This window comes from Melitaea cinxia, chromosome 30 (genome assembly GCF_905220565.1).
Source record: "Melitaea cinxia chromosome 30, ilMelCinx1.1, whole genome shotgun sequence".
NCBI classification, from domain to species: domain Eukaryota; kingdom Metazoa; phylum Arthropoda; class Insecta; order Lepidoptera; family Nymphalidae; genus Melitaea; species Melitaea cinxia.
Window position 1 is genome coordinate 5,871,984 of NC_059423.1, and position 72,089 is coordinate 5,944,072.

Genomic DNA, 72,089 nt, shown 5'->3' on the forward strand with positions numbered 1-72,089 from the left:
TGAAAAATTGGTAATGAATAATCTTAGAATAATTATAATCGGAGTTATCTATAATTGGTTGATGTAATATAGAGACTTAATACTGATGCTATTTCCATTTCACTTACTCTAACAAATATAGTACGCAAGTTGCTTGTAAATACAATAAATAGTTCCGTAAGATAAGTTACAAAAATTCAATTATTCTGCTTCACAGATACATCTTTCAGTTATATTGATAAAACGATCAAACATTTTAGAGACTGTTGTCAGTTTTTTTTGAAATAATAATTTGGTTATTAGGTATTTAGATTTGAGATAAGTTCATCGTATTTAACCGCATCATCATGATCCAGATTACTAATTATTATTATTTTTATTACGGAACCCAAAGGATTTATAAAACCTCTCTTAGAACGTTTCTATGGTACTAGTTGTCTGTATTTTTCTATTGTTATATCGCGTAAAAAGTCTATGAATCTTAGTACTTGTTAGTTCTTAAGAGTATGATGCATTCAAATCAATTATCCCACACATTTGTTGGTAATTTATGAGAATGTGATTTAAATCATTACTAGTTTGTTCTAATCTTACAAGCTTAACTACGACTACTAAGACTACTAATACGACTACTAATCTTACTAAGCTTAGTCCAGTGGTCGGTTTGAATGTTTGCTTTCCCTTCCTTTACCATGGTGCAGCAGAACCTGCGGAGGACGTTTAACGTTTTTAATAGGAGTTTTGGTGTTTCTGTCTCCTACTTTTAGGGGTAAGATATTTCTCTCGGCACGTCCTATAACCCTTGCCTTAACATATCTCGGTTTATCCTTGCTTTTACGCTTGTTAAAATCCTTTGCAAAAACAATTTCTCTTTCAGGAAACTCAACGTCAGCTTCACCACTTCTCTTTTTCCTAACCTTTTTCCTTTTTGCTACCATCTTATCCGTTAACAATACTCTGATCCGTTTTGCATGCTCCTTAACCATTTCCTGAAATGGGGCATCCTGGGTTTTTGTCAGCTGCAGAACAGGTTTAATGGGTTTTAAAAATTCTTTTATTAACTTAGGTTTGCCTGTTGGTAAGAAAACTTGTAAGACCTTCTGTTTATCACGCGATAGATCTGTTACTTGCATATCGTTTTTGAGCCATGGAAAAACTAAAATCTGGTTAGGTTTGGTGTCTATGTCCTCATTCAAAATTGGTATTCCAGATAGCCCTGGATTCAAGTCTGAATGAATCGTTTCCGATCTACTAGACTCTGATCGCACAGGATAGCCATTTTCATTTAAATTTTCATTAGGAATTTCTACAGAACTAGCTGTTGCTGTTTGACTTAAATCTGATATAGTCGTTGCTGATGAATCACCGCAATCTAGGCTTTGATCAACACTAACTTCTTGTGACTGATTTTCTTCATCTGAATTTAAGGCGTTGATTTTTGCATCAGCATCGTAACAGTAATTGATATCATTTGAACATTCATTGTCGTAATAATAATGTTCATCACAGGGAAAATTCTTTTCATAGTTAGTCATAGTTAGTTTATTTAAATTAAATTCTTGTTGCATTTTTGGCTGAGCTGTCCTCATAGATACATCATTGGTTTGTTGTTGAGGTTGTGGTGGCTTGTAGCCGAATTGTTGTGGGGGCTTATACCCGAATTGCTGTGGAGGTTTGTATCCAAATTGTTGCGGAGGTCTGTATCCAAGTTCTTGCGGAGGCCTGTATCCAAATTGTTGCGGAGGCCTGTATCCAAATTGTTGCGAAGGTCTGTACCCAAATTGTTGCGACGGTCTGTACCCCAATTGCTGCGATTGGAAACCTAACTGAGGTCTATAACCGAACGATGGCCTTGGTAGTTGACCTTGACCCTGAATTTGAGGTGTCTTTTGAGAATTATTGAAATTGAATTGAGGATAAAAAGGTAAGCTGGGCTTGTGATCAAATTGTTGTGTCATCGATGGCCTTGAACCCATAATTTGGCTATTACCATGTATACGATTACGCATTTTATATTGCTCTAAGAAGTTTACTTCCTCAAGAACAATACTTAAAGCTGCTTCTAAAGTTGTGGGTGATTTAAGCCTAACTATACGCACCATATTTTCCGGGAGGTTATATAAAAACACATTTAAAGCTGTATTATTATAAATAACCGACTTCGCAAGTTTTAAATCTGGATCATGGATTGAATTGACCTTCGACATTAATAATGAACGAACACCTTGTATTCTATTACAAAATTCGAGAAAGGTTTCACCTGGATTAATTTTTAAAGATTCTAACTCAATATTAATGCACTCTTCACTGCGAGGGTCTCCAAAATGTTGGATTAACAGAGTTTTTAAAGTGGACCATGTTACAATGTCCTCTCGTTCAGATAAAAGCGCAGCTGCATCATCTCTTAGTCTACTCGTTAAAGCATGAAAAACGTAAAGATTTTGTTCCTCGTTACCATTATAACGTTCAATCACGTATTGACATCTTTGTAAATAAAGATTTAACTGTCTTTTATCACCACTATATAGCGGAATTAGATCTAAAATTTCTTTTGGTATTAGTGATACGGTTGTGGTTGTCATGATTATAGAGTAATGAAATGATCAGAGGATGCAACTGTCTTAAATATAAAACACTTTCAAAAGAGAAAAAAAAAATCACACATACAATAAACATACAATAAAATAAAATGATAATAAAAATCAAATTTAGAAATTAAACAAAAATTGTAAAATATAATTTGTAAATTTATAAAATAATGTATTGTAAAATCATTTAAGTATTTATTAAAATTTAAACTTTTAATATAAATTTAAACTTATTATATGTAATTATATAACAATTTAATATTACTTAATTAATTTAATTCAATTCAAAATTTAATTTTATAAAATTATGTATCATAATACTTTAATATTATAACAGTTTATTAATTTAATTCATTTAATTCAATTTTACATTTTATTTTCTTAAATGAAATATCATAACACTTTAATATTATAACAATTTATTAATTTGATTTATTCAATTCAATTTTAATTTTATTCTCTTAAATAAAATATCATAACACTTTAATATAATAAAATTTTATTAATTTAATTTATTTCATTCAATTTCAATTTTATTTTCTTAAAAAAAATATCATAAACCTAATGTTATAACAATTTATTAATTAATTTTTATTTAATTCAATTCAAAATTTAATTCTATAAAATGAAATATGCTAACATTAATATTATAAAAATTTAATATTATTTAATTTCTTTAATACAATTCGAACTTTAATATTTAATTTAATGAAGTATCTATGTTCCTTACTACTCTATATTCCTATTCTAAGAAAGATAAGACCGAATAATTTCATACGGAGATATCAATTTCACAACGTTATAATGAGCAAGGTTTGATCTCAAGAATAACAATAACTTAATAACTTATATGAAAAATATAGGAGGATTACGGGAACAAGGATTGGCGAAAAGATTGACTCACCAAATGACCGCTACTCCCATATTCTGTCTTCTTTGCTTCTCGAGACACAAAAGAATATTTATCTGGTTCGAAGGATCTCTGCTCACGTAGAGTATTCGCGTAGTTTTTGTAGACGAATTTCGACGTCGAAAAACACGAAAACTACGGAGGCTATAAGAGAATCCTCACCGGCTGCGCCACTTTTGGTTTCGGAGCGTTTGGAAACAATTTATATTAATTACTACTAACTAACTTAATTTACATAAAATAAAATGAAAGACATGTAACCGATTTGGAGGCTTTAATGTCTCTGCTTAACTACTACAGTCTTGTGCCCAGCGGATGTCAGGGTGGGCCGACCAGACGCTGAGTTTGCGTCTCTTGCTTAATTCTATGAATCTTATACATTGTAACGTATCCTATGTTCTACCTAATCTAGAGCGGATGGACGAGTCGTAATTATAACTAGTTAGTTTGTTTTCTTATTATTTGTTAGGACTTAGGTTTAGGTGTACAATTTTTACCTATTTAGGCATAAAAATGTCTTTCAATAACAAAGTGAGTGAAACATCGGAATCGGTCTACCCAGTGAAAAGTTCTGAGGTAATTAAAAAAAAATACACTCGAATTGAGAACCTTCTCCTTTTTTGGAAGTCGGTTGATGAAGGGAATTATTTAGTTTACAATTTACAAGAACAAAATTCGTTATCCGCATAAACTTAAATAACAGGTTGTTATTTTATAACAGGTATTGATATCTGTTATTTTTCTATAACAGTAACAGATATAACAGGTAACATGTTTCACCTGTTATAACCCACGTCTAATGCTGACAAGTGTCAATTAATACTCAATCAAAGTACTCAATAAAAATTAAATATAATTAAACGTAGTGTAAATTTAGAATGATACCAGTGTTGCATTATAAAAAAATGGTATATTTTTTTGTAAGGACAGCACAAGTTTCTCTACTCGACAAGGCGAAGTCTTCGGAAGAGAACTTTGTCTCTCGTAGTGCGCATGTTAGGGTAATCGAGAAAATACTCGATGTAGACATTATCTCTCTCTCTCGTCAAGAGATATCTCGTTGTATGCATGCTAGGCCTGCTGGTGTCTCATGACACCACATAGTTAATTATATAAATTACGACTAATAATTTAGTTGAGCTACTAATTTTTATATTTTTCTGGTAACTATTATGACTAGACCTACCACCCGATTCTGGCTTGACGTCGACTTACGGGACACCTGTAGGGTAAAAATATAACGGATTGCTGTCTGTACATGGAAGATTTATGAAAAAAAAATTATTTGGACCTTAATCAAGGCAAATAGTACCCAAAACAATGATTGTTAGTCTGTGAGCTCTTCTGGGGTGGACAAACCTTTCTCTTGCTATCTCGTGGGAATGCATGGATAAAAATAAATTAAATAACCAAAATAGCGGCGATGTGGTTCGCCCCTCATTACGTCTCGTTTCTCGCGGGAGCAAAAAGTGGCCCATGGAGAGCCGTTTCGCTACGTTGAATGTAAGAGGAGGAATGGATGGTAAGGTAGATGAAGTATGTCAGATGATGGATGAACAATGTATAGATATTCTGTATGTGAACGAAACTAAGAGGAAGGGATGTGACACCACAGTTCATGGTCCCTACACGGCGTACTGGTCGGGAGTCCCCCAAACCAGCCGAGGCTGTCAGGGAGTTGGTGTGGTTCTTTCCTCTCGAATGGTTGAATGTGTGATGGAGCATGAATGTGTAAGCCCAAGACTTCTCTGGATCAGGCTAAAAGTCGGACTCACTCGCTTTTTTATCCTTGGGGTCTATGCACCGACAGAGCTGCGCGGAGGTTGGTCATCAAAAGCCCAACAAGAGATAGAGGAGTTTTGGGATAGCATGAAATATGTCTTTAATAAGTGCGGAGAAAATGAACGGATCGTGATGTTAGGGGACTTTAATGAATGGGTTGGAGTGAAGCGTGATGGGTATGAAAGAGTTCTGGGTACGTTTGGGGACGAGAGAGTGAATGACAATGGGAGAAGTCTGCTTGAAGTATGCTTGGGATGGAATCTATGCGTGGCCAACACAATGTTTGACCACAAAAAGATCCATTTGTATACAAGAGATGAAGGTGAGTCTAGAAGTATGATTGATTTTGTAATAGTGAATGAAAGACTGAGGAAAAAAGTGCTAGACACTCGGGCATACCGCGGTGTAGGCCTCGACACAGACCACTTTCTGGTCGTAGCCCGAATGCATGGCCTCTTTAAATGGTGGCGACATCGAAGGGCCGAACCTACGAGTATTTTGAACAGAGTTAAAGTGGAAAGCCTACAAGTAAAGAAAAAGAAAGACGAGTATGTAGAGAAACTGAAAGAAAGTTTTAAAGACATAGAAGAAATAGGTGTGATTGAAGATTTGTGGGATAAATTTAAGAAAGGGATCCTGAATGTTGCTATTGAGGTATGTGGAGTAGCTAAAAGAAGGAAAGGAAGAAAGAACTATAATGTGTAGATGGATAAAGATGTACAAAAGGCTGTGCAAGAAAAGGAGAAAGCATGGTTGGGTTGGTTAGCGACAAAAGCTAACCAAAAAGTTCAAAAGGCATCGGATGACGAGATAAAGGAAGCAAGAACGAAGTATAAAAGATTGGAATTAGCGGCGAAAGAAGTTGTGTCTAGAAAGAAAGAAGACCGAAAGGATGATTTTGATAGAAGGCTCACTGAAGATTTTCAGTCAACATCAAGTTTTTCTGGAAATCCATCAAAACAGCCAGAGGAGAAACTTCTACCTCGGAATTGAGTACAATCAGGAGTAAAGATGGGAGCATTATAAAAGTAGAAGAATGAGTGTTAAACAGATGGAAAGAGTATTTTGAAATTTTGTTCGAAAGAGAGAAAGTGCAGGTACAACATACGGCATCTTGCATGGAAGCGAGTATAAATGTTGATGATGTTGATATGTTCAAAGTTTACAAGAGATGGAAAGTGTGAGAGTGATATTGAAAGAAGAGTGAATGCAGGAAACAGGGTGAATGGAGCTTTGCACTCATTTATGAGCAGTCGATAGGTGTCTAACAAGGATCGTTTGGCTGTGCATGAGGGGGTGTTGGTTCCGACACTCATGTAGGGAAGTGAAAGTTGGGTATGGCAGAAGAAACATGAAAGCAGAATAAATGCAGTTGAGATGAGAGCGTTAAGAAGTATGATAGGAGTTAAACTGAGTGACAGGATAAGAAATAGTGAGATAAGGAAACGTAATGGTCTAAAAGAAGATGTAGTGACAAAAATTGAGAAAGGTATGCTCCGATGGTTTGGTCATGTCGAGAGAATGAGTGAAGAACGATTGACGAAAATAGTGTATAAGGCAAGTGTGGATGGAAGGGTTGGAAGGCGTAAACCTAGGCGGAAGTTCCGGGACCAAATAAGGGACGTCTTGAAAAAAGGCCAGGTCAAGAGTACCCTAATCCGAAGAGCATGTAAGTATGAAGAGAATAATGAAAGTGGACGAAGCGAAAGAAGAATGTAAGGTCGGCAAGTGGAAAGAAGTGGTCTCTGCCTACCCCTACGGGAAAGAGGCGTGATTATATGTATGTATGTATGTATGTATGTCTGTGGGTTTGTGCATGCTAATCTCAGATGTAGTTTTCACTAATAAAATGTAGTGAGATTCACTTAACATTTAGTTTGTTTGTTTCAAGTCAATCGGTTCATAAATATAAAAGTTATGCCAATTTAAAGAATCACGTTGAACATGTAGTCACTATTCCACGCGGACGAAGTCGCAAGCACAGGTTGTATAGGAAGTCTTCTTATCGAAGTCTGGGGAACAGTCACTAAATCTAATATTAAATTAGTTGCTTGGACTAACTAATTCCAAATTACATCTTTGTGCCGTTTGCAGTCGAAACACCTGGACCTTGGAGTAGCAGTGCTAAATTTTTTTTTAAATGAGATAACTTCTCGCCTTATTGCCTCCACTTGGTGAGGAGTTGAGAGTGGTTGAGAGGGCTGGTGCATTTTTTGCCCAGAGAATCGGCATAGCGATTCAACGGGGAAATGCTGCCAGCATTATTGGCACAATTCCACGCGGACATGATTTATACCAAAGCTATCTGTAAATATTTAGTTCTTAAGTTGTGAATTGAAAATATGTATAATACTTAAGTTGCTTGAAACAAACTCATAAAAATCTTGTTTAATTACGATTTCTAAACATTATCACAGAAAATGTATGAAGAAACGATAATGACGGTTATGCAAACATATATTTACACATTTTATTCTAAAAAGGAAATTATTGAGCGGATATATAAATTATAAAATAAAATTTACTAAAAAAACAGATTCAAAAAAAAATCAGCAATGTCACCAATTTAGTCTTACAGAATCCGAGAACTAATTACTATATTTAAAAATTGCTCAAAGGTCATGTATAAAAAAAATGTGTTATAATTTAGTCAATGCTGTTTGCCAACATTTCATGTTATTTATGATTTTATTATTTTGATTATTTTGTTTGATTTGCCATTGTTACTTTTTTTTAAGATTACATTTTATGTGTTTTTAATATAAAATAGATGAAATCGCATCAGCCTGTAACAATATCCCACTACTGGGCGTAGGCCTCTTTCCCCATGTAGGAGAAGGATCATAGCTTAATCCACCACGCTGCTCCAATGCGAGTTGGCGGATATATTCCCTACTATGAGTAACGATCGCCATCAGGGACCGCGACTGACGGCTTAACCGCATTAATAAAATGTTATTATTTGATGTGTTTTATCATAATTGCAACGTTTTCCGCCTTTTCCTTACGTACATTACAATTAGGAAAGACATATTTGTTTGTTATTGAAACATTACAAATATCTTTCGAAATTTTACAATATCATTTATATTTATACATTGCAATTTAAGAACTAAATAATAATTATTATAAATAAGTGTGTATGAATTGTATTTACGTTGTATGTATGTACGTATGTATGTATATATGTATAATATAATATTCTATTGTAATTTATTCTAATGTATATAACATATATAAGATTTGTACATCTTTCTCTAATTGTAATATTTTTGTTTGTATCTTTTAATGGTGTAGAATAAAAATATTATTATTGTATTATTTCGGTCGGGTGTCCGGAAACCAACAATACACGAGCACAAACGCCCAAACCACAAACAAGTGTATGCCATGTGCGTAGGGCATCGAGCCCGGGTTTACCCGGACCGAAAAAACCCGGGTTTTCCCGGTTCTGAGGATTACAAAAAAACCCGGGTTTGATTTTTAAAACTCGGGTTTTTCGGGTTTTTTCTTAATACTTTCGTTTTTGTTATTTATTAAGTTTAAGCCACTTCCAATGCAATAATAAGTAAATGAAATAAAAACACTTTTATAAATTATTATTTCTGCCATGTTAGATCGGTTTCTGAAATTGAAAATATCTATTACAAAAGCTTTAATTGATTTAAAAACAGACATTGCATTTACTGATGATGACTGGAGAAATATAGATGAGATCCATAAAATATTAGATGTTGTTAAAACTGTCGTCGAGGCGCTATGTCGACGCGATGCAACACTACTTACAGCTGATGTTTCCCTAAAATTTGCATTGAAGAAAATGGATGAAATGAAGACACCACTAAGTAACGAAATGGCAACTGCATTAAGCAAACGATACGCAAAAAGAAGACTAACTCAAGCAGCAACACTACAGTACTTGACTAATCCGGGTAAATATTTTGAGAACATTCAAAATGAAGATAAAAATGTTTTTTATCGGCCTACAGGTGATGAAATGCTTAACGAAATTGTTAATCTGATTAAACGCACAACCAAAAAACAAAATATACCTCTTGAAAATTTGCCAGCGCCAGACCAAGACCTGCGAGAAGTTGACATTCAGTTGTCTACTTTGACAAATGAAGAGGAACTGAACAGACAGTTAAGTCAAGCTGTTGCTACTGATAATACTGCTACTGAAACTGGATCAGCTTGTCCATCAGACGATTTGCTAACTACTGTGAGGGTAGAAATGGCACTCTTCGAGAATGGCGGTACTCGACAGCGAGGGCGTTACCTATCGCTGGTATATGAACATTTAAAAACTATTCCACCTACTAGCGTCGAACCGGAGCGTATATTTTCTTCGGCTGGAATTGTCTGCAATAGATTGCGTTCGTCTTTGAGTGACAAAACTTTGGATGCCCTAATTTTTTTTACGTTCATTTTACATAAGTAAGAAGAAATTCTAATAATTCAGTTCTGATTTCTGTTATTTTTATGTTACGTTACGATATATCCAAAATCTTATTAGTTATTATTTTATATAAATATCTCTTTTTTTCTAAAGTGGTCAGATGGTCAGAGGGTGTGTCTTAACTATGTTGTTTAAATAATGTGTCAAATGCATAACTACTTTTTACTTAGTATTTTAGTTAATTAGATAAAGAACTGATTATTAACCAAACGACTGCAATTTAAATTGTATTAGAATAGTAGAATAGAAGACTAGAACTATTCGTTACTTAATTGTTAATGCGAAGAAGAGTTTTATTAATGTTAAAATTATTTGTGATACTACAAAAATGTCTTTATAAGATATTATTTTTATTAGCTTTTAAATACAATAAGTGAATGTTACCAAAATAATTAATTTAATGTTAAAACTGATCTCTGCAAGTCTGTGATTTAAAAAAAGGCTTAGATTACTTACTAAGTTTTAAGATATTCTGAAGAAAAAATAAATCTTTATCCCTTTTTTACATATTAAAACTGTTTTTGTAATTTGTAAAGTACTGTTTCATTTATTTAAATTCTTCCTCATCCTTTATATTTTGTACTTATTGTAGGAAATCGATATATAAACGCAGATTGTATTTTAAAAAATTACAATAAAAAGATCGAAATGCTCGAAAAAACCGGTCTACCCGGGTTTTAATTACTCTTAGACCCGAAAACCCGGGTTTTCAAAATTGAACCGAGTTTCGATGCCCTACATGTGCGGGGTTCGTACCCACAAATATTTATTTTGTCAAATGTGTCAAAACAATTTTTAATCGTTGTTTAATTTTGTTTAAGTTTTTTTTTTAGCCGGAGTGCACATTTTTTAATTGTAAAAAAATCTTATTGATATTGTTAAATACTGAGTTTTGAAATAATAAAATCGTACGCTTTTAAGACTATAATAACGTTTAAAACAATTTGAAATTACATAAATTATGATTAACGATCGGAGGACCAGTTTCAATATTTCAAATTTTTAAAAAGATATGACGACAGTTATTGCGTAAGCCGCTGATTGGTTGAATTCGTATCCAGACGACTTTCAATGTTGCCAAGTAGTTTGGACAGATATAATAAAAAAAAGTGAAATATGAACGCTATTATGACTTTTTTTAATAAACTGTATAAACATCAAGAGTCAGCTTCATCATCATCATTACAGCCTATACGGTCCACTGCTGGACACAGGCCTCCACAAGTTGACGCCAAAAATAACGTAAACTCATGTGTTTTGCCCATAGTCACCACGCTGGGCAGGCGGGTTGGTGACCGCAGTACTGGTTTTGTCGCACCGAAGACGCTGCTGCCCGTCTTCGGCCTGTGTATTTCAAAGCCAGCAGTTGGATGGTTATCCCGCCATCGGTCGGCTTCTCAAGTTCCAAGGTGGTTGTGGAACCTTGTTATCCCTTAGTCGCCTCTTACGACACCCACGGGAAGAGAGGGGGTGGCTAAATTCTTTAGTGCCGTAGCCGCACAGCAGAGTCAGCTTAACCAAATTTAAAATATTTGAACTGTAGTTTACGGATAGAAAGTATTATTATTATTAAGAATCAGGATAAATGTACACTATTAACGGTCCTGGCAGACACTACCCTGCCAGGAATAGCAGCTACCAAATTTGATTGCTGACAAGCGACAGCGGCTCCAACTACCGAGCCCGATTGTCTTTTCAAACCATCCACGAACTCATTGAAATGTACAAACAAAATTTCAAACAGATCTATCGGTAAAATGTTGTCTCGATATACGTAATTTATAATGACAGAGTAAAAAAAATGTGTACGTCACAAACCAACAATTACGTACAAAAATTACAGAGACAATAATACTAAACGTGACAGAATAAAATTACAAGAAACGTCATTAGGATCTATTCATACACGATTTATTTAAAGAAATATACCTACTCTTGTAAGTCTGCGTGTTTTGTTTTTTTTTCTTTTTTTTTGCAAACGCTAAGGTAGAAACTATTTATTTAATTTACTTAGTTGAAAGAAAGAAAGAAAAGCTCTTTATTGACATTGAAATGTTTTAACAAGTTTTGAAATACATGGTAATGACAACAATAAATATATAAAAATATAAAATAATAATAATATAAACGTAAAAAGAATACTACACAAAGTAAAACTGAGGTAGGACGCAGCAGGAAATTTCCTGCTCAAAACATGGAGCAGGCTGACCGGGGAAGTATCTCGACCTTACAGATGTTCGCAGTTAAATAATACTGCTTTTAAGCAGTGTTGTATTCCTGTTGGTGATTAAGGTAACCAGAGCTCCTTGGGGAAATTGGGGATAGAGTCGGCAACGCGCTTTCGATGCTTCTGATGTTGCAGATGTCTGTAAGCTAAAGTAATCACTTACCACCAGGTAAGCCGTACGCTTGTTTGCTGACGTCGTTATATAAAAAAGAAAATACAACAAAAAAGAAATAGTTGCGTCATATTATCAATATTTCCCTTGACGGGATTGGCTGTAAGAGAGCACTTTCAGTGGTAAGACCGCTTTTGACCCGTATTAATTTAAAATTATGTTATTTTCTTTTAAGAAATCTATTTTTATAATAAAGTATTAAATAAATATAAAATATATTTATAAAAAGATATAAAAGGTGCATCTAATTTCCTTATAAAAAATTATTTTGGAATATAGACCTTAATAGATGTTTCTCCTACATGGAGAAAGAAACCCATGCCCATTTGATTGCCCCCTGGGATTTAACACGAAAATGAATCGTAATCATTAGCATATTTTGTATTTACAATACTTTTTTTTATTATTATTACAGCATATACAGTCCACTGCTGGACATAGGCCTCCACAAGTTGACGCCAAAAATAACGTGAACTCATATGTTTTGCCCATAGTCACCACGCTGGGCAGGCGGGTTGGTGACCGCAGTACTGGCTTTGTCGCACCGAAGACGCTGCTGCCCGTCTTCGGCCTGTGTATTTCAAAGCCAGCAGTTGGATGGTTATCCCGCCATCGGTCGGCTTCTTAGCTTATTGTTTAGCGATTGAACAATATTTTCGCTAACAATTACATTTCTTAAATCACCGAGTTATGTACGTCTCACTGGCCGTTGTCAAAGTTCTTGATCATGCGCGGCGCCCCGTAAACTCTTTCTAGGTCGTTCTTTATCATCATACCGTGTTGTAAAATTAATAATAAATAAAAATAATTTTTGGAACGAAGTTCGTTACGGCAGGCTTGACATTTTTCTGGGCGACCGAACTGAAGAAAATTTGATACTAAAACCGTAAGAAAAATATATAACGGAAGTGACGTAATATCAGTCACACGACTGTATAATGTGACGTTTGTAAAACTAATATATAGTTGAAATACACAGGCCGAAGACGGGCAGCAGCGTCTTCGGTGCGACAAAGCCAGCCCTGCGGTCACCAACCCGCCTGCCCAGCGTGGTGACTATGGGCAACACACATGAGTTCACGCCATTTTTGGCGCGAGCTTGTGGAGGCCTATGTCCAGCAGTGGACTGTATAGGCTGTAATGATGATGATGATGATGATGATGTAAAACTAAAATATTACTAGAAACCTTTTTTTAAAATTATTTATGTAATTTTATACTGTCGACAAAAATAAATAAAGACATGTTTTTTTTATTTCACTTAATAGTTTAAATTATTATTATTTTCTTTGATTTATTTTATTTTAATGTAGGTATTTGTTATTTTCTAAAATATTAAATTTCCTAAATACTTTTATGTACTTAACTAAAAACCAATCAACAACATTAAAAAATAATCAAGAACTAGAAAATATATATAAAATTCAACATTTTTTTTTTCAAATTGTGTTGCTTCTATACTATCCGAAGGAACTTCGTTCCTACCTGGTGTCCCATGACACCACATAATTAGTTTTTTCATATTATTTATTCCTGCATTGTAACTATTTCATTTCGGGTTTCTTTGTGTCTTCTCTTTTAGAAATATGACACAACTTTAAACTTGTATTTCATCGTGTATATCATATATAATGTACTACGAATAATAATTATTAATACATAAATAAAATACATATAAAAAGACAAAGAACAAAGCTATGTATATATAAAAAATAATAATAAGTCCTTATGAACGAAATATCATCATTTAAATACTAGTCAGTGACTCGCGGTTTAGTTGTTTCAAAACACATTGCACTGACACAACAACATTACGCTAACATGGCAAGCCTTTCAATTTAGTACGCGTTTTCCAAACGTTGGGTTACAACGCTTCGGCACGAATTTTCCAGAATAAACTGTAAGTTAATTTTTTTTAACAATAATTTATTAAGCCTGATACTTTTCAATAAAATAGGATAATTATATTTAAATTGGTTGAAATAAAAAAAAAAAAAAAAAAAACAGATATTGGTGATAAGTTAAATTAATATTGTTATAAAATTGTTTAATATTGTGTTAAAAAAAATTAAATAAAGAAAAAAAAATCTTGTTAATAAAATAATATTTGTGATATGACCTATAGTAAAAAAATAATAGTTAAATCATTAAGAATGTACTGTACGGAGTAATATTTTTTCGCAAAAGGTAAATATTTCTTTTTCTCTAATGAAAAAGTATACTGAAAAAAGTTTGCAATAATTGCTTATTTCAAACTCTTTTCAGTGGACTTTATGTAGCCTTCAACATTTTCAACTATTTTTTTAACTTGCTTTTTATTTATATTTTGCGGAGCGATATTTCGACATTCACTGCGAATGTCTTGTTCACGAGACTTTATAAAATCTTATATGTAGCATTGTTATTATTTGTTTATATTAATCCGTCCAATTATTATTTATGTATCACAGCCTTGTATCAAGAACACAATTTTTCATTATTATCTACGTTATATTTAGTATTTTATAGAGATTTATTATTTTTTATCATTAGTGCAAACTCTTTGCAGTTTTTTTTAAAGTTTAAAATGAACATCCGCAGGCTCTAAAGAGCCTTTTAGTAAACGTCATGCGTTATATTATCCCACAGGCGATTTATTACTCTCGACTAAAGATAGTTCAAGTATAGTTCGCGTCATGTAAAAAGAACGCTGAAAGAAACTGGAGGGGGTGCGTTTGCGCATGGGTATACTCGCGCACAAGTACTACTGTTTTATTTTTTAATTAGGCTTTCACTCGCGGCTTCGTATAATGGTTATTGGTAGGTACATTAAAAAATACTAGAAATACAAGTGCGAATAATTCGGACTAAATAAGTATAATAATTATAACTTTACAAAATCACAATTTTTTTTTTAAACAAAAGCAATAACAAATTTTTTAGTTATTGAAATGTCGTATTCAAAAATAATAATTATCTGTACTCTCAATATTCGTATCTTAATAGTTTTTATGTGTTTAAAATGATAAATTGATAATTGTTTTTTAGTGAAATAAATAGTAAATGGAGAATTTTGTAATTTAAAACTTTTGTGCGCGATAATAATTTGAGTCGACGTCGAACTGTCAACCGCTGTCAACCAATAGCACACCGGCAAGCATGCGACAGTGATAAACACTCCCGTCCCCCTACCCCGTACCACCAAATAGACCGATAAATCGCTTCTGCGCAGCTTCAAGGCCAGCGTTCTTTTTACATGACGCGAACTATACTTGGCCCAAAGATCGCCTGGAAGATATCGCCCGTTTAGCGATAAGATTGTCTTTAGAACATTTTTTTTGTTTTTTTCCTGCTTTATTAGCTCTCTTGCAGTTTCATCTGTGTATTTTCCGATACCGTGGAATTCCTGCTTTTAATGTCAATTAGCTGTCTTGCAGTTTCATCTGCGTATTTTCCGATACCGTGCAAATTTCGTAATAAAATATAGCCTATATGTTACTCTGGATTTTCAGCTACCAGCGTACCAAGCTATAATTAGTTCTGTAGTTTTTGCGATAATAAGTCACAGATATCCTCATCCTCAAAAACTTTCGCATTTATTCTATTAACCGGATCTTCATATATCTTTGTTTTTAAAAAACTTTGAAAAAGGAGAAAGTTCTTAATACGACTGTATATTTTTAATTAGTTATTTCATAATTTTTTATTGGGCGTACCGATTTTGATGATTCGTTTTCTATTCGAAAGCTGGTGGTTGTCGCGTAGTTCTATCGAAATTTGAGATCTGAAGAATTCGTTTTTGACCCCAATTATGTATAGTACTATACTTGTCGGTGTTATTGAAATCTTTTTTTTTTCGTTTGTGAGCAAAATTTGCCCATTACTACCCATAATTAATAATTGAAACCTGTCTGTATATGTATTCAGTGGTGTCTTTATTTATATGTAGTCAGACCGTCAATGGTGGTCTTTAAATAACAAAAAGTGTGGGTATACTTATACACGCACGTAAGAAGTTATACTTCATTGGCTAGCCAACTTCACGTTGCTAACTTCTTCGTTGACTAGCTAACTTCAGGGTGTCGGTTTTTTTCGTGACGTTGTGCGCGCGCATCATAAACATTTAGGTACTCTCATAATTTTTCTCTAACATTTTCAACTCAACTTTTGTATGGCATTTAGTTAATTTATTTTATTGTTTATTTTATTCCTTAATATACATAAAAGAAAGAATATAAATCAAAAATACAAGTAAGATGCTACATAAACTCACACACAGGACATCAGTATCAACAATATTATGAGCAGGTACACATTCAACTTAACGCTTAGGTACATCATTTTACCTACTATCATATAATTTACTTGATGCGAATGTATCTAGTAATTGAGCTTACATTTTAAACCACTGCCAAGCAGATTATTTAGGTAGATTTAGATTTATACTAAGAAGAATACGAGAGACAGGCGAGAGGATGATTGTTACTTAATTTGACAAATTGTTATGAAACCGTATTATCTCGAAGAGCATGACACAGTTTCCGTATTTCGTACGTCCTTGACGAATGTGTTTCGAATAAAAAGGATTGGGACAAAAAAGTTTTTGCATTCATTCAGAATTAATTTTTGTAATTAGAATAGTTGTTCCTATTGTTGTGTCGGTCAATGGTCTATGAGCGAAGAGTTTCAACCAACACCTTAAGAAACTCTCGCTTGACTGTAAGATCAAGGGTCAGATTACAAAAGGCAGTGTTGCTTGAAACGGCCCGCATTGCGAGGAGTTTCCTCAGCCTGGAACCTTAACCACCAGAGGGCTATTATTTTTATATTTTTAATTTTTTTTTAAATAAGTATATTCATAAATGTAATAATAAGGAAATATATTGAATAAAAATCATAATAGTAATAAATATTCTTTATTGTACACCAATGACAAATAAAATATATTGTATATTAAGATTAGTCTTAGCTTTGTACAATAGGCAGTCTTATCTTAGCGATAAAAAGCGATCTCTACCAGGCAGCCGTGTTGCGGAGGGTATACTGTATATTATGACCAGTGGGTACAGACAGACATAGGTGTATTTATAGCAAATAGAGTAATATTATTGTATATTTATATAAATAAATAATTATTATATACGTAACTTATATTTTTCTTATTATACATAATGAGTGACTAACAAATATCCATATTGATATACAGATACGCTTATGTAGCGCTTACTTCTTTTATAAACTATTTTTTGGTTGAATTGAAGTTATCTATTATCCTAGTTTTACTTGCGACTTGTTTTACTATAACTCATTGACTATCGCCCTCTATCCCATAATCGGAATATCGGGATAAAGTACTCTGTGTAAATAGTATACACAAATCCTACTAAGTTTTATTCAAATTAATTTAGTAGTTCAGCCGTCAATTTAGAGCTTAAATTAATGTAACTAAATGTGTACTATGTTTCATCACTATCTTTTTTTATTATACTAACTGTGCCCCGCGCGGCGACTTTGTTTTATACTATGTAGTGATTTATTTCATAGACACAAATTATATTATATATTAAACATACGAAAAAAGTAGAATGACACACTGACAGCATGCAAAGGCGGTCTTATTACTCAATATAATATTATGCAATCTCTTCCAGACAATTCCAGGTGAAGGGTAATTATTAATAATACAATATTAGTAAAGTTAAGAAAAGAATTCTGCTAGAATTGATCCAGCTGTTCTTTCGCGCTTGCTTACTAATTTTTTTTTTTATTTACATAGAATTATTCGTTAATATTAATAGGCTAAAGTTAAGATGTTTGCCTCCCTTTTTAGAAAAAAAACCTCACAATTACTCCACATACATTATATGTATATCATTTTAAAGATAATTGCTTACTCTACCGACATTAAGAGTTAAAAAAATATTATTGCTTTTGTTTTTGTATATTAATTAATTATTAAAATGATATATATGAAGGCTTTTATTTTGAAACAACGTCAACGTGATTGACGACCGGTAAATTTTCTGTTCAATTTCAAATCAACTGTTTTGTAATTTTGTAAAGTGACAATTGCCATACTTATTTCGTGCGAATTCTTCGCACGGGTATAGCTAGTTCGTTAATGATTTTTATTTGGGACGTATGTGACATATAACGGTATCCGACAAATAAAAACTTTGTTTTCGAGATGTTAACCTAAATAAGGATAAATTAGAATCGACTGTAATTTTTTTTTCATTTATTGTACCTTAATATCTAACATTTTAACAATCAAAAAATGAACTTTGCATGTGTGTAATGTTACACCATAATCCGTTTAGCAAATCCGTGACACCAATAGTGTGACACCATGACTTGCGTTTTATTTAACGTTACCAAGATTCTCGTAACGATATTTGTAAATGTGTATTCAAATAAGTCTAGTCATATTTGCAGAACATGACCGAGAGCACTGACCGGAACAATTATTTCTCACCGCAAATCAATAGTTATTCATTTACAATACACACTTTTTACTACATTGAATTCGCTATCACAGTAATCACTTATACGCCACTTATACAGTCGCAACGTTTGGCGCACAATAATTAAACAATAACTGCTTCTTCACGAGTTCTCCACTTACAAATTATCATATTTATAGGACAACACTCCCCCGCCAATACATGACAAAGATGGCGATTGACCAACCAGAAAATTAGTAATAACTTTAAAAAAATCATATTGTCGTAAAAAATTACTCGCATCATTTTTAACCGACTTCCAAAAAAGGAGGAGGTTCTCAATTCGACTGTATTTTTTTTTATGTATGTTACATCAGAACTTTTGACTCGGTGGAGCGATTTCGACAAATTTTCTTTTAATCGAAAGGTGGTGTGTGCCAATTGGTCCCATTTAAATTTATTTGAGATCTAACAACTACTTTTCGAGCTATATCTAATAATGCGTTTTTACTTGACGCTTTTTTCGTCGACCTACGTTGTATTATACCACATAACTTTCTACTGGATGTACTTTGATAATTCTTTTTTTGTTAGAAAGGAGATATCCCAAGCTTAGTACCATGATAAGGAAACCAGGATCTGATGATGGAATCCCAGAGAAATCGAGGGAAACTCTTGAAAATCCGCAATAACTTTTTACTGGGTGTACCGATTTTGATTATTCTTTTTTTGTTGGAAAGGAGATATCCCTAGTTTGGTACCATGATAAGGAAACCGGGATCTAATGATGGGATCCCAGAGAAATCGAGGGAACTTCTTGAAAATCCGCATTAACTTTTTACTGGGTGTACCGATTTTAATAATTTTTAATTTAATCGAAAGCTGATGTTTGTCATGTGGTCACATATAAATTTTGTTGAGATCTGATAACTACTTTTTGAGTAATCTTTGATAACGCGCAATTTCTTGACTATTTGTTCGTCGATCTACGTTGTACTACTCGTCGATGTAATTGAAGTCGGTTTTTTTTTCGTTTGCGAGCAAACACAATTATTCCCTAACACGCAGAAAGAAGCATAACTTCAAAATTTATTCGAAACAAAGGCGTACAATCAACAGATTTAAGCACTGTAATTAGTCCATTGTTATTCAATTACTGTTATTATTTTCAATTATGTTTGACATTCTCAAAAGTCACGTTTAAATACCTTAAGTGCCTTTTTTACAATATTTTGAAACGGTTGTCATTCTAATTGACCAGCTGGAATTTCTGAGTAATTTAGGAAGCTACCAAACCTTGTATATGGATAAGTATTATTATATAATAGTTAATACCCCTGATTGAGTTGCTATATATGATTATAAAACGACTTCACTGCAATTGTTTATAGAGCTTAATAATAACTCAGCTTTTAGGGTCCAGAGTCTAGTCTAGACATTTCAAAGTACTGATTTGGTTGTGCCTCCGACTGGACGTGATGACTATTTTTGAGGTAAAACTTCTTTATATGCACGCTTGACTTGGGAAGTAGAGTAAGCTGGTGAATGCGTGACGAGTGCGCTACGAAAAGTGTGATTGGGCGAGGCAAACGATAAAGAGAGAGGTGCGAGCACACATTTTCTTCTTCTCTTTCTCTTATAACCAGTTAAGTTTCGTATATTGAAGACATAGTGACGGCCTATTGTGAAGAAACTGAACTTTAGTCTTGGTGTCTAAAGCACACTAGTTTTTTTACCTCCCTTGTTTCAGAAGTCTTGTTCAGTGTCCAGTGGATAAGAGGAGTGTGGTTTCATACTATAGTATCGACTTTTAGTTTTCGATGCGTTGACGCAGCGATCACACCACTTGCGTTCTGGGGTTCACCGCTCGTGACATACATTTGTATTTGCAGTACAGGTATTTGTCATAATCTAGGTATTAGTGCTTGTGTATTATGTGTTTCTGGGCATAAAAAAAATCTACTTGGTCGTTGTAACGTTTATTCTATTCATTTTTATTTAACTCACTGGAAATATATGTTACTTTAGCTAGTATTTCATTGTGATCAAGGTTTGATGTTCGAACAATCAGGGTTAAGCCAAGACTGTTTAAGCTCAGCAATAAAAACCTCCTTTCTATCAGAGGGATATAAGCATCTCACATGATAATTTAATACACATTTAGTACATTGCAAATGTACTGTGTGGCTACGGTACTAAAGAATATAGCCACCCCCTCTCTTCCCGTGGGTGTCGTAAGAGGCGACTAAGGGATAACACAGTTCCGCTACCACCTTGGAACTTAAAAAGCCGACCGGTCGCGGGATAACCATCCAACTGTTGGCTTTGAAATACACAGGCTGAAGATGGGCAGCAGAGTTTTCGGTGCGATAAAGCCAGCCCTGCGGTCACCAACCCGTCTGCCCAGCGTGGTGACTATGGGCAAAATACATGAGTTCACGTTATTTTTGGCGTAAACTTGTGGAGGCCTTTGTCCACCAGTGGACTGTATAGGCTGTAATGATGATGATGATGATATTGCAAATAACCAGTCGCACCCTCAGTCGTATTTACAACAAGCCAATTTCATGTTGACAGTATTAATATACTTGGACTTACATATAAGGATTACTTTATGTAAGTACATGAAATGCTAGTTGTTTACAGTCAAATATTTAAAGTCTCTTATGGATGTCACAGAGGTCAAAGTCGAATTCTTTGTCAGACCTTTGCCAGTACTAATTTTATACGTACACTACATTATACTATATTCATTCAATAAATGTTCGTTTTCCACATTAATGGCTTTATATACTAGTTGTGCCCACGACTTCGTCCGCGTGGAATAGTGACTTTGGACAGCATTTTTTGGTTATATTTTTGGTTTATTTTGGATTATTAACACCGTTGTTTGGGTATTTACACGTTCAACTTCACAATATGTTCAACGTGATTCTTTAAATTGGCATAACTTTTATATTTATGAACCGATTGACATGAAACAAAGGCCAAATGTTAAGTGAAGGTTGTTACAATATATTAGTGAAAACCATGTCTAAATCGGATAAGCCCTTTCTGAGATTATCGTGCACAAACGTAGAGACAAATAATAATAATAATAATTTATTTATTTTGCAACAAACAGACTAAAATTCTAACAATAATTGTTTTGGGTGTTATTTCCGTAGATAAAGGTAGGTAGATAAAGGAGTCTATTTCATTAATGCAAGACTTGATTTAATTTTAAAACAATTGTCAGTATTCTAAGAAACTAACTGCTAATTGCTGAGTTTCTTGCCGATTCTTCTCAGCAAAATCTACATTTCGATTCAATAGTAGCATCAACCGTACGTAATAGATTAACGAGAAATGATTTATAATTTTTAAAACAAGAATTTTAAAGTGATCTTGAAACCTTTTTGAATAAAGAAATTTTTTTATGTATTTCTAATTTGTAATAGAAATAATTACTAACTAAACATGGACGAAGTCAGGGAAATACAAATGTATTAGCTAATAATATATTTATAGTCTGACACTGAAACGTGACGTGAGTCTATTTCCTGTGAACAATAGGGACGTATGTTGTTAAATTATATCTGCTTACGTCACACATTGTCTTAGATGTTGAACTTGAATACTTTTTTTACAACTAAGTCGACAAACAAGTGTACGGCCCACCGTTCTTACTTATGGTAAACGAATACCATCGAATAATACCGAATATTTCGACCGAATTTTACCGAATTTTTTTATATACACTAGGAGTATTGAAAGTGCATTACCGACCCCACCCACCGACCCTCCCCAGGTGCTCTGGCTACCCGACTGAGGACAGGAAGACAACACTGCCTACATCTGTAACTTCTGTAAGATTGAGATATCTTTCCAGTCGGTCTACTCAAAATTTTTAGCAAGGTAATTTCTGCTGTAACTAAATCGTTAAATACAGTTTCAATAAAAATGGAATTCAATTTTGCTACCATTACCACTGGGTACTGATAAAGCTGCCTGAAAAACAATTGTATCTAAATGAAATAATGAATGGAATGAAAGTTTATGATATATATTTTTTTTACTATCAAACTTTTCCTTATCTGTCAGATGTTTCTATTATACGAATATTCTATATTAGAAGAATTATTTCTATATCAGAAGTTTTATTTTATTAGTTGACGGCAAAATAGCTAGAAAATCTCTCAGTAACTTATATGCGAGGTAAATTTTATCAGAAACTTTACTTAACAACTTAATTAATAATAAAATTATTTTCAATAAGATACTTGCGATACTGTTTTGTATGTAAAGGTGCAGTTCACCCAAGACCATGACGCTTGTAATAGTGTCGAAATATTGATAACTCTAAATTACCAACAAAAATGGAAAACATCCCGGCTTACACTATCGATGTAATTGAAATCCATTACCACCACGCTCTTTTATTTTCAAAATCTGCTTCAAATCTTCTACGTTCATTTTATATTATAGTCAATTTTTTTTTTGTTCTTAAGTGTAAACTATTCAGAAACATTAGTCTGCATTCATTTTAGTGCAATTACTTTTGCCTACAAAAATTGTCTTACAGTATTCGTTAGTCTCTCTTTTTAAACGTCTTGTTATGTCATTAATGGAAGTTATGAAAAAAATAGGTCCCAAATTTGATCCTTGTGGAAAAATGTAAAATCATTCTGTACTTTTGCACAATCGATTAATATACAAAAATTCCAATTAAGCCGTTTTAAAATTAATCATCAGACTACATTTCTTACTGGTCTGCTTGCGCTAAAAACTTATTGAAGCAAAACGTTGCCACACCTTACGCACGGACTTACAAAACTAGCTTGTAATATAACACTATATGTTAGATACGGATTCACTTGTTTTGTTAAATAGTATATTTTAAGTTTCTTTCATAGTTCGTTGAAGGTTACTATTAAATAAAAAAATTGGTTGTCTGTAAAGTTGGTTTCAGGACAATAGTTTAACGTGATAACGTCATAGCAAAACATCTCTTCGGACGCATAGGCCAATCGAGTGGAAGAGAGACAAATGCGACGCAAGCGTACAATGAGCCATTCTTTTTCGTGCATGCAGCCGGCGTTCATCGATTTATTAGACGTTGTCACGTCAAAAATAAATAAATTGAAAATTTTCTGACTAAAGCTTTTAAATATGCTGTAATAAATTAAATAAAAAAATCACGAAAATAACTTAAAAATAAGTAAATAACGTGATTCAGCGCAGTGTGGCAACGTGTTATTTCATTAATCCAATTCAAAATAATGTTATGTACCTAACTGTTAAATTATAATAACGAATTTTCGTATTCAAATTATTAATTATTTAAAAAAAAACTGGCCAAGTGCGAGTCGGACTCACTCATCGAGGGTTTCGTACAAACAATTTTTTTTATTATCTGATGTAACTAAAAATTTATGCTTTTCGCAATTTTTCCTTTCTCTGTGCTATAAAACGTTGCTTCGTACCAAACTTCAAGATTCTGAGTTAACGTGAAGTACCCTGTAGATTTTGATTCCCTTGCAAGTGTCGAAACTTTGCAGCATTAACGGCTATATCTTTTGATTGCGTTGGTTTAGAAATTTGATTTTTTACAGCTCCAAGGGACAGTAAACTTAAGTATTTGATATGAATTTCAGCTTGATACCTCCACATAAAAAAAAATCACTATCATCATCATCACTTCAGCCTATCGCAGTCCTCTGCTGGACATAAGCCTCCACAAGCTCGCGTCAAAAATGGCGTGAACTCATGTGTTTTGCCCATAGTCACCACGCTGGGCAGGCGGGTTGGTGACCGCAGGGCTGGCTTTGTCGCACCGAAGACGCTGCTGCCCGTCTTCGGCCTGTGTATTTCAAAGCAAGCAGTGATCCCTAAAAATAAGAAAATTAAAAAGTTCAGAATAACGTAGCCAATACTTTAATCTGCTTGTACAATATTTGACAGTTCGCATGACAGAACTATGTTTATCGGGCTTAGCTAATAATTTAACAATTGTAATTCACTGATCTGTGTCAAGTTTATTAAACAGCTGATTCCAGTACAACAATCTTCCAAGAATCATCTCATTTATTAATCATTCATTTAAAAAACAAGTTATTATCAAAGGCAAAAATTAACTGTTGCTCAAGCCGGATTTTTTTTTTTTTTTAAGACTGATACCTAATAGTTTTATGTAAGAAATTTGCAATTCCAATCACAAGTTAACCAATCAAGACATTGCAGCTTACTAAAACATCAAAAATAATGCTCGTTAATTGCTAAATGAAATTACAATAAAAATATTAATAAGTTGAAAAACAAAATTAATTAATTTTAAAAATCTATACTTAAAGAATTAAAAGTAGTGTGAAATATCACCGTTTTATAAAAAATATAAAAAAATATATATTGTACGATCCATGGAAGTAGTAACTTTCTAAATGAGGTAGGCCACAGCAGGAAATTTCCTGCTCAAAATATGGAGCAGCCCGACTGGGGTAGTACATCCACCTTAGAGAAGTTCACAGCTAAGTAATGCTTTCAAGCAGTGTTGTGTTCTTATAGTTGAGTAAGGTGACCAGAGCTCCTAGGGAGCGATTGGGAATAGGGTCGGTAACGCGCTAGCGATGCTTTTGGTTTTGCTGACTTCTATAGACTACGGTCATCGCTTACCATCAGGTGAGCAGTATGCACGGGTGCCGACCAAGTTATATAAAAAAAAGTAATTACAGCATAACAATTTCGTTCTTACTTTGAATGAATGAATGAATAAATTATTACTGTTAAACAACAACTAACCGACTATTAAAGAACAATTTAAAAAAAAAACAAATCTTTAAAATGATTTAAAAGAATTAAATTGTGTTGTTATAATTTAACATAATTAAACAATAATATGCCTCGGAAAGCACGTTAAGCCGTCGGTCCCGGTTGTTATCATGTACACCTGATAGCGATCGTTACTCATAGTAGGGAATATATCCGCCAACCCGCATTGGAGCAGCGTGGTGGATTAAGCTCTGATCCTTCTCCTACATGGGGAAAGAGGCCTATGCCCAGTAGTGGGATGTTACAGGCTGAAGCGTAAAACAATAATAGAAACAACAAATATAAGAGGATCCATTTAAGTTCGGATGTCACAAGATCACGTCTTGTGCCAAAATTACTGATTTTTCTTAGTTTTTAAATTTAGATCATCTTTTAGAGATCTTATATGACTTTTTTACCCTTTAATATTTTTCATATACAAATCTTTGTTCATCATTACAGCCTATACAGTCCACTGCTGGACATAGGCCTCCACAAGTTTACGTCAAAAATAACGTGAACTCATGTGTTTTGCCCATAGTCACCACGCTGGGCAGGCGGGTTGGTGACCGCAGTACTGGCTTTGTCGCACCAAAGACGCTGCTGCCCTTCTTCGGCCTGTGTATTTCAAAGCCAGCAGTTGGATGGTTATCCCGCCATCGGTCGGCTTCTTAAGTTCCAAGATAGTTGTGAAACCTTGTTATCCCTTAGTCGCCTCTTACGACACCCACGGGAAGAGAGGAGAAATCTTTGTTGTGTGGAGAAAAAAGAATGTACTGCTCCTAGTAACAGTTTTACGATTAGACGGAGTATTTATCAGTGCGTTCAATCTTTCTAGCATCTATTTTACTTACCCTTTTATGAATTCGTTTTCAATACAAACCCCTTAGCCCCTGCCCAGCGTGGTGACTATAGGCAAAACACATGAGTTCACGTTATTTTTGGCGTAAACTTGTGGAGGCCTATGTCCAGCAGTGGACTGTATAGGCTGTAATGATGTTGATGATGACAAACCCCTTTGGTACCTGGTTTAAGAAATTATATAATCTTAAACTAACTCGTGATACAAGTGACTTTAAGACTTTTACTAAAATTCTTCTTACACTTTTGAATTTGACTAATTAAAAAATAAATTGCGCAAAGTAAGTTAGTTCCATTCGGATTTCCGCACAAATGATTCAATACTATTATTTAACATTTAAATTATTATTATTTTTTTGTATGTTCGTGTCGTAACGAAGTCTGCCCGGGCAGCTAGTTAATAAATAAAAATCTATTAGAGACAAACTGAACGCATCTTTAATTTTAACGTCAACTGTCATTTTCAAACAAAAAAGTCGTTGCGTTCACAGCAGGCGACTGCGGAAGAGATTTTGATTTTTCACGGGCTATTCTCCGCAACTCGACGTCTCAGTGCGCCTATTTTGCGTGTGCGGAAGAGCTTAAAAGTCTCATCTGTGCTAGTTTGGCACTGTTGGAAGCCATTAAGCTGAATGAATGAATAAATGAGATTAAAAGTCTTGGATCCATGGAATCCATGACTGTAACCGTTGCACCAACGCGGCGCCGTAATCTGTGGGTACATAATTTTAAATTGGACCTTACAAGGTTAAAGTATTTCTTCAATCAAGATGTTACTGTGGCCAGAGGCGTAACGTGATTTTTTACCAAATTAATTTAACACACTCATTGCAAGAACAGTTTTCATTATGCTGATTAAGCGACATCAATAAAGGTGTTCACAATTCTACTGTATAATGTATATTTATGTGTGTAAGGTACGTTGCGGACGCGGTTTGGAAATATTTTTTTGTCAATTGAAATAAATCGTGGTGAATTTACCGCCCCTCAAATGTGCCGCTCGGGGTCATGGCCCCCCGGAACCCCCCACACTGCGTCACTGGCTGTGTCGCCTTAAAGGTTCTTTCTTACACAACCATCCTATCAACTCTCTATATACAGTGTATTATTACGGCACGTCAGTATGTGCGTTAGGAAAGGTCTGTAACAGGTTGAAAAGGAAATAATCGCGGTTTCCTTTACCATTTATAGTTGATTAATCGTATAATTAAATTAAGGAGCTAAATGCGACAAACCGACGGCTTACGTACGGCTTTATACTGTAGTTATTTTTTATTTAATTTCTCATCATTTAAACTTAAATTCATTAATGTCCTTTCTTTTTGTTTAATTTTTAAGTGATTTTAATATTTAATTGTAATTGTTTATAATTGGGAAATCATTTGCGACAGTTTTTTTTACTAAATTGTTTTTGTTTGTGATTTTAAATAAATCAGTAAATTAATAAGTGATGTACCTTTGAACATTGTTGTTTTTGGTACTGTTGTTTTCTTTTGTTATTTGTTGTTGTAAGTCAAAGTAACATTATGATGGTGATTCTTAATTGCTTTGTGTTGTGGCTGATTGTTTGTTGTTGCAATAAACGACAATCAGACAGGTGCACAAAATCGTGTTATGAATTCGTATTTCTCAAAATAAACCAACAGAATTCCCAGAAATACTATATAATAATTATTTAATAAGAACACGTCTCTACCGCATCACAAATTACGATGTACAACATTTGAATACTAAATAGCTTTAACCTACTTGAAAATAAGGTTCTATGATTGGGCTTGTCTGATATATAAATAAAAACGAATTGCCGAAATGTATGTACGCGTATAACATCTGGACAACTGAAGCATCAATCGTTCTAACCGTTTATAAGAAAGGATAAAGGACACCTTTATCGTGAAACAAGACTTGAAGGTGGACAAGCAGACAACTTTGCGGGTACCAGTTAGTTTATAACAAATATTTTCGATAAAATTTCATATTTCATTGTTTATGTTATGAATATTTCCCTTATTGACAGGGGTTGTCGATGACAGATAACTATTAGTGATAAGGTCGCCTTTCCACTTTTTAATTAATTTAATAAAGTCAAAATAATTTTTATTACAGAACTGTATTGATATTTAAGGTAGGTAAGACCGCACTTTACTTGAACGCAAATAGGCATATTTGCACATATTTTTCCCCACTTACATCACACGTCACTCAAGGCCGTCATTTTTGACTCGGAATGACGCTGTTGTGCCCATTGCATTATGTAATTAGGTTGGTCTTCTAATGAGTAAATATTACTTAAGGTATGCGAAATATGTTTTTTTTTTTGTAATTTAATGTGTTGTCGTGTTGGTCTGGATTTTTTAACCGACTTCAAAAAAAGAAGGAGGTTACTCAATTCGACCGTATATAAATATTTTTTTATTTATGTTCGGGGATAACTCCGTCGTTTATGAACCGATTTTGATCATTCTTTTTTTTTATTGGAAAGGAGATATCCCTAGTTTTGTACCATGATAAGGAAACTAGGATCTGATGATGGAATCCCAGAGAAATCGAGGGAATCTCGAAAATCCGCATAACTTTTTACTGAGTGTACCGATTTTAATGATTTTTAATTTAATCGAAAGCCGATGTTTATCATGTGTGGTCACCTTTAAATTTCATCGAGATCTGATTACAACTTTTGGAGTAATCTTTGATAATGCGTATTTACTTGACTATTTTTCGTCTACCTACGTTGTATTACTTGTCGATATAATTGAAGTCGGTTTTTCTTCGTTTGCCTGCAAACACAATTATGATTTTTATGACTTTTATTTTACAAAATATTTACTTTCCACTCGTGGTTATAAATAAACAAATTAATTAATTAATTAATTAATTAATATTGGTTGCTCGAAAATTTATTATTATTTTTTTTATATTATTTAAAAAAAAGTGTGTGCAGTAAGTAGACCACACGACAGAAGTAAAACTTCTGAACAATAGGCCTGCACTGTGTCTTAGATATACGAAACGTAACTTGCTATGAGAGAAAGAGAGAACAAGTGTTTGTTCGCACCTCTCTCTAGCTCCGTTCGCCTCGCTCGATCAAACTTTTCGTAACGCTCTCGTCCCGCATTCACCCGCATACTCCCCAAGTCCAGCGTAAAGAAGTTTAACTTCAAAAAGAATCATTGAAATCGGTAAACCTAATAAAAAGTTATGAGTATAAATATAACGTACATCGATGAAAAAATAGTTAAGTAAATACGCATTTTTAGATATAACGTAAAAAGTACTTGTTAAATCTCAATCAAATTTAAAACGGTACCACGTGACACGCACCACGTTTCGATTAAAATAATCATCGAAATCGGTCTACGCAGTCGAAAGTTCTGCGGTAACATACATAAAAAAATACAGTCGAATTGAGAACCTCCTTCTTCTTTTGAATTCGGTTAAAATAAAGATTAGTTAGCATGAACTAGTTGCAACGGAGATACATATATAGTTCTTGACATACAAGTTATGTTTTAAGTTTTATTTTTGTCCATATGTTATTATCTAATTATCATTGGTGCGTTATTGCGAAAATGTTTAACCGCCTACGTAAATGCCCTACTTTTACGTTTTAGCACCTCGATATATTGAGACATTTTGACGAGCAAAATGCCTGACAAATTATTGAACCAATAGTGAATTAAGATAGTTATTGGATGTTATTATACAAATTAGACTTGCGCAAAACAGTGCTTCAAAATGTAATGTAATATTACATTACATTTCGTACTGAGTAATATGGCATCACACCATCACACCGAACATTACCCGAAATGTGTACTGTTCGGCGTGAGATATTTCTTATGAAATGCTATATATCACGTAATTGTCATCACACCAAACATTCCATGAGATTTTGTACTTATAGTATGTTTAAGTGTACGGTGTTCGGTGTATTACATAGCAGACCAAACATCACTTTAGCATAAAAATGGTAAATGAGAGGTGGAAACTGGCTAAAAATTCATAATATTTGTTTTTTTTTTTTTTTTTTTGTTTGGTTTTCTAAAAGTTTATTCTAAAATTAGCTTTGATTTGTAAAAAAAGGCGAACTACGCGAGTGAAACCGCGGGACGCAACTAGTTTATAATATAAGTTAGAAATAAACTAATGACCATGAATACTGGCGTATTTAAAAATCAACTTTATATACATACAATGATTACTTTTTTTATGTCAATACTTCATTTATAATTTTATTTTCACAAGCAACATAAACAAACAAAACATTTTAATAAATGCAAAAGCAGAAATTTGAACTCGAATTTTAGCGGTAGTCAAGTGCGTAACGCATTATTAAAAAGTATTACGTACAGTGTTGTGCTATAATATGCCTTAGCATTCTTAAATACGATTCATATTTCACTTAAAAAAATGACGGAAACTCGCCACGGCTCAGTAGCTCGCTCTTACTCATACTAACGAAAATAATGTAGAGCTAGAGAGTGAGGTTATGACTGGTTGCAAAAGTGCGCCGCGCATCACCGTGTCTCACTCAGTAAGTGAAGTTAGACAGAGCAAATAGATAAGAAATCCAACATTCCGACCGAACAGAGCGCGTAATGTCAAGTGTGATGTGTAATACTTCATTTCGTCGCGTAATGTGTGATGCCATATTTCATGTTCGAGTAATATCACGCGTAATGTATCAATTGCATTACTTACACATGTCTAATACAAATATTTAAAAGTAGTTGATTGCTTGGAAGCCACGGAAAAATACGCCATTCACTCGTAGACAGTCACCAACATAGATAATTAATTAAATAGGTATATGTTCAGTAATTTTTAATCTTTAACTAAACAGTCACCAACATAGATAATTAATTAAATATATGTACAGTAATTTTTAATGTTTAACTAAGGTAGGGTTCAGCAGTAAATTTCCTGCTCAAAAAATGGTGCAGCCCGAATGGGGTAGCTATGGGTACCTTATAGAAGATCGCAGCTAAATAATACTGTTTTCAAGCAGTGTTGTGTTCCTCTTGGTGAGTAAGGTGACCAGAGCTCCTGGGGGGAATTGGGGATAGGGTCGGCAACGCGCTTGCGATGCTTCTGGTGTTGCAGACATCTATAAGCTACAGTAATCGCTTACCATCAGGTGAGCCGTACGCTTTTTTGCCGAACTAGTTCTATATAAAAAAAACAACTTACACACACGGTCATTTGTTCCTAATGTAAGCGACTTAGTGCTTGTGTTTTAGCTGGTAACAGACTGCTGATAAAATGCTTAAATTGTATCAACTCACCGTCTAACAATTAAATGAACTGACAGTACAGACAGACAAAAATTGTAAAAATCTTATTTTGGTTTATGTAGCGTGTCATACATCCATATATATGCATTTAGTAAAAAAGCGGTTATTTTAATATTACAAACAGATACTCCAATTTAATTTATTTGTTTTGATTATGCAGTTTGTTTCCACATACAATTAAAAAAAATAATGAATATACACTACTTTAGCCCTTCTTTGTAGATATTACCAATTTCTGTCCGAGCGTAGCCGCGGGCAACTGTTAGTCATTCTATAAATGCTACGTAACAAGTAATACTTTAGTGCGTACTTGTTTTCTTGTCTAAAAATTATGAAAAGTCGACGTACACGGAAAGAATTGCAAAAAAAAAATCTAACGTATAATCGTAAACGTACAAACATTGGGGCCAAGGTCAAGTAAACGTTGGTCCAAAGTGTTGGTTCAACAAACACAGTTTTCGGGTCATAAGGTAAGTTTTTGTGTGAGTCATACACACGCAATTGTTTTAGGGGATAAACTGTGTCTATTATTAGTAAAAATACATTTATTTCTAACAGAAGTTAGAAATTTAAATGTTCTCTTATTATTTTATCTTTTAGTACTATGCTAGGTACAACAAGCTTTATTGGACACCTCTTCGTGAGTTCAATAGACGCCTATAATACTATGACTTAACTCTATCTCACCACAGAAGAACAAAACTTTGGAGCAGTAATATTTGTCTGTGACCTTCTGTGGCGTTCTTCTGTTCTGTGTTTGAGCTACATATTTCCTACTGTACCTAACTTCAATAAATACCTTTTAAGTCCTACTACATACTTATACTACTAAATAAAGTATATTAAACGACCTTTTAAAAACTAAAACAAGATCAGTCAACATATAAGTATCAAAACAGAGTATTACAGTTAACAAAAGTGAGGGTAAAAAATGTTAATGAGCAATTTCAAATTCACTTTCAAAAATTTAATTCATTCTGAAATTCAATTCAAATTAATTTAATTCACTGACGTGTTATCTGACGTCATACTTCAATTAAGTTCAAGGCTACACGGCTTCATTGTTTCAATCGAGATAAGCAATATACGAGTATAGGTACATATCTATACCTAATATAAAAATGAGTCGCTGAATGTGTTGCTAAGCGCAAAACTCGAGAACGGTTGGACCGATTTCGCTAATTCTTTTTTTTAAATATTCCTTGAAGTACGAGGATGGTTCTTACGGAGAGAAAAATTCTAAAAAAAAAAATTTAATTTTCCTGAAAAAGTCTAAAAACAACACTTTCTATACTCCCATACAAAAGATTTGTGATAATACTTAAAAGTCAATTTGAACTTTAATACCATACGATAAAGTTTGTGTTAGGCGATACGAAGTTCGCCGGGTCAGCTAGTAATATATAAAATACTCGTGTCGCGGTGTTTGCAGTTAAACTCCTGCGAAACGGCTTGACCGATTCTTATGAAATTTTGTGTGCATATTGGGTAGGTCTGAGAATCGATCAACATTTATTTTTCATCCCCCTAAATGTTAAGGGTTGTCCAAACCTAAATATTTTATTTTTAATTTTTAGAAAATTATTTATTTTTTATTTTTTTATGATACAACATTAAAAAATACATACAACCCTAAATTTTCAAAACTACGATCAACCCCTATTTTTAAATAGCGTCTCGACGCAAGACAACGTTTTCCCAGTCAGATAGTAATGTATATATTTTTTACGCTTGTAACTGTAAAATACATGACATTGCATTTTGTATGCATATTACATGTTGTTATAGCTATTGAGCATATTTGAGGATGGATGATTTCGGGTATTGAGCGGTGACCTTCAACTTTAGGATTTTATAGATGTAGAAACGCAATGATTACTACATACTTTCACTTTTTAGCGACTTCCAAAAAAGGAGGAGATTCGATTATATTTTTATGTACGTTATCTCAGAACTTTTGACTAGGTGGACCGATTTTAATGTTTTTTTCTTTTTAATCGATAGGTGGTGCGTGTCATGCGGTCCCATTTAAAATTTAATTGAAATCTAACATGTGGTTATCGAGATATATCTAATAATACGTTACTTGACAATTTTTTCGTCTACTTACGTTGTATTATTTATCGATGTAATTGAAGTCGGTTTTTTGTTTGCAATCACAATTATTATTTACGATTGTACGATGCGCAAAGCGATACCGGTTTTCTTGTAAAGCAAAATGATATATTAGAGTTATTTTTCATAATACACACAGGCACAGTCAGGTCATGACTTTGACAGTAATGCTTTTACGTAAGTGGGTTTGTGAAGGTTACACAAATTTTTGTCTGGGTCATGTCTGGTCTGGGCGTTTGTGCTGGTTTCCTGACTCCCGAAGTTCATCAATAGGAGTGTCTGAATGACGAGAACTTACGAACAACTAACTATTCTTTTATTTTAAAACATAATTTAAAATATAAACTTATTATTGAAGAAAAAAATTAAGATGAAAGCGCTTTCTGAGTTTTGAATTTAAGTAAGATTTGAAAGTAAGAGTTAATTGTTGATCTGTTGTTTAACTAGCCCGTTGGCGCAGTTTGTTATGGCCCTGCTTTCTGTTCCGCGGGTTGCGGGTTCGTTTCCCGCCTATGTCTGAGTGTATATTTGTATTTATTATTTTTTATTTTATTCTATACTTTATTGTACACCACAAATATATTACAAACAAAGCATAAAGATTATAATATTTATATATGTATTACTTGGATGTATATTAAAAAAAATAGTTCTAACAGTCGGATGTTACCTGTAACACAAGCATTAAGTTTCTTATCATAGGAACAGACGACCGTGTGTGTATGTTATACTCGTAAGATATTTATTTATTATTATCTGTTGTTTTAGGGATGATGAGAATGTATTTTGTTTGAAGGAAAAAAAAAATAATCCCTGTAAATGTTTATTGCGTACCAAATTATTGTCTTCCTAGGTTTTTTTTTTATTAGTAATCTACATTCCACGAGTAAAACCTTCGTATTTTTACCGAAAGGTGATTTTCCCATCAATGGAATAGAACAGACTTTACGACTTTTCAAATTAACTAAATGATAATTTTTATTGTTTGTATCGTTTAAGCCATATGTAGCCTAAATTAGTTGTAAGCTACCTCAGATCTCTTTTTTGTAAAGTATCGAAGCTAAATCCTGGAAAAATACATTTTTTTTTCAAATAACTGTTTTAACTATTTTTTTTGCTTTCTTCCAGACACCATGTCTTCCGAGGGCTATTCGTCATCGGAACTTGAGGCGATGCCGGATAGGATTGCGGAAACCTTCACAGGGATGACGCTCCTCGTGACAGGCGGTACAGGATTCATGGGGAAGGTTTTGGTGGAGAAACTCTTGAGGTACGCATTTTATTATTATAGAAAAAAAATATTGTTTGTTCGAATTCCGAACATATTTTTCGTAGGTTCTCAAAGTGGCGGGTACATCATACCACAGTTGAAACTGAAGCTAAGGGGATTGAAGTTTAAGTAGCATTGGTTGGCGCTAAATAAATAGCAGCAGGAGGAGGCATAGACTACCCATTGTCCTGGAAGAAAGAAAAGTTTTTTTTTTTTTTTTTGATTAAAGCTAAAAGTCAACCTACTACGTTATTATACGAAGAATTTGTGGGAGCAATCATTGGTATTTATTTTTTAAATATATATAAAATAGGCTATATTAAAAAACAAGTCAGAGCTACACTGTTATTATTAATAGAGAAATTTAAAGCGTCATTCTAGAATCAACTTTTTACCATCCCTTTCTTGAATCATAATGAGAGATCAGAGCTTATAATAAAAAAACTAGAAATCAAATAGATCTAGATTAAACCAGTTATAACCAGTTGTCGTTAAGCATTATTCCAAGGGAAAGTACTAGAAATGAAAGGTAATAAATAATTCATAAAGTTTTCGAAACAAAATATAATAAAATAATGATAAATATTGATAACAAGCTCGTGACTTCGCAAGCCATTCAATTGCTTTTATTGGGTGTTACTAAAAGTCCTAGGCCGAATATATTTATAATCTGCTTTCCAAATGTTGTCATTCTAAAAAGATTATTAAAAAATAATATGGTATTAGAATATGACATAATTGTGTTTGCTCGCAAACGAAAAAAAAAAGCGACTTCAATTACATCGACGAGTAATACAACGTAGATCGACGAAAAAATAGTCAAGTAACTACGCGTTATCAAAGATTACTCAATAATTGTGTTTGCTCGCAAACGAAAAAAAAAACCGACTTCAATTACATCGACAAGTAATACAACGTAGATCGACGAAAAAATAGTCAAGCAACTACGCGTTATCAAAGATTACTCAAAAAGTAGTTATCAGATCTCGATAAAATTTATATTTGACTACATGATAAACATCAGCTTTCGATTAAATTAAAAATTATCAAAATCAGTACACCCAGTAAAAAGTTATTACGGATTTTCGAGAGTTTCCCTCGATTTCTCTAGGATCCCAACATCAGATCCTGGTTTCCTTATCACGGTACCAGACTAGGGATATCCCCTTTTCAACAAAAAAAGAATTATCAAAATCGGTACATCCAGTAGAAAGTTATGCGGTATAATACAACGTAGGTCGACGAAAAAAGCGTCAAGTAAAAACGCATTATTAGATATAACTCGAAAAGTAGTTGTTAGATCTCAAATAAATTTAAATGGGACCAATTGGCACACACCACCTTTCGATTAAAACAAAATTTGTCGAAATCGGTCCACCCGGTCAAAAGTTCTGATGTAACATACATAAAAAAAAAAAAAAAAAAAAAAAAAAATACAGTCGAATTGAGAACCTCCTCCTTTTTTGGAAGTCGGTTAAAAAGTAGTTATCAGAATTTAAATGTGACCACATGATAAACATCCGTTTTCGATAAAATTAAAAATTATCAAAATCGGTACACCCAGTAAAAAGTTATTGCGGATTTTCGAAAGTTTCCCTCGATTTCTCTGGGATCCTATCATCAGATCCTTGTTTCCTTATCATGGTACCAAACTAGGGATATCTCCTTTCCAAGGATTCTCCTTCCTTTTTACGGAGAAGTACGAAATTTCGTACACTTATAGTTTATATAGAGGAGTGCAGAATGCTAATATTTTTTTTTTAATTATGCATAAAAATATATTAAATCAATAAAAAAAAGACAACACACACTACCATGTATTGGACAAACACACGTATGTTATAACTCTTTTGTTAATTGTCAAAGTCCGTAGTTCAATTGCAAATCTAAAAAAGGTCCTTTATTTTCGTAATTTATTGGTTATCTTTAAATTAAATTTTTAATTATGTTCGAATTGCGACCTCTGGGCCACCACTAGTTATTATTATTAAATGTACACTATCTGTGCAATTATCACAAGAACTGATTTATAGTATTATGTACTTTATTATTTATATAAAATAGTATGTATGAAATTCGAGCGCCTTTTTCGCCGTCAAAGTGTGTAGACAGTTTGGTGAATTTACAATCTCAAATGTTAGTTGACAATAAATAAAAAAAAATATATATATCGCACCTTCGGTGGAACAAGGGCTCAACTCCACTTTTTGTAATTTTACAGGAGAGCCATTTTAAAGTTTTTTTTTACATTCCGAGTCGTATAATTCGTCTTTGTACTGCTTCAAAGTGTTTGTTCTTTGTATGAAATACGACCTATTTATTTGTGAATATGGCCATGTAGTTTGCAAGTGCCAAATATTTTTTGTTAATTACTATTAATATTTTTTTCAAAATAAGGTGTACATTTATGCCTTTGTTCCACCAACATTTAAATCGTTTTGTAATTATGACCATATTTATCGTTCGTGTTTTAAAGATTTTGAAAAATAGAAACTAGTTTATTTGTTGCAAAAAATGTTTTATTTTATAATTAAACATCTTTTTTAGGAACTTCTGTTGAAAAATCTTAAAAAACTCTAGCGAAACTCTTTGGAACTTGCCTTTAAAATTAGCGTCAATATTAACGTTATAAAATCTTTGTCCATAGTAATCAGTCCGTTTTTACTTTACTCTTACAAATCAAACTCACTTACTAACTCCACTTAAATAAACCAAAACTAACAAACATAAAACTACAAACAATCTTCATAGTTATTGTTGTACAGACCACTTTGGCATTTTACAGTAAATATTTAACAAAAAAAAAAAAAAACGATAAAAAGAAAACGTATGTAAGAAACTAAAATAATAATAGCAACCATGCTTTCATAGAAAACAAATGAATAACGTAGCACGAGATCTATCCCTTAAAAAGGCATCTGTAATTTCACCCCATCTCATCCCGTGGGTATCGTAAGAGGCGATAGAGGAAAAACCACTAGAGGGTGGGCAGCAGCGCCTTCTAAGCACAGCCTAGCAAGCGTGGCGATTACGCCAAATCCTCTTAAATGGCAGACACGACAAAAAATTGTCCCCCAGTCCCCGACGGCCCCGCTAGTCCTGGCTACGATGGAGGCCTAGATAACGGCGGGGCAGGAGGCTATAATCTCCGGCAGAAGCCAGGCCACCACACCCAACGACGAGACTTGGCCCTGGCAACATATAACGCTAGGACGCTGCGGACCGACGCGAAGCTCATTGAGTTGAAAGAAGCTCTCAGCAGGTTGAGCTGGGATATTATAGGCTTATCTGAGGTCCGGAGAGAGGGAAAGGACTCGATGTCTCAAGTCTGGCAACCTGCTGTACTATCGGGAGGGCGACCAACAGTCCCAGGGTGGTGTCAGGTTCCTCGTCCGCAAGGTTCTCGTCAACAACATCGACGTCGTCAGGAGAGTGTCGAGCAGGGTGGCGTACCTTATACTCAGAATATCCAAGCGGTATTCGCTAAAGGTCATACAGGTTTACGCACCGACTTGGACACATCCATATAACGAAGTGGAAGCTATGTATGAGGAAATCTCTACAGTCATACATAGCTCTACATGCCACTACACTACTGTGATGGGGGACTTCAATGCGAAGCTAAGCAGACGATGCGGTGATAAGTTGTGAGTGGAGCAATTTGGATACGAGCAACGGAACTCCCGGGACTGGTTACTGACTGACTTCATGGAGAAGGAGGGACTCTTTATAATGAACTCCTTCTTCAGGAAGCCGGAACGGCGCAAAAGGACCTGGTTGAGTCCCGACGGCACCGTCAGGAACGAGATAGATTTTATCATGTCGACGAATAAGCACATATTTAGTGATGTCTCAATGATCAATGCTGTGAAAACAGGAAGTGATCACCGACTTGTCCGAGGCACATTGAATATCGATGTCAAGTTTGAGAGGGGTCGGCTTATAGGGTCTGCGCTCCGACCTGCGCCTGCTCAGATTCAAAACCCCGAGAGCTTTCAACTCGAACTCCAAAATCGGTTTGGCCTGTCGCCTGGCCGACTGCGTAGATGTGGACGAGCTCCACGACGGGCTGGTGGAAATTGCCCGTGCGGTGGTGTCTAAGTTCTTCAAGACCCGCTGCCAAAAAAAAAGAACCAACGCAGGACCGATCGTCGTCGAAAGCATTAGGGGAGGCTTATGCTCAGCAGTGGGCGTCCATGAGCTGGTATGATGATGATGATGATGATTTTTTTATTTTGGTGGTCTTCAATGATGGCTGGGATGCTATCAATTTGAGGCACATGCATTTCTTCGATATTCTGAATGTCTTTGTCATCATTTAACATCATCAAAACTTTTCGACTTCGGGATCCCATTTTTCCCTGAAAATTTAACTGTATAACTTAGAATAAAGCTTCAGAGTTTAAACAGCAACACCATTTTAAAATTAAAAAAAAAATTATTTGTCAACTATTATGTGTAACTACTCAGAGTTAGAAAGGAATTCGGTATGAGAAAGTATAAATTGTTTTTATGCCTATTTTATAAAACATGTATTGGAATAACAACGCCACATTTGTTCATAACACTATAAAATAATAAAAATGTTGGAAGTACAAAGTCACAAATGTTGCAATGGCTTTGTCTCTCCAAACATTTGCTCACGAAAAAGGCATAAGTGTGCTAAATATGACTTTGTCTCTCCAGGAATATCAAATATCAAAAGGCATATTTACCTTCGCGGCTTTGGCGCTCCAAGATAAAAACATTGCGCGCGGGGGCAACGGCGCAACTGACCAATAAGACGATGTCGCGTCAAAACGCCCACCAATTCGATCCAAAATGACAAAGACACTATTGCCATGTAGGGACTTTTTAAGTGAATCTAATGGGAGTCTTTGTCCCAGTGTGTCCAGAAGTGTTTTTTGGGCATTTCTGCATATTTAACTCATTTTACGATTTTTTGTAAGATACGCCCTTGTTCCACCGAAGGTGCGATATAGACATCGTAGGCGAGGTATAGCCTACATCTATTTCTCATATTTATAAATTAGTAAATAAATATTTTTAATTAATAATGTTTAGCATAGACATGACTTATAAATGCTCGGTATGTATAGACTCACTGTGTCCCGCGGTTTCACCTGCGTTAATTTGAAGAAAAAAGTACATTACGTTTCTTAAATATTTCTATTCACAATCTTTGGTTGTGGTAACAGGCCGATTTTACCAACTAAACACTATCAATGACCAGTGAAACCGGTCCTTAACTATTATGAAGCCGATAGATAATCTTTATTTATGACGTAACAATTGCGACTAGACCGTCGGTGCAGTTTGCAGTGCTTTCTGTTTCGGAGATTGTGGGTTCGATTCCCGACTTGAGTCTGAGTATGATATACATACTTATTTATATATGTACTATTCATATGTATGTAACATTAAAAATGTAGCTATATGAATCAGCTGCTACCTATAACCAAGCATTAAGTTGCTTACCTTAGGAACAGACGACCCTGAGTGTATGCTAAATATATTTATTTGTTATTATTTTTTAATGAAAATAATGAAATATTGAATTTAAATTAATAGAATTTTTAAACAAAACACACATTTATTTTACAGAAAATGTCCAGACATCGGTAAAATAATGCTGCTAGTTCGTCCGAAGAAAGGGAAAATCCCAAAACAGCGCTTGGAAGATATGTTAAATGACGCGGTAAGTATTGTTATTGTATGTTACTACAAGTAATACCTAAAACTAAATGCTCGCAAAAAATTAAAAAAACTGACTCCAAATTTTAATAATAATAATAATATTAAACAATTTTATTACACCTAAAACTAGCTAACATCGCAAACATTAATGTTAAATACATGAATTGCATTGGGCGGTCTTATCACTAAATAGTGATGTCTTCCAGACTAGCCATCAGAAAGAAACTTTTTCAATGTAACGGGCTTGCGCATCACTACATACTTACATAGTATAAAACAAAGACGCTTCCCGCTGTCTGTATGCTTAGATCTTTAAAACTACGCAACCGATTTTGATGCAGTTTTCTTTAGTAAAAAGCATGATTCTAGAGGGAGGTTCATGTGTATAGTTCATGCATAATATAGCAGCGGTCAAAAGCGGCAATAAAAAAGTTATGCCAATTTAAAAAATCACGTTGAACTGTAAATACCCAAAACGCGGACGAAGTCGCAGGCACAGCTAGTTGTTAATAAAAATAATAATTTTAATAATAAACCGTTTTAGTTAATTTATAATTAATTTGTTTTGTTTATTTTATGATACTTTAATCATATCTTTGATACTTTCAATTTGATATTCGACGGTAAAGAAATATGTCATAATGTTTTATCCGTTGGATACCGGTATACATCAGATAGTTTTATCAGTAACATTGAACAGCCGCTCAGCGAGATTTGTTAGTTATACGGTCTGTTCTGTTTTACGAAATACCTGTGCAACTTACACTTGACCAAGTTTTCTCTCTTAACCTGTTTCTACGATTACATACGTGTTCTGTTTTATCCATAAAGGTCGATAAAATATTTATATCTAACTAGCTTTCCGCCGCAGCTTCACCCGCTTTACCTGTTCACTCCAACTTTCAAGAATTTTAATAATTGAATTTTTAAATTATTCAATACAAACTACGAAAAATTAACACTACTATTATAATGTTTGTGTGGTCAAGTTTAAAAATCATAAGTATGAAAAGCAGAACGAATTTTCATTACAAGATGGTTTTCTCAAGTTACATAAAATATATCTAAGTGCACAGTCTTGCAATAGGTACATTACTAATATCATATGAAGTACAGTAGGTACGCTTGCGCATTTGAGATTTCGAAACAACTGCGTTCTTTCGAAGTCTATGACAACATCTGTGTCTACACACCAACGGATATACAACGTTATATTACTTTTATATATTTGCTTTTATAGCTGTCGTATCATTTTAAGTATAAAACAAAGTCGCCTTTATATGCTTAGATCTTTGAAACTGCGCAACGGATTTTGATGCGGTTTTCTTTAGTAAATAGAGTGATTCCAGAGCTAAGTTTATATGTATAATACATGCATAATACAGTAGAGGAACACTGATAGTTATTGCAACTGTGCGAAGCCGGGCCGGGTCGGTAGATTAAGAATAAATGGCAATACAATTTGGTCAAGCTGTTTTCGTGATTTGCGTTTAGCAACATATGTGTTATGCGATTACGACAACATATACGATTCCTTTTTATTTATATAAGTGGAGATATATTTAGTGTATTTCAAAAATAGCTGTTTGTACTCAAACCAAAGTGCTGTGTGGCTACGGCACTAAAGAATATAGTCATCCCCTCTCTTCCCGTGGGTGTCGTAAGAGGCGACTAAGGGATAACATAGTTCCGCTACCACCTTGGAACTTAAAAAGCCGGACCGGTGATGACCGGTGGCGGGATAACCATCCAACTGCTGGCTTTGAAATACACAGGCCGAAGACGGGCAGCAGCGTCTTCGGTGCGACAAAGCCAGTACTGCGGTCACCAACTCGCCTGCCCAGCGTGGTGACTATGGGCAAAACACATGAGTTCACTTTATTTTTGGCGTAAACTTGTGGAGGCCTATGTCTAGCAGTGGATTGTATAGGCTGTAATGATAATGATTGACTCAACCCAAAAAAAAAAAGATCGTGCTTTGACCACACGACTGAAGTAAAACATCTTTAGTTCCCCTACAGTAATATAAGAAACGTAATTCTCTCTCTTTCTATCTTCACCAACGTATATCTCCCTCTCAACTTCCGTTCGCCTCGCCCGATCACACTTTTCGTAACGCTCTCGTTACGCATTCACCAGCTTACTCCAAAGTCAAACGTGCGTAGAGAGGTTTTACTTCAAAAAATAAGCTGACTTCAATTTATATAGACAAGTCATAAAACGACAACATCAGCGTAGTCGAAGTCACTTAAATACGCCTTATTATAGACGACTCCAAAGCTACTTGTTCAAATCTCACTCAATGAGACCACGCGACAAATACCAGGTTTTTAATACAAAAATAAATAATAATAAATACGAGTCCTTAATGTTGCTACACCCAGTAAACCTGGCTCAAAATCATCAGAGTCCTGGAGAAGGAAAACTTCATTTGAAACCCGGAATGGGGTCTCCGTCAAGCATTCGTGGCATAGCTCTAAAATACGATAGACTCCTGCAACCGAACTGGCTCCACACGTATCGACTCGTCGTTTCTGAGGGCCTAGCCAGTGAGGTCGAGAGTGTGGCACAGAGCTTAGACAACTCTGCGTTTTGCGAACGGAAGTTGAAAGGGAAATATAAGTTAGTGAAGATAGAATGTTTGTTTCTTTTGTCTTTTTTGCTTAGAGATATTTTTTTGATAGGAGATTGGTATGAAATTATGATTTTTTTTAAGTGTTAGTGTTGAGTTTGATTTTCATTGTTTTAAGTAGATTTAGTAATAATTCAAATAAAATTACTAATCTTACAAAACATCGTAATTATATTATTTTTTCTTAATTGGTTCACTACGATCCGTAATCATACACACGTAATAACTGACTGAAATGTTAGTTAAGTTACGTTATTGCTATTTAGATCTAGAGTTACTAATTGGGTCAAGTATGAGTTGTACAATCGGACATTTTTTTTATATATAATGATAGGCTTGCGTTTGACGTATAATTTATGTGTGTGTTAATACAGTTTATATGTTAATACAATAATAATTAAATTTATATGTTAATATAATGTTAAAAGAAACATACAGAAACCGACTTCAATTACATCGACGAGTAATACAACGTAGATCGACGAAAAAATAGTCAAGTAACTACGCGTTATCAAAGATTACTCAAAAAGTAGATATCAGATCTCAATAAAATTTATATGTGACCACATGACAAACATCAGCTGTCGATTAAATTAAAAATTATTAAAATCGGTACACCCAGTAAAAAGTTATTGCGGATTTTCAAGAGTTTCCTTCGACTTTTCTGGGATCCCATCATCAGATCCTGGTTTCCTTATCATGATACTAAACTAGGGATATCTCCTTTCCAACATCAAAATCGGTCCATCCAGTAGAAAGTTATGCGGTATAATACAACGTAAGTCGACGAAAAAAGCGTCAAGTAAAAACGCATTATTAGATATAACTCGAAAAGTAGTTGTTTGATCTCAAATAAATTTAAATGGGACCAATTGGCACACACCACCTTTCGATTAAAAAAAAAAATTGTCGAAATCGGTCCACCCGGTCAAAAGTTCTGATGTAACATACATAAAAAAAATAGTCGAATTGAGAACCTCCTCCTTTTTTGGAAGTCAGTTAAAAATATATCTGATAATACTGAAGAAGTAGTTAAAGAAACTGAAATACAAAATAAAAAATAGAATATATAATATATAAATAAAAAAAAAAAATTTGAAAATAGGCTATTTTTTTATTAGGTTATGATGCATGCTCGATGCAGTCTGTAACACCCCATGCTGGGCATAGGTTTCCGTGTAGGAGAAGGATCGGAGCTTAATTCGTCATGCTGCTACACTACGTATTGGCGGATATTATCCCTATGAGTACCAATCTCTATCAGGTTTCTATGAGACTGACAGCCTAACGCGTTCTCGGGGGTACGTTGCGGAGATCCACAAAGGCCGACATCCTAATCCGAATGAAATATTTATATCAATAAATTTAAATTGCATGTGATGAATTCGTTGATTTAATGTATCTTTGATGGATGTTATGATATTCGTGATGTTCTTTTTAATTTGATTTTATTTTTTGATTTTAATTTAATTTCGATTTTAATTGTAGCTTTGATCCTTAATTATTTGAATTGTGATTTTTTAAACTGTTTTTTTTTTTTTTAAATTTATTTGTTTCATAATGCCCGTAATGATTTTTGAATTTCTTTATTGATTACTTTTTTTTCCTCAATGGCTATTAATCAATTTATAGTAATGTTTTTAGTATTATTATTAAGTTTTTGATATTGAACTATTAATGTGAAGCATCTCTTCTGAACTTTGTCATATGTTCTTTTTTAATATCGGAAACTATTTTTGGTTAAGTGATACTATTGTGTTGTGTATTTCTGTATATTTATGTAATACCGTTTTTTTTTTTCAAAATAAAATAAAAATCAAATAAAATAAATACAAACACCAATCCAAGAATCCATCCCGAGCGGGAATCGACACCGCAAACCCTCAGTGTCTTAGGTGGCTACGCTCATCACTACACCAGAGCGGCTATTCAGTTTCAGATTAACATAGTTAATTTTTAAAAGATTATTATTATTTTGTTTAATTAATAAATAACAAATAAGCGCTTCACACTTAACGGTCGCCAGTATAATTTTCTCCTGTGTCGGGGGTCCGGAAACACATACAATACACAAGCACAAACGCCCAGACCACGACAAACATTTGTATGCTGACGTGATGTGACCGCTGCGCCAACGCGCTAACGTGCAACGTGCTAAATTCAATTGTAATTTATAAAATGACAATTTAAAAGTGGTTATAACGTCTACTTGAAATCGGAGATTTTTGATTTGATTATATTATAGCGGCATTTCAAACTCTTGTGTGCAAACGCTCAGTACAACGTAGTATGAAGTGCATTCTCTTAACAATTTAGGTCAAGCTTTGTCTTTTGTTCGCTTTTTACTTACTAAACATTCATTTGACCCTGACTTCTACTTAACGATGACCTAGCGGGTGGAATTTCTCAATCACGAGTCACGGGTTCAAATTTGTATATACTCGTATATATATACATTAGTTTACGCCATTTTTGGCGCGAACTTAAAGAGGCCTATGTCCAGCTGTGGACTACAATAGGCTGAAATGATGATGACGTATTAATATATAAACTACATTTTAAAACATTTTTTTAATTAAAGATAAGATATGTTATTATATTTTTGATATGTTAGTATATGTTATTCACTTTTATTCATAATTTTTTTCAGTTATTCGAAAAATTAAGAACTATGCGTGGTGGTATAGAGCCGTTGCTGGAGAAGTTACAGATCATCAGCGGTGACGCCAGCGCACCAGATCTAGCCATGAGTCAGGCTGACCGGGAAACTGTTATTGAGAATGTCGACATCGTCATCCACGCGGCAGCTACAATCAGGTATACAGAAAACAAAAAATACAAAATAGCTGACAGTAATAATATTTAAGAAACAAGTCGCAAGTGCCCCTTGATAAAATATTAACTTATTATAATAAAAAAAATAATAATAATAAAATAGTTTTTATTTTGCTCAAATTATGTAGCTTACATTATCTAGGAGCCCTGCGACGCTTTTTTTTTTTTTTTTTTTTACGTGGGGAAAATCCATCATGGATACCCTCCAGCACGGGGGCGCCAGAGGGTTATGTCAGACTCCTACTGACTAAAAACCACCACGTGTGAGCAGTCGTCCGCCTGAGTGGGGCGAGATGGGGTCGCGTTAGCATTCGCCACCTCACCCCGGGGCCCTGTGACCCGTGCTAGCTTAAAAAGCTGTGTTACAGGTCACAGTGTCTTCCCCAAAAATTAGTTTATTGTTACATAATCAGACTTTGCGTTCAGATAGCGAAAACATAAATGCAACTAGTCTGTAAACAAAGATGACTACAACAAAATAATAAAACAAAGATTATAAATACAAAGCTAAAAAAAAGATTAAATGATGAAGAGATTATGTATTATATAAACTTTCTTTTTAAGGTATGTACATAATGTTCTCAAACAGAAAATCAAATTACATCAACGAGTACAGTACATGACTCAAAAACGAATTTCCAGATCACGTTTAAAGTTTAACGATAGAACATAACAAGCAATAGCTATCGAAAAAACATCAAAATCGGTACACCAGTAAAAAGTTATGAACATCAATATAGTTTGAAGTCCGTTAACAAGCTATATCAAAGAGTATAGATGTAGGACAAAGCAGAAAATATTCTGCTAAGAATCAGCTCGACTGGGGAAGTACCTCGACCTTACAGAAGATCACAGCTAAATAATACTGCTTTCAAGCAGTGTTGTGTTCCTGTGGTGAGTAAGGTGGAGATCTCCTGGGGAATATCGAGGGCAGGGTTGTCAAAGGCCATTATCTACATCTGGTATTGCAGGCGTATATAGGCTATGATAACCGGTAACTGCTAACCAATAGATCTTCCGTATGTATGTGTGTCAACTTTATAGTCTAATATATAAAATTCTCGTGTCGCGGTGTTTGTAGTTAAACTCCTCCGAAACGGCTTGACCGATTCTCATGAAATTTTGTGTTCATATGGGGTAGGTCTGAGAATCGAACAACATCTATTTTTATCCCCCTAAATGTAAAAGGTAGTTTTTTTTTTTAATTTTTAGATAAATTATTTATTATTTATTTTATTATGATTTGTGATATGATTTATGTCTCCATAAATGCATTTTTATTAAAGTAATTTGATTTCTATGTCAGATTCGACGAGGAACTTAAAAAGGCGGTTTTGCTTAACGTCCGAGGAACGAAGCTGATGATTGAATTGGCCAAACAATGCAAACATCTACAGGTAATTTGTAATTATTTTATTTTCGTGTTACCCATATATTAGGGAATTGTAAACATTTTTAATATCATATCAAAAATCGCTTAGGAACGAATATAAAAATCATCATATCAAACATTTTCGATCTAGCGAGTACACCGTTCCATAGCTTAATTGGCTAGAGCAACGACACGGTCAGTCGGAGATGCAGGTTCGATCCCCGTTGGAACGGTCGATTTTTGATATGATATTAAAAATATCTACAGCTAAGTCTTATAACTGCTGTGTGGCTACGGCACTAAAGAATTTAGCCACCCCCTCTCTTCCCGTGGGTGTCGTAAGAGGCGACTAAGGGATAACAAGGTTCCACAACCACCTTGGAACTTAAGAAGCCGACCGATGGCGGGATAACCATCCAACTGCTGGCTTTGAAATACACAGGCCGAAGACGGGCAGCAGCGTCTTCGGTGCGACAAAGCCTGTACTGCGGTCACCAACCCGCCTGCCCAGCGTGGTGACTATGGGCAAAACACACGAGTTCACGTTATTTTTGGCGTAAACTTGTGGAGGCCTATGTCCAGCAGTGGACTGTATAGGCTGTAATGTAATGATAAGTCTTATAACTATAACTTTGAAAAATATAATATCGGCTCGGATATTAGACGCTCGGGTCAAAGTATGGATCACTTTGTTCATCCTGAAGGGGTCGCAAAATTAGTTTTGTGATGTAAAAATTAAAAATAAATTTGAAATTATCTAGTACTATAAATGATACCCGCTTGGACGCTGGATGCCTGGTATCAAAAAAAATATATTTGGGAAGTGAATCCTTGTGAAACAAAACATGACGCTGTACAGCGATTTCAGCTGTTTACGTATGACTAGATGTACCCCGCGGTTACACGCACATTAATTTAAGCATCAAGTTATGTTTTAATTTTTTTCTTTTATTATTTATCGTCATTGATGATTAAACTCCACACACACGATTCGTTCAATAAATGATTTTAATTTATAAATAACATGATAATCGTTAATTGATTTAACATTTTATTGCTAATTTCAAATTTAAGCTCCATATTTTGAGCAGGAATTTCCTGCTCAAAATATGGAGCAGCCCGACTGGGGTAGTACCTCGACCTTACAGAAGACCACAGCAAAATAATACTGTTTTCAAGCAGTATTGTGTTCCTGTTGGTGAGTAAGGTGACCAGAGCTCCTGAGGGATTGGGGATTGGGTCGGCAACGCGCTTGCGATGCTTCTGGTGTTGCAGGCGTCTATAAGCTACGGTAATCGCTTACCATCAGGTGAGCCGTACGCTTGTTTGCCGACCTAGTGACATAAAAAAAATTAAGTAAGGAAATAAGAATGTTTTAACTTAACGAAGGTCAAAGGCGGTCTTATCACTAATAGTGATCTCTCACAGACGACCTCCAACAATACAGAAGATACTGATAACGTAAATAATATATATGGAAATTAATTATTTGAACTACATATTAATATTCAGAGTACTCGTAAATAAAGTAAATTCAATTTAACTAATAAAAATCGACGTTAAGGATTTTAGGAGCACATACAATTTTTTATTTATATAAATTTCTAAATAAGCTCGATAATATGATCACATATATCTTCCAGCTCTTCATCCACATATCAACAGCGTACTGTCACTTGCACGAGAAGCTTCTAGAAGAAAGGCCGTACCCCCCACCAGCAGACCCCCACAAGATCATCGATGCCATGGAATGGATGGATGAGGAGACCGTTGCAACTATTACACCTAAGTTAGTACTCTTGACCTTAAGACCTATGAAAATTATGATAAAGAATTACAAAAGATAATAATTGTGTTTGATCATACAACGTGGGTAGACGAAAAAAAACAGTCAACTTGCCCTTGCGATGCTTCTGGTATATATCTATAAGCTACGGTAACCACTTACCGTCGGATGGACGATACTTTTGTTTGCCACCTGTATAAAAAATATGCATACCTATATATATGCACTTTAAAAAAAAGAAACAAGGAAAAATCATATTTACAAAGAATGTTGGCAATGGCGAACTTATCTCTAGAAGAGATCTCTACCAGTCTATCCATGGTGATGAGAATTGCTGTTATCGCGGGGCACAGAAGTGCAAGAGAGTATCTATGCTTCTAAATGTTCACAGATTACTAAGCAAGCTCCCAAATTCGTACGCTTTTACAAAGGCGTTAGGCGAGGCGTTGGCTGTAGAAGCGATGGAGCATATACCAGTCATGGTGCTCAGGCCATCTATCGGTAAGTAAATATATACATATACATATATATTTAAACTATGGATATTATAGGGATCGTAACATATTATGTGAATCGTCACATCGTAAAAATCCTATCAATCATCAATATAAAAATCGTAAAAAAAATTCAACAAAAAAATATTTTTAAACAAATTCTTCTGCCGAGTATTAAAACCAATATAATCTAAACAAGTTTAATATAACTTAAATTATATATATACTAGCTGACTCGGCAAACGTTGTCTTGCCGCTAAACGCTATTTAAAAATAGGGGTTGGTGGTAGAAGGGTGAAAATTTAGGGTTGTATGTATTTTTCAACGCCAAATCATAATAAAATAAAAATAAATAATTTATCAAAAAATTAAGAAAAAAATTAGGGGTGGACTGCCCTTAACGTTTAGGAGTATGAAAAAGAGATGTTGTTCGATTCTCAGACCTACCCATTATGCACACAAAATTGCATGAGAATCGGTCAAGCCGTTACGGAGGAGTTTAACTACAAACACCGCGACACGAGAATTTTATATATTAGAATATATATATATATATATATATATATATATATATATATATATATATATATATATATATATATATATATATATTCTAATATATATATATATATCAACATCACATCAAATTGAGGACGCGTTGGCGAAACGGTCAAAGTACTGACTGTTGCGCTGGCGGTTGCGGGTTCGATCCCCGCTCGCGACAGATATTTGTATTGGCCATATAGATGTGTGTCGTGGTCTGGGCGTTTGTGCTTGTGTATTGTATGTGGTTCTGGACCCCCAACACGGTGTGAAGCGTTTATTTATTTATTATTATTTATTTATTAAAACATCTGTATGGCCAATGCAAGTATTTGCCATGTGCTGGGATCCAACCCTTAACTAACCCTGTTAACTTTAAGTTTGTTATAAAAAAATAATCTATACTAACGAATTTTCATCTAAACGTTGCCTCACGTGGAATTGTAGAGAAATTGATACGACTACATATAAAATAATGTCCTTTTAATTTCCAGTCATTCCCATATGGCAAGAACCAGTACCAGGATGGACAGACAACATCAACGGACCCACTGGCTTACTGATTGGTGCGTATTAACATTATACACCATATTTTCAGGGTGTTTATCCTTCTGGGTCTCCCCACCGTCCCTCGATGATATCAACTTTCGGTACCAATCATTATAGAGACCTGATAACGATAATTACTTATAATAGGGAATAAAAACGAGCAGTGATCAGTGTGGTGAAGCCCTGACCCTTTTGCAAATGTTCTGCTCAAACTCTGGAGCAGCCGAACTGGGACTTACAGAAGATCACAGCTAAATGGCACTGCTGTCAACTAGTGGTGTTTTCCTGTGCTGATCAAGGTAGCCAGAGGTCCGCTGGAGGGTAAAGGAATAGAGTCGATAACGTTCTTTTACCACCAGGTGGAGCGTACGCTTGTTTGCCATCTTTGTAGTCTGTTTGTATAGTCTGTATGTGTGTCAAGTAACCACCACCCAAACTCTATAGTTGCTGGTCGTACCTGTATGGGGGACGTGCGCTGAAGAACTTTCAGCTTTTATAAAATAACGAAGGTCTAGCCATCGTGAGCTCTTGCTCTATAATATAATAATGTAATATAAAATTGTATGTTTACCAAATAAAAATAATATAAAGTAAATTTGATTTCCAGGTGCTGGTAAGGGCGTGATCAGATCGATGTACTGTAAAGGGAACAGCTATGCTGATTATTTACCTGTCGACGTGTTCATAAACGGTATCATGATTTGCGTCTGGAATCACATAAAAAATGGGTAATTATATACAAGAATAGACTTTTAACACATTTGTGTCTGTGTGTATGTGCATAAATCGCTATCGGTACGGATATTGAGCGCTAGCCTTCAATTTTACTTCAATATTATATGGGTATAGACATAAAAATAGCCTTTGTACATCTTTCTTTGTATTACTTTTCGTTGTATAACTTTTTTTGTAATGTTTCTTGTTTGTGTTTTCTATGTGTGTGTACACTAAATAGTATTTATTATTATTATTATAAATTCTAATGATTATTAAATTTTATTTATTTTTATCGAATAAAACTATTTTCTGCTCACGGCCCTGCACGACGTGCAAAGTGATCCCTAATCGGAGCCGAGGGTTCAATATTCGTGCCGATACTTATAAAATTATTATGTACCTACACCTGCAGTAACAAACACTATGTTACAAACTGAAACCTGTTCCTTTTATGCTTTCCCGGTCACTAAAATATTATTATTCTCCTTCAAGGACAAAGAGGGCTATTCCCAACAGTGATACGTTACAGGTTGAACCGTAACACTCATAACTTTAAACAACGTATATCACTTAAAATGACAAACGACAAACATGTAATATTCCTTTTTATGTACAAACTAGCTGACCCCGCAACGTTGTTTTGCCATATGTGTTGTATAAGTCCTCTTAATACCCCCCCCCCCCCCTATAATTTAGGGGTACGAATAATAGATGTCGGCTGATTCTCAGACCTACCCGATATGCACACATAATTTCATAAAAATCTATCCAGTCGTTTCGCGGGAGTTTGGGAACTAACATTGTGACACGAGAATTATATATAGTTATACTAGCTGACCTGGCGAACTTCGTATCACCTTATTTTTTTCTGAAATATAAAAACTCAATAATATCAAAATAAAATATAGCCTATCTTTTAAGTTGGATCAAACTGCACACGGTGTGCAAATTTGACTCAAATCGGTTAAGTAGTTTAGGAGTCCATTGAGGACAAACATTGTGACACGAGATTTATATATATTAAGATATAAAATGTTTATATTTATTTTCGAAAGCGACAAGAAAACCAATGTTGTCAACTTCACATCATCCGCCGAGATCAAGGTCACCTGGCTGGAGATGATCGACGCTGGGCGAGACATCATCATGAACAGAGTACCGCTGAACGGTGTTGTTTGGTGAGTCACAGGTTCTAAAACTGACCCCATTAAAAGTCTCCCCCCCACAGGTAATCCAAAATGCCGTTGTTCGTAAGCTATCTATTCATTCTTTGACTAGCCCGTTGGTGTAGTTTGTGTGGCCCTGCTTTCTGCTTTGCAGGTTGTGGGTTCGATTCCCGCCTGAGTCTGGTAATAATATTTGTATTTATACATGTACTAGCTGACCCGGCGAACTTCGTATCGCCTAACACAAACTTTATCGTATGGTATTAAAATTCAAATTGACTTTTAAGTATTATCACAAATCTTTTGTATGGGAGTATAGAAAAGTGTTGTTTTTAGACTTTTTCAGGAAATTTAAATTTTTTTTTTAGAATTTTTCTCTCCGTAAGAACCATCCTCGTACTTCAAGGAATATTTTAAAAAAAGAATTAGCGAAATCGGTCCAACCGTTCTCGAGTTTTGCGCTTAGCAACACATTCAGCGACTCATTTTTATATTATAGATTATTTAGCTATATCAGCCAGCTGCTACCTACAACACAAGCATTGGGTTGCTTATCTTAGGAACAGATAACCGTTTGTGAATGTTATAAGATATTTATTTATTACTACTAGCTGTGCCCGCGACTTCGTCCGCGTGGATTTTAACAAAATACTGATGAACAATAGTTCAATTCGCGAAGTTATAAAAAAAAAACTAAAATGAAAGTAGCCTAAGCTACACCTTACTATATCATCTATCTGCCAGTAAAATTCCCGTCAAAATCGCTCCAGCCGTTTCAGAGATTAACTGGAACAAACAGACAGACAGATAGACAGACAGACAGACAAAATTGTAAAAAATGTTATTTTGATATATGCATCTAGTGGAAATAAGTGGTCTCTGCCTACCCCTACGGGAAAGAGGCGTGATTATATGTATGTAAAAAGCGGTTATTTTAGTATTACAAACAGACACTCCAATTTTATTTATATGTATAGATGTAACAGAGCATAGAATCAAAAAAATTATCTAATAATATACAGTCGTTTCATGACTAATTACAGTTCTAACTCCAAAGCATATCTGTACAGATTGCGTACAAACGAGAGGTATTCATTTAAACCGTAATAACTGAGGTAGGGTACAGCAGAATAACTGAGGTAGGGCACAGCAGGAATTTCCTGCTCAAAATATGGAGCAGCCCGACTGGGGTAGTACCTCGACCTTACAGAAGATCACAGCTAAATAATACTGTTTTCAAGCAGTATTGTGTTCCTGTTTGTGAGTAAGGTGACCAGAGCTCCTGGGGGGATTGGGTCGGCAACGCGCTTGCGATGATTCTGGTGTTGCAGGCGTCTATAAGCTACGGTAATCGCTTACCATCAGGTGAGCCGTACGCTTGTTTGCCGAACTAGTGATATAAAAAAAAAACCGCGTACACTCCATACCATTTATAAGCATTAGTGGTAGAAGATAGAAGTAGTAGTTAAGGTAGAAGATAGATATTAAACAATAATAAACGCCTAACACTCAACGGACTCCACTAGGATTGTCTTCTGTGTCGGGAGTCCGCTAACACAACACAAGCACAAACGCCCAGACCACGGCAAACATCTGTATGGTCAATACAAATGTTTGTCATTTTCGTCTCATGGGTTTTAAGTTTTGCGATATGACTTTGTAGCCAAGTAATCGTATATTATTTATGTGATTTCATTTGACGTTTTCGCTCCTTTCATTTCAGAATATTGGTTAATTCTCTAATATACAGAAATGGCAAGATCTCTTGTTGAGCGTTTAAAATGTAGTCAAATTAGTGACGGTGATTATAAATTTAATAATTGACTAGCTGGGCTCCACGGCTTCACTCGCGTTGATTTGATGAAAAAAATAGCCATCCTTCGTCTTAAAGCATGCAAAACCTTCCTTTTGTAAAAGTTTAAATTTTTTTTGTTGTTGATGCCGGTAAAGCAAGCAATTATCTATAAAATGATATATAATTTATGTGTATTAATTGTGAGGTTTTTTTCTAAAAAGGGAGGCAAACATCTCAATCTTAGCGTATTATAATATCTCTCTGCGTATAGTAATAACTAAGTATTTTATTTTAATTATTTTTTAAACTAAAATTTCTTCACGCTTGGCTTGGGGAGTAGGCTGGTGAATGCGTGACGAGAGCGTTATGAAAAGTGTGATCGGGCGAGGCGAACGGAAGTTGAGAGGTAGATATAAATCAGTAAAGATAGAAAGAGAGTGTTACGTTTCGTATATTACTGTAGGGGCATGAAGAAGTTTAACTTCAGTCGTGTGGTCGTAAGCACACTCGTTTTTTTTAAATAGTTACTTGCTTGAATTGTCACTATGGTATATATTTGGTTATTTTTGGTGGTCTCCGTTTTTAAGATTCTCTATGGTTGTGTCTATGAATGCCACGTTTCTTATAATAAGAACACCACTTAGTCATGAAACAAATGTATGTATATTTTAAAACATTTTAGTAAGCTTTGTTAACAATATTTTCTTAAAAATTCTTTATTTAATTTTCAAGTAAATAAAGTTTCTGCTAAAACCCTTATTTCAAACCCCTGTACACGCCCAACACTAGAGTAATTCCCCTATTCCTGTTCCAGGTATCCAGGAGGTTCCATGAAACATTCCAGGCTTTACCACAATATTTGCGCGCTTTTCTTCCACTGGATCCCAGCTATCCTCATCGATACATTGTTGTTATGCCTCGGTTATAAGCCTGTGTAAGTATTTATACAGATACTAGCGGAACCTGCAGACGTTGTCCTGCCCGAAAAACAGCAAAAAAAAATTGATTGCTTACATACCGATAGCAGCGCCACCTACCGGGTCCATTTGAGACAAAAACTACCCTGTCTCCCAAGTTGGACCAAATTACAGATGCTTATAAAATTTTATAAAAATTAGTTGAGTAAATTCGAAGTTTATCGCCCACATACATCGTGACACGAAATTTTTATATATATACATATATGATAATAACAAGTGAACTTTAATTCGCAAAGACGGGGCTTAGAATATAAAAATATATATGTCCCTAGCTGCGTAGACTTCGAATTGTCAGATAATAAATTTAAAGAAGGTTTTTAAAAGTAATATAATATTCGGTCTAAGCGACTATAATCATCATAAACGAATATAAAATCATCATATCAAAAAATTTCGATCTAGCGGGTACATCGTTCCATAGCTTAATTGGCTAGAGCGCCGACACGGTCAGTCGGAGACGCGGGTTCGAATCCCGCTGGAGCGGTCAATTTTTGATATGATATTCAAAAATGTTTAGAATTTCCTAATGTGTGGGTAACAAAAATATAAAATCATACAAATTAAAGTTATTTTGATTTTTATATATATATATATTTTTAATATATATTATTTCCAGGTTAATGCGCGTCCACCGTCGTATCAGCAAGGGTTTTGATGTGTTCGAGTACTATACAAACAACCAGTGGGATTTCAAATCGGATATCGCGCAGACCGTCAGACAGAACCTCAATCCGAGGGAACGGCGGGATTACAAGGTCGATGCTATCGGTAGGTTACACTCATATATATATTATATGTCTATGGGGAAAAACAAGCGTACGACCCACGTTATGGTAAGCGTTTACCGTAGTGTAGATACCTGGCACACCAAAAGCATCGCAACGACCGATTTTGACCTCAGGGCTATCTTTATCAAACCAAAGGCGCTGCTGCCCGTCTTCGGTCTGTGTATTTCAAGCCAACAGTTGGATCTTGCCATCGGTCGACTTTTTAAGTTCCAAGGTGGTAGTGGAACTGTGTTATCCCTCAGTCGCCTCATACGACACCCACGGGATGAGAGGAGATGGCTATATCCTTTATTGTCGTAGCCACACAGCACGTTGTCTGGCGTGAACTCGGGGAGGCCTGTGTCGAGCAGTGGACTAGTAGTAGTGGTAGGTTGAAGTAATGATGATGAAATGATGTGCTCTAACATCAATAAATTTGAACTGAGTTAAAGGTTTTATTATTAAATGAGATAACTCCTCGCCTTATTGCCTCCACTTGGTGACAAGAGGGCTGGTGCATTTTTTGCTCAGAGAATCGGTATAGCGATTCAACGGGGAAATGCTGCCAGCATTCTTGGCACAATTCCACGCGGACATGATTTATACCAAAACTATGTGTAAATATTTAGTTCCTAAGTTGTGAATTGTAAATATGTAAAATGTGTAGTAAAAATAAAACATATTTTTATTCCTATCTTTCAGGATTAGATATATCAAAGTATTTCGAAGATTGCATCCGAGCCGCCAGGATATTCATTCTCAAGGAGTACGATGACACTCTGCCCGCCGCCCGGCGTCACATGAAAGTGTAAGTGTTTCAATAAATTTACGTATATTTAACCTCCTACATGGAGACAATTTCTCCTACATGGAGAGCCTATGCCCAGCAGTGGGATGTTACTTTCTGAATGGTAATAGTTACCGACGCGGATATCGAGCACTGACTAATTTAACTTCAACATTTTATGAACTAACGAAAACTATTTTCTGTTCACTGCACTGCACGGTACGTAAAGCGATCTCCAGTCCAAGCCGAGCGCTCAATATCCGTGCCGATACCATACTAGTATACAGATGTACAATCTAGAGGTATAATAAAACACATACACTACATACCGCGTGTATTATTATATATTTGATTTATTTATTATATGTTTTGATATATTTACAACAAAAAGCTGTCAGTATCGGACCGTTCTAGCAATTCTAGATAGTTTCAGAACAGCTGGTCTGAAGTTAATGTATGGTAAATAACCGGTTAAGTGCGAGTCGGACTCGCGCATCAAGGGTTCCGTACAAACAAAATTATTAAAAATATTTTTATTATGTGATGTAATGAAATATTTAAGATTTTTGTAATTTTTCCTTTATCTGTGCTATAAGATGTTACTTCGTAGCAAATTTAAATTCTGAGCTCATGGGAAGTACCCTGTAGGTTTTGATTCCCTTGCGAGTGTCGAAACTTTGCGACATAAACGGTGGTATCTTTTGATTGCGTTGGTTTAGAAATTTGATTTTTGTACAGCTCCAAGGGAAAGTAGACAGTAGTAGAAAGTATTTGATATAAAGTTTAGATTGATATCTCCACGCACTCCTGAGAAAAAGGTTCTTGACAGACAGACGGACAACAAAGTGATCCTACAAGGGTTCCGTTTTTTCCTTTCGAGGTACGGAACCCTAAAAACGCATGCCGTATAGTAACAAATATTTGATGTAGTACAAATGGCATGGGCAAGTAAGAAGCCAAAGAAGAAGGAATGTTGTTAATTTAATAAAAAAGCTAAAAAACAATACACCACATACTATTTCTTTTATTTCAGAATGTGGTTTGTGGATTTGGTAACAAGGTTCGTGTTTTGGGCTCTCATCTTCTACTGGCTCAGCGGGTGGATGTCCGCCTTCTACACGTTCCTCGTCGGCACGAGCGACATAGCTCCTAAACCCATCGTCGAATAATATAATATAAAAGTTATAGTTTCAATGTATTTTGTTTTTTTATATAGGAGAGTAAATAAAAAGTATGGAAATATAACTTATAACTTGAGGAGAGTTTGTTTGTTTGTATTTTATCTTGGGAATTTTTTCAGTAATATCAGATGCTCAGAACTCATATCAAATGTATATATAGGGACTAGGTATATATACGTATGTGATGTTATATGTAAGATAGAGGATTTTCTCGTTTTGTTTGTCAAATATTAATGTCAAGTTCAGGTGAGAAAATTGTATTTTTAGTGCTTCAAGTAAAACAAAAAAATTTCAGAAAAAATTTGAAAATGTAATTTTGATTTTTTTGAAAAAATTTTTTTTTTATTCTTGATACTGATGTGTATTTTTTTGTATAATAAATTAGTTTTAAGAATTAAAGCTTTAATGTTTTGCTTACTTTTATATTCAATAAAAAATATGAAATGTATTTGTGTTTCATTATATTTTGATGGGTGGGACGGGACAGTGATCAAATATTGTTCTAGGTCTAGACATGTTTTTTTTTTATATCACTAGGTCGGCAGACAAGCGTACGGCTCACCTGATGGTAAGAGATTACCGTAGTTTATAGACGGCTGCAACACCAGAAGCGCATTGCCGACCCAATCCCCAATTCCCCCAAGAGCTCTGGTCACCTTACTCACCAACAGGAACACAATACTGCTTGAAAACAGTATTATTTTGCTATGATCTTCTGTAATGTCAAGATACTACCCCAGTCGGGCTGCTCCATATTTTGAGCAGGAATTTCCTGCTGTGCCCTACCTCGGTTCGATTCTTAGTCGCGATAAATTTGTCGCTTTCGAGATTGTCAGTCTCTTCTACCATATCCTACCTAATCTAAGAATATAACAGCAAATATTCTAATTTACAAAAAAAAAGAAAAAACATTGCGTACCTTAAAATAAATAAACTAAAAAATGTACTATCTGCTCGGTCTGCTAGTATTATATTAATAATTAATTAATAAATGCTTCACACTCAACGGATCCCCCAATATGATTTTCTCCTGTGTTGGGGGTCCGGAAACATACAATACACAAACACAGCGCCCAGACCACGACTAACATCTTTATGATCGATACAAATGTCTGTTGTGAGCGGGAATCGAACCCGCGACCGCCAGCGCAATAGCCATGGTCTTTATTATATTGTAATATCATGGTCTCCTAATATACATTGGACACAAAAGACTGAATGAAATATTGATGTAACCTCTGCATTCTCGAGATCGTCTTCACTGGCTTCGTTTCAGGTGACAATCGTAAATATTTTATGGTTAAACCAAAAATAGAAAAAAAAAACAAATAGATTTTGCTTTATATGCATTGCATAATCTTTATTATTTTACTTATTTTAGTTTATCATTAACATAAAAGAAACTTAAAACTATACAGGATTTGGTAGCTCCTTTTTTTGAAGTTAGATACAAATAAAAATTGATAAGCCTAAAAATATTACTAAATAACGAATAATCTCCTATTATAAGGTAATATTACATAGAATTATAGCTTTGGTATATAAGTATGTACATAAACCTAATTGAGTTCTTGAATTAGGTGCTATGTAACAATCGCATTACTATTTTAGCTTAAGTTGTAGGCTTTTTTAATGAAATTTTTTCCTATTTAACAAAACAATTAACGTTTTAGGTAATATAGATTTTTTTAAGGAATAACACAGTTTAACTCCAATGATTACTCATTTATCAAGTTTTATATATTAATTGGTATAAAAAGTGCAAATTTAGGCTATGTTAGACAATGATGATCGATAATTTTACTATATATAATATAGCTTGTAAAGACAAGTCACTCAGCTTTTCTGGACATAGCGTTAAATGTATTAACGCCATAAACAATAACTTTTGAGATAGTTAATCTCTTAAAATATAATATTACCAATTATCTAAGATAACGTCACATACTAACTTGATCTAAACACATGTTTAAGGGCCATCCATAATAACTTTATAACGGCTATATATTTTACAATTATCATCATGCATGGAGCATTTGTCACACTATCAACTACCCCACAAATATTGACAAAAATGTAATTTTTTACTTATAATAATAATAATAAATGTCTCTGTTCTCATAAAAAAAATATTAACTGCGTATATCATACTTTCTTAGACCTTGTCTCTCTTCCTCTTATTTGCAACGTGTTTTATGGATGACCCCTAAATGATTTTTTATTTAAAATATTTAAACAAGTAACTACTCAATTTTACTGTCAACCCTATTATCCATTACATAATTATAAAAATAATTATAAATATTATCAAGAATGTCGATGACACCACATTTAGAATACAATACCCATAACAATAGGGAACAGAAGAGTATCTTTGTAACGATGTCTACCCAGTAGCGTCTGAAAAAGAAAAAAAGAAAAAAATAAATAAGTAAACATTTTGGTACTATTTTTAATGTACTATTTAGTTAATAACAAAAATGTGTCTATCAGAAATATGAATTTCCAACTTTTATACTGTCGAAATTCCCAGAAAAAAGTTGAAAAAAGCTGCTATATTTTATAATATTAGTTAATTTTATCAACGATGCCAATGTGGGCGCTAATAATTCAAAAAAGTTTAATAAAAATCACAAAAAATATTGATAAAGAAAATGTGTGTGTCAGCTCTGATACGTTGACGTTCACCCCTTAAGAACTGTAAATGCTGAAATATCCTATATACATATACTAGCTGACCCTTCAAAAGTTGTTTTGCTACATATGTTATTTACCCCCTTAATCCCCTCCCCCTATAACTTGGGGAGTATGTTATTTACCCCCTTAATCCCCCCCCCTTAACTTGGGGGTATGAAAAATAGATGTTGGCTAATTCTAGGACCTACCCGAAGCGCACACAAAAATTCATAAAAATCGGTCCAGCTGTTGTGGAGGAGTATGGTAACTAACATTATGACACGAGAATTTTATATATAAGAATAACTTTTCCTTACAAGAGATTAGAGTATTCGTTGCATTATTACCAGATACTTCACTTTTCAGTCAGTATCTAATTTTATTTATGTCATATGTATAATTTTATTACAAATTATTGGTATCAAAGTCACGGTCAGATAAAAGGGTTGTTGACTTACAGAGGAAGTGATAAGAGATGCCTTTAAAAAAGCATTTTAATAATTTCGCTATTCCGATATCAATGTACAATACCATATCCTACCATATCCTTGATCAAAGTCCATTTGTATTGTAGAAACAATTATTTTAGCTCGAAAACGAAAAAAAACCGACTTCAAACTACATAGTTAAATAATAAAATAATAAAATGTTAACGTAAGAAACGCAGCAGCATGTGAAGTCATCGATACAGATTGCTATCAGAAACACCTGATAGTCGGTTCAGCCTATTACAGTCTACTGTTGGACATATGCCTCTCCAACACCTGGTAGTGACTATTATGGTAGAAAATTATCCACAAACCTGCAGTGGAGGTGGTGGAAGGCAAATAGGAGCAGAATTTTTATTAGTGAAAGATGAGGGAGGAGGGGGTACCTAAAAATTAACACTCTTCTACATGTGTACTGGTTGAAAAAAGTAGTGTAACAATTACCAGCTCTGTCTTCCAGTACTTTTTCCCACTTGGGTCACACCAAGCTTACGACCCACCTGATGGTAAGCATGCACCTATGGACACCTGTCACACCATTTTATAAGCGTGTTGCTGACCTTAACTCTGTTATAAAAAAGTTTGTGTGTACTTATGTACGCACGTAAGGAGATATACTTCATTGGCTAGCTAACTTCACGTTGCTAACTTCTTCTTCGTTGACTAGCTAACTTCAGGGTGTCGGTTTTTTTGTGACGGTGTTCGCGTGTATTCATTGGCTAGCTAGCTTCACGTTGCTAATTTCTTCTTTGTTGACTAGCTAACTTTAGTGTGTCGGTTTTTGATGCCAGTGTACGCACGCATCATAAAAATTTACTATTATCATTTTTCATCAACACGCCAAAAAAAGTAAGTATAGCTTCAAAAAGCACACTTAGGGCTGGGGCAACCTTACTGCTACCTGCCTGCTGCTAGCTGTGATCTTTTTTTAGGTTAATTGTCTTCTCAACAAGATTTTTGCTACCCTTATTTCAATAAATATATTTATACTAGCTGACCTGGCAAACGTCGTATTGCCATTGTTATTAAAAAATAAGGGTTTATGGTAGAAGGGTAACAATTTAGGGTATGTATTTTTCATGCCAAATCATAATAAAATAAAAAATTAATAATTTATCTAAAAATTAAAAAAAAATTTGGGGATGAAAAATAGATGTTGTTCGATTCTCAGAATTCATAAGAATCGGTCAAGCCGTTTCGGAGGAGTTTAACAAATACAGCGACACGAGAATTTTATATATTAGACTAGCCAATACAAGCGACGTTGTCTGCATTCCATTAGCTGTTAGTAGCCCCTTTTCAAGCATTATTTTCGAGACAAATGGTAATTTATATCCTTTCACAAGGTTTTCTCCATCTTTATACCAAATTTCATCAAAAAGCCGTTAAATAAATTAGGCGTAAAAATGTAAGAGACAAATTAGTATGGATTAATGTGGATAACTGCTGGAGCGACTGTACCTATGCGTAAGATTACCGGTGTAGGCTGAATGAGGATTGCGGAAAATCGGGAAGTCTGGTGCGAACTTGAGGAATTCCTGGAACTTAGGAACTTAGGAATTTCCTGCTCAAAATATGGAGCAGCCCGACTGGGGTAGTACCTCGACCTTACAGAAGATCACAGCAAAATAATACTGTTTTCAAGCAGTATTGGGTTCCTGTTGGTGAGTAAGGTGACCAGAGCTCCTGGTGGGATTGGGGATTGGGTCGGCAACGCGCTTGCGATGCTTCTGGTATTGCAGGTGTCTATAAGCTACGGTAATCGCTTACCATCAGGTGAACCGTACGCTTGTTTGCTGACCTAGTGACATAAAAAAAAAGACTGCAATAAGCTGAACTGACTGATTGGCTGACTGATTATGGATAGTATTAGTTGATTAATATAATAATATGGTATTACAATTAATCCTCCAAACTTACATTCTATGAAGTTTCCTAGCTCTCGGTAGACTTGCTGGATCCTCGTTACAAACATAATGTCTTGTTCCAATAACATAATCCCTTAAATATTCATCTCGATTCAGCTTAGAAACATCTGTGAAGAAAACCTCGTTTTCTGCTTCTGTAATTCTCTTCTGTAAGGATAGGAAGTTATTGTTCTTGAAGTGCCATTCCTTAGTGGTGTAGTACTGAAGGATGTTAAGGCCGTGGCTGATTCTTTTATGTAAATTGACCATGCTGTAAGAATAAATTTGTAATGAAGATACCAAAATAATATTGTTTAGTACTACATTAAACTTAGGAACGTGAATTTATGTTAATTTTATTTTTATTCTTATTTACTTTTTAAAAATTTTTTTTTGGTCGTACCAACTAAGAAACCTTTGTGGGCTCATACACAACACTTTGCTGAAGATCATGACATGATCAAATTCATAGTTTACGATTCTATAAAGGTCAGCTTAATAGAAAAAAAGTAAAAAGGTTGTCTGTAAGAAATCACTGTCAGTGATAAGACCCTTTGCACTTTATTCAGCATGATTTTTTCTCTTCTTTGTAATTTTCTTATTGTAACTGTGCAATAAAGTGTAAATAAATAAATAAATATTTTTTAAAGTAATTAAAAAATCAAAATATAGTGACAAATACTTACAAAGTTTTTCGCCCCAATAAGAACAGCAACAGATCTACAAAGTACGCTGGTAGAAGATGAACAAAGATCACAGTCAGTTGATGAGTGAACCAGTACGACTTGATGGTGCCGCCAGGGTACCACAACGCGACTGTGTAAGGGTAGGTGTTGACCCATTTCTCACCTTGGATAAAAATAATTTTACACTTTATTGGAGTAAGGCATAGCAGTAAATATCCTGCTCGAAATTCGGGATAAACACGACCGGGGAAGTACCTCGACCTTGCAGAAAATCGAATTTAAAATAACACTGCTCTCAAATAGCATTTTGTTCCTGTGATGAGTAAGGCTATTATAATTGCAGGAGTATATAGGCTACGATAATCGCTTATTATCATGTTTATCAGTTAGCTTGTTTGCCGCTATGATCGTATACAAAAAAGTGTGTGTGTCAGCTCCGTCGCACTACTGGAGTTTACTCCTTCAGATCGGTTTGTCTAAATAGGCACAAAAAGGCTTGCTAGTCTAAGAACAAGATTAATACCATATCAAATGGTAAATAAACGAATCAAATAACGTTATTAGAAAACGTCGATAGATGGCGTTAACAAAAACGTAACTAGGTCATTCGTACAGTAGATTTTGATCCTCATATTTTTTCGCTTTATTTGAAAATAGATTCTTAATGAGTAAGCTTCAATAAAAACTCACCTAACTCAATAACTTCTCGCCACGTTATCTTCTGGACTCCGGATAGTGTGATATTGAAAATGCGTACATCTTTTGGCCTGCAATATTATTAATATGCTTTAAAAGAACATTTAAAGGTAGTAAGTTGGCTGCATATAAATTCATCGTCAGTCATAAATCTATCGCTAGTAGGCAAAACCAGCGATAGATATTATAGCTATTTATTAATTTATTTATTTATTTTACATAACATAACACAATGATTTTAGCCAGTGGCGTAGCGGGGGGAGGTACCATGCCCCGGGCGCTACTCACAAAAGGGCGCCAAATGGTCCGCAAAACAAAAAATTGTTGGACATATATGGTTTTTGAATGGGGGGGGGGGGGGGTAAAGAAGTTATTGTGTCCCGGGCACGAGTTAAGGTCACTCATTTTAGTACACATCAACATATTCACTGATGAGTAAAGTTTTCACAAATTCAATATACATTCTTAAGCTATTACAGCCAGACAAAATAAATTGTATTAACTGAAGTGAAATGCGCTATTGCTTTCGAACAATAAATAAGCGACTTAAATTAAACACATTAGTAATGACAGTTTTGTTAATGTGTAGCTGTGGAATTTCTTGCTGATTCTTCTCTGATGCCAGATTTATATTTTGAAGCTACCATAGCTTCACTTTTATTTATAATTATTTAATTAAAGCAGATAAAATTATAATTTGTAATATAATCGTTCGAAAGAGCTATTGAAACTTACTTCGGAAAGATAATTTATGGTTTTTATTTTTAAATTTCGACTTACTTATCCAAAGCTGTGACGTAAGCTATAAGAATACATCCGTTGACTACGACATCGACGGGAATGGCGTCCGCTTGGTATGATGGCTCGCAGTGCATTGTTCGAATCACACCTAACGTCGAAAATCATAGAAATAAAAAAATAAGCATTTTTAACATACGCATGGTAGGGCGCAGCAGGGTATATCCTGCTCAAAATCTGGAGCAGCTGGGAAAGTACCTCGATCGAGAAGGTCACAGCTAAATAATACTGATTCAAGCTATGTTGTATTCCTGTGGTGAGTAAGGTGATCAGAGCTCTTTGGGGGTTTCAGGTTAGGGTTGGCAACGCGCTTGCGATGCTTCTAGTGTTTCAGGCGTCTGTATATAAGCCACGGTAATCGCTTAGCACCAGGTGAGCCGTTAGCTTGTTTGCCAACCTAGTTGTATAAAAAAAATACACACACGGTTGTCTATTCCTATGATGAGTAAGTTGAGTGATATAGCTAATTTTTTAAAAATATATACATAAGTAATTACTTTTAATACATAGCTATATTAATAAATACATATTTTACGCTCGGATTTGAGGTTGGAATCAAACCCGCAACCCCTAGAGCAGAAAGCAGTCACTGCAAACTGCGCCAGTTCGTCACTCAACTGGGTTCATGCTTCAGTCGTTTCGAACAATTTCACTCGTCATATATCTCTAATAATTGTGTTTGCTCGCAAACGAAAAAAAACCGACTTCAATTACATCGACAAATAATACAACGTAAGTAGACGAAAAAACTTAACAATCGCACAAATCGTCACCACGATTTTTGAAGTTTTCCCTCGATCTTTCTGGGATTCCATCATCAGATCCTGGTTTCCTTATCATGGTACCACAACTGGGATATCTCCTTTCCAACAAAAAAGAATTATCAAAATCGGTTCATAAACGATGAAGTTATCCTCGAACATACATAAAAAATATATCTATATATATACGGTCGAATTGAGTAACCTCCTCTTTTTTTGAAGTCGGTTAGAAAAGAGACACGACATAGTTTAGAATCTAAACTTTAGATAATTTTTGTCCTTTACCTTTTCCACTACCAATGATAAGTCCTGTCGGTCCATTCTTGTTATCGACCCAGCCTGGCATTGGTTCTTTCCAAGCTGCAGTAACTGGAAAAAATCTTTCTGTTTACTACATGCCTGTAAATGTTACAAAAATGGTTTCTCCCCGTATAATGGATATTTTCTTGTAAAAATCTATATGACTAAATCTACAAATTTTGGTTCATAATATACATAAAAAAGTAAATAGTCAGCAGTTAGCGCAGCAGTTAATTTCATTGGTTGAAATTATGAATTTGTTTATATTGTGTTTAATTAATAATTACATAATTCAAATGAATTAGAAATAAGAGAGATAAGCATTTTAACTTTTTAACTTTTACATCTTTAACATACATATACGGACGTCTATTCGTAAGCTAGTCAGCTTAATGCCTGTGTTATAGGTAACCGTCGACTGATAGCTCCTTTTTTGTCATAAGTATACATATATAAATAAATACACATATTACGCTCACAGTCGGGGTGAAAACGGAATCCACAATCCCTGGACCAGAATGCAAGAATGCAGGGCCACACAGCGCCAACGGCTAGTAATAAAAAAAGATTTGGTACCAATATGAACACCTTAAGACCTTACTCACCAATAGATGGTCTTCCAATAGCGATAGGAAACTTGGAGCTGTACTCAGCCACTAGATCTTCGGTTATTGCCTTTGTGTAGGAGTAAGTGTTGGGTTCGGACGAAATTAGTCTGAAAGAAACGTAGCTCTTTGTATGCTATTTTTGACATTTAATTCCATAATTATATTGTTGTGATTCAGTTTTGAAATCAGCAAAACAATTTAAGAATGATCTAGCAGATGTAGCCTTCTAATTTTGTTAAATTTTGATATGGGAATGATTCCTACGTGAATTTTGACGAAATCAAAAGTTGAAGATGAATATTGAAAATATAACAACTAAAGCATATTGCTTAATTAGCCCCAGTAAATAAAATGGCATAAAAGCCCTTAGTACTACTAAGGATAGTTTTCTTAGGAAATATGATGTTCCTTACTTCGGCTCCAAATATTCCAGTGTATTATCATCAAGCCACTCCACTAGATCGATAATTTTCTCAGGATTATGAACAGCGGGGTATAATTTTTCCTCCAACACGCTCAATTCACAACGACAATATGCAGTGGAGAGATGGACAAATGCCTGAAATGTTTTATACAATTGTACTTGATGACTTCTAAATTTTACAGAAAGTAATATGTCGAACTATTTTAATTCTATATGAGTTTTAAGCTTTCACGGTCGAAATGAACGCCATGATCACTGATCACATCATCATTACTTCAGACTATCGCAATCTACTGCTGGACATAGGCCTCCACAAGTTCGCGCCAAAAATGACGTGAACTCATGTGTGTTGCCCATAATTACCACGCTGGGCAGGCCGGTTGGTGACCGTAGGGCTGGCTTTGTCGCACTGAAGACGCTGCGGCCCGTCTTCGACCTGTATATTTCAAAACCAGCTGTTGGATGGTTATCCCGCCATCGATTTACTTTTTAAGTTCCAAGGTGATAATGGAACTGTGTTATTCCTTGGTCGCCTCTTATGACAGCCACGGGAAGAGAAGGGGTGGCTATATTCTTTACTGCCGTAGCCACACACATGATGGTCACGGATGACTCATGTTAAATATTATCGCTTTTGCGTTGCCCAAATATTGGCAGTATCAAAATGATAATCGTTTTAGATTCCATAAACTAAAAAGTGTTCAATTTTGGCTCCTATTAATTGTTAGTACCTTAAGATTTTCCATTGTTTCAGCTAATTTTAGAACACGTAGCGTACCCGTTGTGTTCATGTCGACAGCATCTTTCAATTTCTGGTCAAATCTGAAAATATATCGTCGTTAAAAAATAATATATTGTCGAAGTGGTTTAAATATAATAACAGACATTTTTATTTATATATTTAATAAAGGCGTACAAACTAAGTACATAAAACAACCTTGTACATTATAACAATATCACAAAGTTACACAATTAAGCATTTAAATTAAAGTTTTTACAACATTGTTAAAATTCCACTGTAATCAGTAAAAAAACCAAAACTCTATTATAATTATACATCAAGGTCCACCACACTTTAATTTTTTTTTTAATTGGCCTAATGAATCTTCGAAGATGTCTATGTCTATTTTAAGAAAAACTGCATGTTTTGCATGAGATTAGGCGGTAAGTTATCTATGCACTTAGACTTATTATGTATTAGCTGTGCCCGCGACTTCGTCTGCGTGGAATCCAACAAAATATTTATTGTTCAATTCGCAGAGGTACACAATACATAAATTTTGAAAATAAAAGTAGCCTCAGCTACTCCTTATTACATCAGCTATCTGCCAGTGAATTTCCTGTCAAAATCGGTCCAACCGTTTCAGAGATTAGCTGGAACAAGCAAACCGACAGACAGACGGAAAAATTGTAAAAAATGTTATTTTGGTATATGTACCGTGTATACATCTACATGCATTTAGTAAAAAGCAGTTATTTTAATATTACAAACAGACACTCCAATTTTATTTATTTTTTATTTGTATAGATGTATAGATAACATGAAATAGTTTATATATTCTAAAGAAGCTTATCCCTGGACGATATTCTGGGTGTACTCAAATTAATTCGATTCAAGACCTGAAGAAAATTGCCGCCAAGAGCCTGATTGCGTTTCTATGAAGGAAGGTAGTTGAAATTACGTTACCGGTCATTATAGTTATTGAGGTGCAGATTGTTTTGTGTTCTAGATTTAAAAAATAGTCTTTTTAAATTTTTTTTTTTTTTACCTTTTCAATGCGCTGTACGTAGTTTTGATACACTGCGTACCAAAGAAAGCAACAGTACTCAATGTTACTGCGTATCAGTGCATTATATAGGGTCTTAAGAGCTTATATTGATGTTGAAACTCTTTGGTATTACAATATCTTGAAAACTTTTTTTAATAACATGATTTATCTGACGATTACACCGCAACTCTGAATCTATAATTACGCCTGGGTCTCTTACTTCCTCTACTCTTGTCAAATACTTATTAGCAATACGGTACCCAGAATTATATTATTGCGTTTTCTAGAGAATTTTATAACTTGTCAATATTTATAGTCATAGAGTTAATTTTTTATCATTGAGCAATATCGGTAATATCACTCTAAAATAACTCATAGTCAAATTCATTCAGTACGACTCTGAATATTTTTAGATTATCTGCATATAAGGAATTCAGAATGTTTAATACATTTAATGTTATCAAAAAATGAGCCAAATAAAATAGGTTCCAGAATAAATACTTTTGGAACACCTGGCAAAGGGGTGCAATAATGTGAAGTATATCCATTTACCACTACCCTCATTTTGCAGTTTTTAGGTAGGAATTGAACCACAGCAACGTCGAGTCATTTATATAAAATTTATTTTTTAATTTCTAAGAAGTATATTATGGTCCACTTTGTCAAACGCTTTACTTAAATCTCCATAAATATCATCTACGTCCTCGCCTGAACCCATATGTGATAACAACTGCTTACATTTTTTTTTAAATATTGTTTTTAACACTCCAAACAAGAAAACATCATAAATTAATACAATTTATATGAGTACGCTTGCCTATTACTACATTTTTTTATACAATAAATAAATGTACACACTACACCCAGACTTGGGACGGGAATTCAACCTAAAACGCTTACAATACAAAATAGAGTTACCACAAACTGTGCCAGTCAGTAAAGCATGACGATTAAATGAGCTAGTACAACGTATTTTTTATTTACTACATAATACGAGTGCTCTCCAGCTGTGATATTTATGAAGCTTGAAAATTATTTATTGTTATTTCAAAACAATTATTTGGACTTGTGTGATTTGTATTAATTTCTGCTTATTCTTGATAACCGCTTAGTGGTGATTATAATCGACAACATAAATAGCAGTCGAAGATTCGTTTCCCTCTCATTGCAGATATTTGTATTTTCAAAAATGTTTGTTTTAGGTTTTGGTGTATTTCCTTGTGTTTCCATGCCTTGCCTCAGTGACTACGTAAGTCTGTCGATCCCGGTTGTTTTAACAGTCACCTGGGCAATGGCGCCCACGGATTAATTTAAATCGTAATGTTTATATACAAACATAGATATTAAAGTGAAACAATAAAACCCATGGTTTATTTTGAATTTTTTTTGTTGTAATCACAGTTTAATATCAATTTTTTTTTTGTTGCGAGTATAATTTTTTTTTTATGTTATCTTGTTTGATGAGTATATCACCTGTAGATATTAGTAGTATTTTGAGTTTTGACAATTGTCAGTGTGTAAAGAAAAAATTTTAAAAGTAAATAATTTTTTTTTTTTTTTGCATTTTATTGGTAGCAAATCATATTTGCAATTATTCATTCTTGTGTGCACTGCATATTGTGCCTTGGCATTTTGTTTATTTTTCTTTTAGGAAGGTTTTGACTTTCAAAAGTTTTCCGTGAAGACGTTCTTTTGACAATTGTTAAGATTCAGTAGTTTCTTAGACATAGTTACATTTATATTTATTTATTTGATTAGATTAGTTACTTTTATTTGATTTAGAGGTTGGGGTTATACCATACCACACTTCAAGTTGTTTTGATAATTCTGATAATTTAGATTATGTATTTTCTTTATTTTATTCTGGGTTCATATAGAGTTATATGAACATTTCAACTGACCAATGTTAAATTGTATTTGGTATTTCATAGTAAGTTGATTGTTTTTGTTTAGAGTTATTATAATTTATACCTAGTTTAGGTTATATATTTTTTTCTTTTTGTTGAGTTGTGTATATGAAGGCTGTGCCACATTGATTATTTTGACACAAAGGCTGTATCACACCTTACAATTTTGTATGTTATTTAGTATTATTTCTTCTTTTTTCTGTATACTTTAGATATATTATTTTGTAATGGAAGCATAGTTGTTGAGATATTATTTAAGAGTAGGCTAAGTTTAAACATTTCTTTTTTTGTTTTTTTTTTAATAGTATGCTTAAATTCCGTATAAGTAATTTTGATTTATGTTGAAGCTTTTGTAACCTTTTTTTTTTTTAGTAACGATAATACCACCGGGATCCATTTTTAATATCTTGGCTGTACCGATTTTTTTTTTTTTTTTATAAATCAAAATGGAACAAACTTTTGTGCAATTTCACTCTCTTTTGAAAGACGAATTAACTTATGAGGTGTCCATTCGTTCTGAAACGCCAGCACCTACTGTGCTTGGTTTGAAGAAACAATTAAAACATTTAATAACAGAGATTCCTTCTGAATCAATTTTGGAAACGGACATTGATGCTGAAACCGAGTTGGAGGTTGTTTCTCAAAAACTTCAGGATTTAAAAGATTTAATTAAGAAATTTGAGGAAAATAAAGAGCGACATATTCTTTGTAGGGCTAAAGCTTTAGCGTCACATTTATATTTCAGAAATTTAAGAATACATTCTTCCGAGCTCACCCTAAAAGGTAAGAGGAGTGAGATAAGTTCAAAATTGGATATTCTAATTTCAAGATTGGAACCTAACAATGATTGGGCTCAGGAAAGCGAATCCTTGACTTCAGACAGCTCCACAGTAGAATGCACTG

General features: G+C 34.4%; 2 protein-coding genes across 2 annotated transcripts in view; one reads left to right on the forward strand and one right to left on the reverse strand.

The window, feature by feature from the left end:
* Positions 1 to 13,846: 13,846 nt before the first annotated feature.
* Positions 13,847 to 58,614, forward strand: LOC123668253 (fatty acyl-CoA reductase 1). The gene is made up of 14 exons (XM_045602024.1): positions 13,847 to 14,017; positions 34,724 to 34,865; positions 40,470 to 40,563; positions 45,845 to 46,011; positions 47,336 to 47,426; positions 49,045 to 49,190; positions 49,579 to 49,688; positions 50,719 to 50,790; positions 51,381 to 51,501; positions 52,546 to 52,668; positions 55,266 to 55,385; positions 56,048 to 56,199; positions 56,901 to 57,006; positions 58,019 to 58,614. Exons 2-14 carry the CDS (start codon positions 34,729 to 34,731, stop codon positions 58,152 to 58,154), a joined length of 1,575 nt encoding a protein of 524 aa, XP_045457980.1. The 5' UTR covers positions 13,847 to 14,017; positions 34,724 to 34,728; the 3' UTR covers positions 58,155 to 58,614.
* A 1,795-nt stretch (positions 58,615 to 60,409) lies between these two features.
* LOC123668125 (putative fatty acyl-CoA reductase CG5065) overlaps positions 60,410 to 72,089 on the reverse strand; it is a 20,612-nt gene continuing 8,932 nt past the window's right edge. Inside the window, exons 4-12 of the mRNA XM_045601917.1 lie at positions 68,242 to 68,332; positions 67,500 to 67,645; positions 67,084 to 67,193; positions 66,464 to 66,547; positions 65,400 to 65,508; positions 64,614 to 64,690; positions 63,924 to 64,086; positions 63,251 to 63,508; positions 60,410 to 60,566 (exon numbers count right to left, since the gene is read on the reverse strand). Of these exons, the coding sequence (XP_045457873.1) occupies positions 60,410 to 60,566; positions 63,251 to 63,508; positions 63,924 to 64,086; positions 64,614 to 64,690; positions 65,400 to 65,508; positions 66,464 to 66,547; positions 67,084 to 67,193; positions 67,500 to 67,645; positions 68,242 to 68,332 (1,195 nt within the window). The remainder of the gene's footprint in view (positions 60,567 to 63,250; positions 63,509 to 63,923; positions 64,087 to 64,613; positions 64,691 to 65,399; positions 65,509 to 66,463; positions 66,548 to 67,083; positions 67,194 to 67,499; positions 67,646 to 68,241; positions 68,333 to 72,089) is intronic.

What these genes read in the sequence shown, in the direction of transcription:
- LOC123668253 (XM_045602024.1), top strand. Translation starts at nt 34,729, where the DNA reads ATGTCTTCCGAGGGCTATTCGTCATCGGAACTTGAGGCGATGCCGGAT. An exon ending in TGCCTCGGTTATAAGCCTGT is followed by an intron (nt 55,386 to 56,047) that starts GTAAGTATTTAT and finishes TATTATTTCCAG; the next exon opens with GTTAATGCGCGTCCACCGTC. An exon ending in TTACAAGGTCGATGCTATCG is followed by an intron (nt 56,200 to 56,900) that starts GTAGGTTACACT and finishes CCTATCTTTCAG; the next exon opens with GATTAGATATATCAAAGTAT.